General features: G+C 35.5%; 2 long non-coding RNA genes and 2 pseudogenes across 4 annotated transcripts, besides 2 other annotated features; 2 read left to right on the forward strand and 2 right to left on the reverse strand.

The window, feature by feature from the left end:
* Positions 9,928 to 10,481: an enhancer, noted in NCBI's record as "NANOG hESC enhancer chr4:135835285-135835838 (GRCh37/hg19 assembly coordinates)". NCBI's record gives its function as "activates a minimal SCP1, AML or CMV promoter by ChIP-STARR-seq in primed H9 embryonic stem cells {active_cell/tissue: H9 hESC(primed)}" and the evidence as "EXISTENCE:reporter gene assay evidence [ECO:0000049][PMID:30033119]".
* Positions 12,435 to 13,634: an enhancer, noted in NCBI's record as "P300/CBP strongly-dependent group 1 enhancer chr4:135837792-135838991 (GRCh37/hg19 assembly coordinates)". NCBI's record gives its function as "activates an origin of replication core promoter dependent on BRD2, BRD4, P300/CBP, MED14 and CDK7 cofactors, with strong dependence on P300/CBP, by STARR-seq in HCT116 cells {active_cell/tissue: HCT116}" and the evidence as "EXISTENCE:reporter gene assay evidence [ECO:0000049][PMID:35650434]".
* Positions 28,509 to 40,085, reverse strand: LOC105377438 (uncharacterized). Of its 2 annotated transcripts, NR_188430.1 has the most exons (3): positions 39,985 to 40,085; positions 36,045 to 36,109; positions 28,509 to 28,838 (listed from the first exon to the last, which is right to left on the reverse strand). It is a non-coding gene; the product is annotated as an uncharacterized LOC105377438 (long non-coding RNA). The 2 variants fall into 2 exon arrangements; NR_188431.1 differs by lacking the exons at positions 36,045 to 36,109; positions 39,985 to 40,085 and adding an exon at positions 29,436 to 29,994.
* Positions 30,060 to 42,817, forward strand: LOC105377437 (uncharacterized). 2 transcript variants are annotated; one of them, XR_939216.1, is made up of 4 exons: positions 30,060 to 30,453; positions 36,072 to 36,103; positions 42,350 to 42,390; positions 42,593 to 42,817. It is a non-coding gene; the product is annotated as an uncharacterized LOC105377437 (long non-coding RNA). The 2 variants fall into 2 exon arrangements; XR_939215.2 differs by lacking the exon at positions 42,593 to 42,817 and having other exon boundaries at positions 42,350 to 42,444.
* On the forward strand, positions 40,073 to 40,321 carry LOC107986237 (cytochrome b-c1 complex subunit 8-like; annotated as a pseudogene).
* On the reverse strand, positions 47,950 to 48,866 carry RPS2P27 (ribosomal protein S2 pseudogene 27; annotated as a pseudogene).

Here is a 72,089-nt window from a genome sequence, read left to right on the forward strand (position 1 = left end):
TAAAATTGACACTTTAACATCACAAATAAAAGAACTAGAGAAGCAAGAGCAAATAATCTCAAAAGCTAAGAGAAGGCAATTAGCTAATAATTCCAAATTTCTTCTTAAAAATCATATCTTAAAATAATGATGCTTGCAAAGTATTATTAAAATATCTTAGGAAAATCTAAACAGCATTAAATGAAACAAACATGTCCACTGAAAAGAATATACTGCAGTCACACTAAGTGTATTAGGGATATCCAGAGAAAAAGAACCAATAGGAGACGATAGATAGATGGATAGATAGTTAGATAGATAGATGATAGCTGGTAGATAGAGAGATATATTTAAGGAGGTTTTTAATGGAAAATGGCTCACATGGTTATGGAAGCCAAGAAGTGTCATGATGTGCCATGAGCACAACTGAAGAACCAGAAAAGCCAGTGATGTAGCTGGAAGACCTGAGGATTAGGGGCTTGGGTTGTGAATCCTGGTTTCATTCCAAATGCCCAAGAACCAAGGGCACCTATGGTTGAGAGCCAAGAAAAATGGATGTCTCAGCTCAAACAGAGAGAGTAGTAAATTGGTCATTCGTCTGTCTTTTTTTTTTCTTTTTTGTGTTTGAGCCCTCAAAGGATGGGATAAAGCCCACCCACAATAGTGAGGGATCTTTTTTACTTGATCTACTGATTCAATTGCTAATCTCCTATAGAAACACCTTGACAGAAAGATCCAGAAAAAAAACTGTCAGCTATCTGGGCATCCCTTAACCCAGTCAAGTTGATTTATAAAAATTAACCATCATGCCATGGAAGAAGGATAAGCCCATCAACCCAAATTTGATTTGGATGTCAAGACAGATGATGACACACAGCACCAAGAGGATATGAAGATGACTTTTATTCATGTAATGGTGCTATCTGTGGAAAGCAGAGAAAGCTCCCAAGCAGGTTCAAACATGGCTTGGGAGACAAAGTGAGAGTAAGTGAGATTTTATGGTGATTTTGGATAGAGATGGGAGCTTACACGATTTCCATGATTTGTACTTCCCACCTATGCCAAATGAGGGAGCACCTGGGCTTTCTTATTGACTAGCCCAGGAATGGAGCAAGAGGGAAAGAAGGAGGGATGGGGCTTGAAATCTGTCAGAAAACATAAAAAGTGGAGCCTGCTGATTTATTACAAAAAAAAATTGCACTGTTAACATATAATATATGAAAATAAGATTAAAACTAAAGTTTGATGGATATTTTAGACATAATCTGCAATGCTTTATCACTTCTTAAATATGCATGTTATTCTTTTTGGAATACTTAACTCAGAATGTAAGTGGGTTTTTTTAAAAAAATTAACATATTTTTCTCCTCTAGTGTAACCTTGGGTATAAAATACACTTTCATTATTAACTATAACTTACTCTGCTTGTAGTTTGCAAAAGGGATGGTGAACTATAGTAACAGAAAGGTATCAGATTTTTTTTGAAGGTGGTGGGGTATAAAATACACTGTCATTATTAACTATAACGTACTCTGCTTGTAATTTGCAAAAGCGATGGTGTACTATAGTAACAGAAAAATAACAGATTTTTTTTGAGGTAAGTTAGGTACATGTTTTCATATGTATTCTGGGGGAGTCAGAAGAATGGCCACTATGCTCTTTAAAGGATACTCTTCTCTCACAAAATATGCTGCTACATTAAGAGAGAACAAACCTTACCCTCTGGAGAGTCCACTTAAATTTTAAGTTGCAGCCTATAAAATGTTTGTCCCTCTAAGGATGCCTCCTTTGCTAATAATTTTTAGAGTTTTTTCTTTTTGCTTATCATTATTAACGTCATGGTCACTGATACATTTTTAATGCATGCCCTAAAAAAGGACTATAATGTTTTCAATAGAGGAATGTTACGTTGCCCCCTCCCTTCTGAACACAATTCTTATTTTTTCTGAAACTCTCGAAGGCAAACTGTGAGTCTGTAAGTGGGGCACAGCATTAAAAGCTGAAATGATGGGGTACTATTTAATGCTCATTTTCCTTTTCTTGGATTGTATAGGGCTTTGCTATGGCTAGACATATCTATCTACAAGTATAGACTGACATTGAAGGACCACTGATAAAATAAACTAGCACTTGCAGATCCATCCAATGTCTGAATGACTTGTTAAAATTATCTTGCTTTCCTGACTTTGGTTTCTGATGCTTGAAAACCACGTGCAGTAACTTTCATGCTTACTCAATATGCATGTTGCTGCCACCTTATTATTTCTAAAACTATGAAGTGCAAAATCCTTATGAGATTAAAGCCCCTTGCATGGGTCATTGCCACACCTACACCTGGTCTCTGCTCCTCACTCCTCTCAAAGCTTGTCCTGCTTCAAACAGTTCCCTAGCTACTCTGCCCAAGGGATAGAGAAATGGCTTTCTTTTTTCTCTGCTCTTTGCTGCCCTCACCTGACTGAGACTGTCCTATTAAACATTTTTGAAAAGAGTATGGTTGGGTCAAGGCGTATATGTCCTAAAAACTTTAAACTTCCTTTATTTTTAATAATTACAGAGAGAAACAGACATAGAATAAGAAAAGGCAGAAAAACATAAATAAATACTAAACATAAATTACCACTATAAGATGCTGATCAAATCATATCTAAGAGAATAACTCTGCCCTGTTTAGTGCTGATCCTGAGACCTTGGTTTTGTAATTTCAAAAATTGTGCCCATAGGATTTGTTACTTTCAAGTATATTTTGGTGCATGTTGTTCTGCGTTGTCTTTATTGGTGTTTTGGAAGTTCAGTTAATTATTTTAAATAGTTCATCTTGTGAAAAGGAAAAAAAAACTAATAATCTCAATACCCAAAGATGATATTTATTTACATTTTTCATGGTATTCCCTTTAGTCATAAACATACAAATATTTACATACATATATATAACATGACATCTAAAATATGAAATTATATTAAAATGCCATATATTACATATAAAACGATATGCACATGCATATCTGTATGTTATAATGTTACATATTTCAAAAATGAGGAGACTTTGAAATTATATTTTCAACATTGTGTCTGTGTTCAGGCCATTTTTATGTTGCACATGTTTAGATTCAAATCATCAATTATTCAAACTTGCACAGAAATGCATGACTTAATCTAGATAGCTAGAATTTCACAGTCTTGTTTTATCTACACTGAATGTTACAGACACATAGGTTGGGGAATTACTAGAATCTGAATATCACATATCTTTCTTAATTAAAAGACTTGCTATTTCTCTGAAGGAGAATGGAAACAATATGGGTCCTAGTAGATCTCCATAGAAGAGTGCCAATTAGCCCTTTGACAAAGTTGCTAGGTGCTTCCATGACTAATTTCCATAACTGTTTGAGTGCAGATGAAAATAGTTCTAATATGGCTCAATAGTTGAATATTACAGTTATAAATTCATATAAAACATATTTCATAATATAAACATGGTTAACATTTTGTAATTTTTTTGTACTCAAAAAAGTATAAGTCATCATTTTACTTTCATTAAGTCCCTATTATATTTGAACCGGAACGTGAAAAATACCCACTTTTAAACTAGTCTAAGATAAAAATGAACACCGGAGTCTTTTGTGCTTTTTAATTTTACAGGGAGATTCTGCGCCATAATTTATCCATCTTATTTCCACACAGATCATGGCTTTATACCACTTGTTTCAACAAAATGTGTCTGGAGTTCACAGTGTTGGCAAATGCACCCATTCAGGTGGTTGTGTTACCCAAGTGTAAAATCCTCAGTCTGTGTAAAATAAGAAAACACATTATGACATATTTTACTGCCCAGGATTAGTCTGAAGGTGCCAATGTGTTATTAGCCGAGAATGATGCATGCCAAAAACGACAAAAGTCCAATTGTCAAGGCAAGCACCTGCATCTGTTCACCTGAAGCAATGATTCCTACCTCTCCAATTATTCACAGAAACTTGACTAAGTTCCACTTTACACACTGAAAACTATCCCTGGCCTCCATCTCTCCCCTTGAGCAGACAGTGCCTAGTATGGCACAGGTACCTTAAATTTAACCCAAATGACACTAAATGTCTGCTTTTCCGGTCATACATGATTTAAGGAGGGTGAGAGATCTGATGAGAAAGAAGCAAAACCAGAAAACGTCATTAACTTTTTGCAAAATCCTCCAGGCTTCAATTGGTTCCCAATTTGTTCTCTATTATAAAAAGGTAAAATCTTAAAATGAAACAACAGAAAAAACAAGCATGACTTGCATTGACTACAAGTTAGTGCCTTGATCGTCTCTCCTCTCCATCCGCAATCTGTCCAGCAAAAAAAAAGTAGAGATGGACACAAAGCAGCCTGAGATATGATTGCAATTGTAATTTTTCTGCCTATATCTGCAAAGATTGTCAATTCTTTTAGGACTCAATAGCCACCTTTGGCATGGTAATGTGTACTAATTCATGCTGTTTTAATAGAGAAAGAATACTTCTCTACTAAGGCATTTTTTAATCTACAGCTTAGGACAATTCCATTCCACTTCAATGGAGGAGAGGAATACTTAAAATATAACTCCCTGTTCAAGGAGAAGATATGTGAGGAAAACTTCTTGCTCTCAATTTATTTTTTTAAAACTTTCTAACAAATTTTCAATTAATCTGGTCACCAAGCAACTGATTATATACACCTTCATTAGGAAACTGTTATTCAGAGATAAAGTGGTTTTGTTAATGTTATACAATTTGATAGTAGTCTAGATAGCTCCACCACCCAACTTATCGACATTAGCCCTGCTCTCTTTAGTACAACATGCATCTTACAAGCAAGAGAATGTCTGCTTCATATAAGTAAACTATCTTTAAATATCTGTTACTTATATACACTTTAAAGTTACTAGTTTTATCTAAGGTGAAGCACATACATCTTGCTGAAGGTCTTTTTAACAGATTTATTAGTTTCATATTAATGATTCATTAATTTGTGAACTATAGATTTAAAACATTACCATCAAAGCTAAAAGGAAAAATATATAAACATAATGATAAAAAATTAACATTAAAAATGGATGAAAGATAGATTTATAATACATTAATAAACTATTTTTAAATACAAAAATGAAATTAGTATTAAATGCTCCAGGAAAAGGTAACTGATGTTTTCCAGTCAGTTTAAAAAATGTTATCATATCTCCTAAAATTCTTTCTTTTAGCATTTGAAGTAATGTTTTAAAAAATGCTTAATCCAACTCTCTATATCTGTCAATTAGCATGGAAATTAAAGAACAAAGAGGAGTTCTTAGATCATAACAGTCACCAATTGATTCTCTTTCAAACTGAGAAAAAATATGTTCTCAGTAAAATCACTTTTACTCTGTTTAAAACCTTGTTAAATTTTCTTTTAAGTATTGATCAAATTGTTTGCTTTAGAAGAGATACAGGCCCTTTGAGAAAATGATTTCTCAGATAGGCTCAGAATTTTGTCTCTCAAACCTGTTCTTCTGAAATAGACTGAGAAAATTCTCATTGATAATGAAACAATTAAATTCAAATTTCAGTTCTCAATAGACCTGGCTGGGGGAGATCAAAAGAAGGAGAGAAGCTTGGGTTAAGTTACTAAAGTTGCTGTGAAACTTTCTTCATGCTGGTAGAAATGAAACAGAACAAAACAGAAAGCCATGGGATTTCATGCACAGCTATTCTGTAATTCCTCTCACCATTTTTTAAATGATTGCTGTTTGTTAGAAAAAGATGCAATGTAGAAAAATGCAATTTCAAGAGATATAGAATGAAAATTCCTCCTATGAGAAGGAATTTTAAAAATCACTTATGGAAAAAAAAGCTGTTGTAATTGGAAAACCACTATCTTCTCTATTGTTGCATAAAAACACATATGCAAAACTTAAGAGTAAAACAATAGGAATTTACTATTTCTCGCAAACATTTGTGCTGGCTATGCCATTGAGGGGGTGTTTCCTGAGCTCACTGATGTGGCTGGCTCAACTGGCTTGTTGGTTGGAAGCTGGCCCAGCAGGGAAGGCTGATACTGCTTTCCCCACCTTTTTTGTGTATGTATATTTTTATTTTGCACTGGGCTCCAGAAATTATGCAGCTGGCCCTACAGCCAGGGAAGAACACAGAAGCTAATTTAGGTATGAAGTGATGGTAGGTCTGAACAGAATGGTGGCAGAAGAAGTAGTGCAAAGTGATTTGAATTCTAAATACAGTTATCCACCACATAGTGACATTTTGATCAATGACAGACCGCATATATATGATGGTCCCATAAGATTACAGTATCATATTTTTCCTATAGGTTTTCTATGTTTAGATTTGTTTAGATACACACATGCCCTTGTGTTAGAATTAGTTATGGTATTTAAAACAGTAACATTCTGTATAGGTTTGTAGCTTAGGAGCAATAAGGTATTGCACATTGCCTAGGTAGGTAGTAGGTGATACTATCAGGATTTGTGTAAGTAAACCCTATGGTGTTTGTGCAACAGCAAAATCATATCACTGTGAATTTCTCAGAGTTTATCCCTGTCATCAAGCAATGCATGACTGCATATCTGGACTATCTGGTCATGAGGAACTTATGATGAAATATATGTAGAATACGAAAGAAAATGAGAAGACTTCAGTTTCAAGGTCTGTTGCTCTTCAGATTTACTTTTGTCCTCAAGATAAATGATCTACATGTAGAAATTCAAAGAAACCATACATTTAGTATCATAGCCAAAGTTCATTAAAACTATCGATAACTAAGACAATCACACCAGCAATGTGACTACTTGTTAGTTACTTGGTCTTTCCATACCTCATCATTGAATGTGTAATATGATGTTCTGTTGTAATATTTAAATAAGTTATTTATCTGGCACAGCACTCAAAACATAAAAATTATTATTCTGTATTCTTACCTTACTCCAGTGCAGGAGCAACATTAAGGTTCTTTCCACTCACAATCATCACCTCTTTTGTGCACTCTTTCTCAGGAATACAAACTGTTTTGTTTTTTTTCCCCCAAATCCCTTCTACACTAGCATTTGTCTTAACCATGCCATTTAACCTTGTATTATTCTAATGGGAAGAAATATCAACCAGTGTTCAATATATATTATTTATTCAGCACTAGTCTAGTTGTGGAGATAGGGAGTAATACTTGAAGTTTCCAAGTATAATATCTACTGATTTCTCACTTTCCAAATTCAGTTCCCTGAAAAAATGAACTGTTTATGTCAAAATGCACATACTTTCCTTCTAGTAACCTATGTTTATTTTATTTCATGCCTTGTTCCACCTTCACTGAATGTGGAATCTCCTCTCTGTAATGTGTCCTCTCACTGGTATTTTAATTCCTGATAACCTATATAACTGGACTAAAACCCCTTCCTTTCCTTAGTCCCTCAGACATAGAAGATTAGGATTTTAAAAATGGCCTTGAATTACTATACTCTTAAAGAATAAATATTTTTCCCCAAAGAAGAAAAACAATTTGTTCAGAATTTTTTTTGTCATTAAATTTTATTTGACAGTGTTGAAGAAACTTCATACTTCGTTTTTAATTATAGTAGAACTACTGGGTATTTAATAAATAATTCCTCCATAATTATCTCTAAGATTGTTCCAAATAGGATCAAATGATATCATTACTGATTTTTTTCTTTTATTTAAAATGTTTAATCCTAATTTGGCCATTGTCTAACTCTTGAAATGAGGCAGAGGACCCATAGAGATGAGAATAAAAGGGAATGTTCACCCATTTTGGAGGGATGCTTCTGCAATCATGAAATAATTCATTATGGAATCTGACCAAGACTGCCTTAAGTTTTTGCTTCAGCTTGACTGAAGTTTAAACAGCTTTCTTCCTAACTATAGGCCCCTGACATTCCTTTTTTTTAGGGCATTTACTTTAGAAAACTTGACATTGTAAATTCTTTCTCCGCCTTTGAGATGTAAATCTTCTCCCAGCCTCTGGCCAGTTTCACAACCCAAAAAAATGTTTTTCTCAGGAACCTGGAAGCCAACCCGTTGAAATGGAATCATTTAAAAAGATAATTCCTCTGTCTCACAGTCTCTGTGGAAGGCTAGGCTTCTAACTATGATGGGCACCAATTAGTAAACACAGATGGCATAATCACATTGACCAGCCTCCTCACTAACATTCTCCACTATTTTCCCACGTGCTCACTACACCTTTTGTTTCAATAGAACTAAGTTATCTTGATGCTTATTTCAATAGTTTACAATAAAGTCTTCCCTATCTGTTTAACTTCCCCATACAATTTTTCTTTAACACAGCTCAAGAACTATCTAACCAAGATTAGACAAGAATGAAAAGACATACAGTGTCAGGAACCTGCTGGGGCATCTTTAGGCAATAGGCAAAACAGCCTTACTGAAAACTATTGGAAACAAGTCACATTAGCATTGCGATTGATAAGGAAAAGTCATAGCATTGGGAAAAGGCTTAGATGTCTTGGGAATTAAACAAAAGTATAGAAAATAATGCAAATAAAATGATGTTTATCACTCAATAATTCATGCTCAATTGTGTGACATTTGAAACTTCGAAAAGACTTTAAGAGGAATCTGAAAATGATGTGAAAGATTATCAGTCCCTTCTTGGCCAGTTTCCCAAGAAATAACAAAAAAATTTAATCTCTTTTCTATAAAGAATTTTAAGTCCTTATAGATTGAAAAAAGTCGCAAAGACACAAGAATGAAAGCTCATGATGCCAGGGCCATATCAGTCCTAAAAAAAAAAAAAAAAAAAAAAAAAAAAGGAATTGAATTGAATTAATGAAGATGCACTAAAAGAAATAGGGGAGGAGATAGGAGTCACAATGGCTAGACCGGATAGTGTATATTTAATTTACTTAATTTAAATTTACTTAATTTAAGAGGTTAATATTGGGATGACCTGGACAAATTTGAAGAGAAATACTTTGCTTTAATAGCTTTATTTCAAATTTTTAAATATTTGTGAAATAAAATATACATGTCAAAAAGTACCCAATATTTACATAAATATATATTTTAATAAATGGATGTAGAGGAAATACCTATTAGTCACTACTGTATGTATTTTCAATGTTGCCGACAATATTTAATATATTCTACCCCACTTTTAAGGAAATGAGTGATTTTTAAGTACCTAATAAACTGTAAGTTTACATCAAATGATACACTTTGGTGTATTAAAAGATAATAGAGTAATGGATTGACATAAAAAATCCAAATCAGTTAAATAAATACATTTGTGTCAATTCATCTGACACATTTTTCATTGAAACAACTGCCTGAAGTATGCCCCTTTTAAGGGAATAAGCTTTATCAGGTAGCATTTTTGCTAAAAGGCTACATGTTTTAATATATCATACTTTAGCATTCAAATGAATATAACTAAATTTATCAGACATTTCTTTCTAGTTTCGGGTAGCTCTAGAAAAGTTTATTACCTGCAAATTAACTGGAAACTTTTAAATATTATCAAAAGACTGACTTGTGTTGAGTACACTAACATTATGAAAGGTATGTTGCACTCACGTAATATTTCTTAATATAATCTGTATTTCATTAAATATAAAGAAGGAGAGAAATGTAAAGATGCACTGAATTAAGTCTTTAAAATAGCCAGAAATACACTATATTTAAAAATATTTGCACAATAGTTCATGAGCATAGTATAGCTTCAAGATACCGAGATACTGCCAACATTCTTTGTATTATGTATAATTGTCAAACATTAAATTTGTACAGTTATGTAAATTTGATTATGTACAATTGTCAAACATTTAAAAATTAGGTGATTTGTACCTGTCAAATAAAGGAACCACTTTCGCTGCCACATCAGTAAGATCAACACATTGAACCAGATCTTGGTTCAATGAACCATCTATGCTTTCCTGCATAGATGTGTTCTAGTAATGCCTTTATAGTATATTTAAAACATTTAATATTTCCTCTACCCCTATGTCTCCTAGATGTAACCAAATTAAAAACATCTCTGGCAGTTGTTAGAGGACTGTCCTAATGAAAGGTCATTTTTTCCAAGTTGTATATGTCAGGCCTCTGAGCCCAAGCCAAGCCATCGCATCCCCTGTGACTTGCATGTATATGCCCAGGTGGCCGGAAGTAACTGAAAAATCACAAAAGAAGTGAAAATGCCCTGCCCCGCCTTAACTGATGACATTCCACCACAAAAGAAGTGAATATGGCCGGTCCTTGCCTCAACTGATGACATTCCACCACAAAAGAAGTGAAAATGGCCGGTCCTTGTCTTAAGTGATGACATTATCTTATGAAAGTCCTTTTCCTGGCTCATCCTGGCTCAAAAACTCCCCCACTGAGCACCTAGCCACCCCCACCCCTGCCCACCAGAGAACAAATCCCCTTTGACTGTAATTTTCCTTTATCTACCCAAATCCTATAAAACGGCCCCACCCTTATCGCCTGCACCCAGGTGATTAAAAGCTTTATTGCTCACACAAAGCCTGTTTGGTGGTCTCTTCACACGGACGTACATGAAAGTATATATTTTTTTCTGATCTCATTAATACTTTTAAATAAGGCATATAATTCAGATAGTTAAAGAGGAATTAGTCCTATAACTCCCATGGTGACATTAGAAATGACATTTACACATCTATTTCCCATGAATCGAATGGAAAGTATAACGTATATATCAAGAGATTACATATTTAATGAACATGCACCTACTATAGAGAACATCCTAATAAGCTTTAGTGTGGGCACTCCCCTTCTTAGGGGAATATGAAGGAGGAAAGTCCCCTTAGCAACCTGACGCATGCATTCTGCGCAAGGATTCCCCATGACTCCTGGGGCTTTTGTGGAAAACACTCCTTGGGGAAAACAGAGGAATCAGCACCATATATCAAAGATGAAAACAATTCAAACTGTTTTCTAGCAGCAGTTTAAAAAAAAAAAAAATGCTTGCTTGTTTCATATGCTTTATCTGACCACATTTAAGGTCTCTGAATCATTGCTAATAGTATATAATAATTCCTAAATCTAGAAATCATACTGAATGCTCCCTGACTTTTGTTTGATATATCTGGTGAAGTTGGTTTGAGTTTCTACAAATGTTAATGTGACCAAGGGCCTCTGAAAACATATGAAATTATTGTTTTGATATTATCAAAATTATCACCTGCATACTGTGCATAGATTAAGGAAACATACTATAAAGGAGGCACCGAATTGTTACGGCCCATATATTTCATTTCTGCCTGTGTAAAAAGTGTCTTTTGCTGGAAAATCTGTTACAGTATAATGCATAACTGTGAAGGCAAAGGAGTACTGAGATACATTTATTTCTACACCACTGAAGTGGAACCATCATAAGAAAGCTAGGGGTCTTAACCTCACATGCAGTATAAATGATAAATGTGCCATAATGCTTCCTTCTCATGTTTCCAGTGTCCCATGGCTTTGAGATATATATATAGGGTTATAGGACCCATATCTTAAGATTACTGACAAGACTTCTGGTATGGTACTTTCATATTTTATGACTTATTGAACTATGATTTTAAATTTGTTCAGCATATCGACATGTTAAGTGAAGAGACCATAATTATTTTTCTTTACACTTCACTGAGTTGTGTATCATTTCAGAATAACATCACGTACACAGGCATGACAAGAGTTCTGGCTTTAAATCTGCATTCATCAGAGAAAACAAAACAATTAAAATAATTATTCCCCCAGTGCCTTAAAACTAAGGAGATGATTAAAAATAGCTGTTTGTGAACAAGTGAATATGGGGGAATCTGTTTACTGCATATAGCGAACCTTAAAGGAAGTCCTGCATGCTGTGTGCCTGAAGAGATGTGTTAGAAGGACTCATATTCAGTCTAGATTAGCAAATAAAAACTTTTATGAAAAGAGGTTAAAGAACTTATGTGTCCAGGTGTGCTAATTTAGGATTATTACAGAGTTCAAAACACTTAGTTGATTTTTTTTACTCATCCTGAATGTTTCGGTGGTTTTTTTTAATGCACAGTCCATAAAAAACACTATAACTGCTTATGATGCTACCAGACAACCTACATTTCTACTGGTTGCCATATACTTCCACATATGTACAACTGCATATGTATGAATGTAACCTATGAAATTCCTCTTGAATTTTGGTCTCAGTATCCAAAATGTGATATCTTTATCCTTGGAGATACAATTCATTGAGAAAAAACTATCAGAACTTTTAGTATAATTCTAATCTAGAAAATATACAGATTGCCTATGGGATTCTTACTTAATCTGAGTGTAATTGGAATTATATTATCTAATGTTAACTTAGTTAACTATTATAATTTTATCCAAAGGTATTAATAGGCTTCTGGAAAGTAAACAAAACCCAAATATAACGAAGTATTGTAAATACAAAGAAGGGTACAATGAACAAATTAGCAAACTGAACATTCTACTGCCCCTAAGGTCCTGATCTAAAGCCTTATATTAGTTATACTCCCAATTCTTAGTCCTTTAATACCTGTTTTTCTCCTTCTCTTATTCGGGCCTTGTGTCTTCCATTTAGTTTCTCAATTCATACAAAACCACATCCAGGCCATCACTAATCATTCTACATGGCAAATGTTCCTTCTAACAACCCCACAATATCACCTTTATCCCAAAATCTTTCTTCAGTTTAATCTCTCCCACTCTAGGTTTCCATGCTGCCCCTAATCCCTCTCGAAGCAGCCCTGAGAAACATTGCCCATTATCTCTCCATACTACCCCAAAAAATTTTCACTGCCCCAAAACTTCATCACTCTTTTATTTTGTTTTTCTTATTAATATAAGAAGACAGGAATGTCAGGCATCTGAGCGGAAGCTAAGCCATCATATCCCCTGTGACGTGCACGTATACATACAGATGCCTGAAGCAACTGAAGAACCACAAAAGAAGTGAAAATAGCCAATCCCTGCCTTAACTGATGACATTCCACCATTGCGATTTGCTCCTGCCCCACCCTAACTGATCAATTGAATTTGTGACATTCCTTCTCCTGGACAATGAGTCTCAGGAGCTCCCCACTGAGGACCTTGTGACCCCCACCCCTGTGAGCAAGAGAAAACCCCCTTTAACTGTAATTGTCCACTACCTACCCAAATGCTATAAAACTGCCCCACCCCATCTCCCTTTGCTGACTCCTTTTTCAGACTCAGTCCACCTGCACCGAGGTGATTAAAAAGTTTTACTGCTCAAAAAAAAAAGTAGAAATGATGATCTATGAACCATGTTTGACAAGAACTCAGGCAAAACATCTACAAATATTATTATTTGAAATGTGCAATCATGTCTGTTTTCACTAAGGATAAAACTCACCTTAAGTATTTTGTATGCTTTTCGTTCATGCAAAGACAACTTCCAAATTTGCTGACCTTCTTTATGATGAGTGCCTCTCATTCATATTTTTTCTAGTGAATTTTAAAGACACAATTATTCTGTTCCTTTAACATAAAATGATATTTTAAAACATAAGTGAAATAATACCTTAAGGGAGAAACTAGTTTTCTTTTTACCCTGTGTTATTTAGAGTCTATTTGAGCACATTTTCATTGGAATACTATTTTGTTGCCACAGACAATAAAGTGTGTTACATACTGTTGTGGGTTGCTGAATTCTGTCCCTCAAAAGTTACTAACATCTTAACCTGCAGTACCTGTGAATGTGATCTGATCTGGAAATAAGATTTTTGCAGATGATTAGGGTAATTTGACGTTATTAGAGTTGGCTGTAATCCAATATGAGCATGTATTTATAAAAAGGTACACTTTGGACAAGATACTGATACACACAGGGAGAAGATGATGTGAAGACAGGGAGAACACCATCTACAAGCCAAGGAATGCCTGAAAGTACCAGAAGCTAGGAGAGGCATGGAAGAGATGCTCCCCTGCAGCTCCCAGAAGGCAACAACACTGACAACATTTTAATTTTGGATTCCTACCCTCCAGAACTGTGAGACAGTACATTTCTGTTAAGTTATCCAGTTTGTGGTACTTTGTTACTGCAGCCCTAGAAAACTAATACTCATAAAACCTCACACATGGATACGTTATTTAAAAGCATGGAGGCAACATAGCTAAGTTATTTAGTTTTTTGAAATATTTTTGATGGATTTTGAGATCATTTGCTTAACATGTATGAAACATAATGCGAAACATAATGCTTTTAGACTGGTGTGCAGGAATAATTTACAGTATCAGAAAAGACAGATATTGAGTAGTTCAATTATAGTAAGTAATTTGCATGGGATTACAAGATGAGAATCTTATTTCTTTAAGTGCAGACATGATCTAGTTTTCTTATGTGGACTTACATATTACTATGAGATAGCTTTTTGTCCAAGGAAAACAAATATGATCAAAAGTTAAAATAATTTCAAATTAGCATCTTTGATTCTCTGAATCACAAAAGATGAAATTACAACTCAAAAGTTCTTACTACTACTACTAAGTCTTCTAAGTGCTTTTAAAATTCATTTAATCATTTAAATATTTCTATGAGGTTGGTAACATTATTATTGCCATTTCATAAAAAGGGATTCAGATACAGACAGCATTGTAACACAGGAAGTACATACAGCAAGGAAGTGGAATTCCTACCCAGGCACTTGGGCCTGGCCCAGTGTCTCTGCTCTCTATCATGAAACTGTTCAGCCTATCGGTAGACTAATGTATTTAGTTAATTAATTACGTATAAAAACCATTAATAAATATCATAAATTATTTACATTAAATCTTTCTCTCAAACTTTTAGTTTTTATTTTGTGTGTTATAATGTACATACTACTCCAGAATAGAAGTATATGTAAATAACCTACATTTCGGAAGTTAGATTGTAAACCATCTAAACCACCTGTGGCTGGTAAAGGGAAACCTATCAGAGCCTTTTAGTTCACAACACATTTTTCCTCTTTTTGTTTTTTACTTTTCTTTCCTAATCTTCTACGTTTCTATTTCTATTATATTCTTCTCACTATCTAAGGGGAAATATGCATTTATATAATACAGTTTAATATATTTGTTATAATAATACACAAATATCTGTATAAATGCATAAAATACAAATATATATTTGTATCATATGTATTATATAAAACAGTTTAATATATTGAAATAAAATTTAATTAAGGTGTAATTTTATTTTTAAAGAAATCAAATGCTTGAAGAGCCAGTGATATGTAATGTTTTCACAGTAACATATATAAAGAGAATATTTGTTTAAGTTCCTTTCTTTATTGCGGTGTTTCAAAACCAGGCTAAGTAGTCATGTCTATTCCTCATACTCACTGAAATAGTTTTTCTATTATAAGGCATGAAATTTTATTTTAATTCATAGCTTTATTTATGTACACATTTCACTATACAAAATGCTCTACCTTCATGCTAAAACATGTTCTGTTAAGTAGTGCTCAGATAGTTAAGAATATATTACAGTAAAACAATATTTACTAAATATGTAGAAAAAAGAAAATGTTTTTAAAGCTTCATTTTTTATTTCTATTATTTTGATGTAGAGAAGAAGCAAAGAAGAGGTCCATTGTATATAACCAGAAAGCCTCTACTATTATTATAATAAATAGCTTTTTTACAATAGATTTTAAAATATTTATATTATTATTTTTATATGCTCTAGAATTACCATTTTTATATAACTTAGTAACTTTATTAGAAAATAAGTACTAATTACTTTCATAGAAAAGTGATAGAAATTCTAAAATAATTTTTACATTGTATTTTTCTTTTAGCTTTCTTCTTTCTTGCTCAATCTTTCTTTCTCCTTGCAACTCCATACTCCCCAAACTTGCACTGCATTAAAAAAATGAAGCTATTACTTGATATCAAGAAAAATGAGAAGCCATATCCTTTCTTGGCTCAGAGAAAAGGAGAGAAGAGTATTCCTTCCTGAGAATTTTCAGCTGTGATAACAGTTTCTACTGCTGTAAGTTTAATCGGTTGCATAGCAGCTTACAGTAAAATGGGAATAGTTAATTAGAAGGGAGATAGCGACAAGTCCCTCAGGATCTTCACGCCTTAATTCCCTAGACCTCTAATTTAGCTTCCAGAAATTTATTTTATTAACAGTGAGCGCTCCCTATCGGCAAGCCACAAATATTCTGTATCCACGATATTCATTGGTAACTAACTAATGCTTTTTATATTATTTAGATTATCTAATATTGCGTTCAAATCTACTTAATTCAAATTCTACTAAAATGCTTTAATACCAGGTGTTCAAGACTGGGTGTTCAGATTTTTCAAGCATTTTATTAATATCCACTGGCCAAGAAAATAATCATATTGGAAGAAATGGGCTGGGCGTGGGGGCTCACCGCTGTAATCCCTGCATCTACGGAGGCCGAGGCGGACGGATCGCCAGAGGGCAGGAGTTAGAGACCAGCATAGACAACGTGGTGAAACCCCGTCTCTACTAAAAGTACAAAAATTAGCCAGGTGTTGTGGCACACGCCTGTAATCATAGCTACTAGGGAGGCTGAGGCAGGAGAATCGCTTGAACCTGGGAGACGCAGGTTGCAGTGGGCTGAGATCGGGCCACTGCACTCCAGCGTGGGTGACAGAGGGAGACACCGTCACAAAAAAAAAAAAAAAAAAAAAAGATTGGGAAAAATGGAGTTAGATGTAGTGTCAGAATAGATCTGTTCAATAAATCTTTTTATGCCTTTAGAAAAACTAGAAAAATATTTGTCATCATATTTGTATTTTTTTTCACAACTCATTTGTGGAATCCTCACACGATGTCTACTTCTGATCACCCTATGTAAAATTTCTCTCCTTACCATCTCATTGTTTTATCCTCCTTTTCTTTTAACAGTAGGTGACACTTCAAAAATATTAAATTATGTAAAAATTTCTCAGGTATATTGCCTCCCTTAGTGTGATTGCAGACACTAGGAGGCTAGGAATCTGTTTCATTAACTAATCTAAGCCAAGTGTCTAAAATAGGACCTAGCACTATGAGGCATTCAATGTATACTTGTAGAATGTATCAGATCTAGCTTTAATGGTTTTAACTTGGATATTTTAGTTTTACTAGATAATCACATTTATTTAGAGCTTACTTTACATCATCTACCATTCAACATATTTCAAAATATCAATTTACAAAATAACCAAAAAAGTTAAAGGCGGGTGCAATGATTACCCATATATTACAAATAGAAAAACTAAAGTTTAGTGATTTGTGTTCTCTATGTTCGATATATGTTTGATATATGTTTAACAAGTATAAAAAAAAAAAGATCTTGACTTGTAGTGTTTACGCCACTTTCTATGGTGCAAACATTTTTAACCACAGGTGATTCAAGCTATGAACATGACATTCACTGGCTCACAAAATTTCAGTAGGATCACAAACACTGATATTAGCCACTGCAAGCACTCCACTGTGAAAAGTTACATATAAATTATCTAAGATGGCTTAGTAAGAAAGAGAATATCTAGGTTATAAAATCAGAAAAATTGGCAATGCCTTCCGGGTGCAGAGTCTGGTGAGAATTTTGAATAATATTCTCAATTTATATCAGTTAACAAAAGGTATAATTAATCTTTTTTTCTGAGAATTTCCTTCCAAAATACTTACATTTATTTTTCAACTAATTGTCATCCTGGTTACTGTAGTTACTAAATTAATATTCTTATTTTAATTATTAATATTTTATTGGATTGCATTTGTCTATAAAATATAACAATGTTGGATTGATAAAGTCATTTTCCTATTGCAGATTTTCTTTTCCTTTGATAAATATTGCTCTACCTAGCAGTAATATTTTGAGGATTGGGAGAACTATCTATCTTAAAGGATATATTGGATTCATCCATTTGAAATCCCCTAGCACATATTGCAGTAGACTAAAGTAGGCATTTTGAAATTTGAATCAAAATATAAATAGCAGATAGTCAAATTAAATCTCAAGGGTGAGAAGATGGAGGACATTTGAATCATATTACCAGATGTTCAGCCTCTACTGTGAATTCAAAAACAAGAAAAAAAATGTTAACTGGAAATATTTTGAGGTCATCATATATTTTAAAAATACATTTTAGATCTTTATATCATAAGCAAATGCAAGTCTTAAATTAAAAATGTATTAAAACCAAAACACTGAGAGAAAAACTATATAAATAGCTTGATTTTCCAGACTTATAAAAGGATCTTACCTCTCATAGAACTGACTCTTCATTCTCTTTGATTTTACATGGCAGATTTCTATTATTCAGTATTTCAACTATAGGCACAATAACCAACTCAAGTATTGAAAATTCAATCATTCCATTTTAGTAAACTTCAGTTCCTATGATCTAATGCATTAATGGTTAGACAGAGAGAGAGTTCAATATTAAATCCTTTTTTTTTTCATTCAGTTTCAGGTGGTTCTATTTCCAAAACTATTGAAGCAAAGGCATTAATTATACATTTCCATTATGACAGAGCCAACATCAGCAGTCACTAAGGCATAATTTCTTTAGGAGGAGATGCAGCCTGTTTTCTGATCAAGTTTCGTTTCCCACAGGGAGGCATCAGTCTTATGTTACATAGCAAGCAGGCAAGAGAAGGGAAGCAAATTATAAGCACTTCACAGGGGAAAAAAGAATGAGGATCTGACTCAGGGCATCCTATTGAAAAAATAAAATTGTCTACTTCTGTTAGTTATTTTGATTCACACACACATGCACACTTATATACAGACTAGACATTCAAGATATTTATGAATTTTATTTATTTTGTTATCTTAGTAGAAATTTTACTTGACATTTTCAGGATTATTTTTTTCTTTTTCTTTCATCTTTTTTTATTATTATACTTTAAGTTCTAGGGTACATGTGCATGACATGCAGGTTTGTTACATAGATATACATGTGCCATGTTGGTTTGCTGTATCCATCAACTCGTCATTAACCTTAGGTATTTCTCCTAATGCTATCCCTCCCCTAGCCTCACACCCCCTGACAGGCCCTGGTGTGTAATGTTCCCCGCCCTGTGTCCAAGTGTTCTCATTGTTCAACTTCCACCTATGTGTGAGTACATGTGATGTCTGGTTTTCTGTCCTTGTTATAGTTTGCTGAGAATGGTGGTTTCCAGCTTCATCCATGTCCCTGCAAAGGACATGAACTCATCCTGTTTTATGGCTGCATAGTATTCCATAGTGCATATATGCCACATTTTCTTAATGCAGTCTATCATTGATGGACATTTGGGTTGGTTCCAAGTCTTTGCTATTGTGAATAGTGCTGCAATAAACATATGTGTGCATGTGTCTTTATTGTAGCATGATTTATAATACTTTGGGTATATACCCAGTAATTGGATTGCTAGGTCAAATGGTATTTCTAGTTCTAGATCCTTGAGGAATCACCACACTGTCTCCCAGGATGGTTGAACTAATTTACACTCCCACCAACACTGTAAAAGCGTCCCTATTTCTCCACATCCTCACCACCATCTGTTGTTACCTGACTCTTTAATGATCGCCATTCTAACTGGCATGAGATGGTATCTCATTGTGGTTTTGATTTGCATTTCTCTGATGACCAGTGTTGATGAACATTTTTTCATGTGTCTGTTGGCTGCATAAATGTCTTCTTTTGAGAAGTGTCTGTTCATATCCTTTGCCCACTTTTTGACGGGGTTGTTTATTTCTTTCTTGTAAATTCGCTTAACTTCTTTGTAGATTCTGGATATTAGCCCTTTGTCAGATGGGTAAGTTGCAAACATTTTCTCCCATACTGTAGGTTGCCTGTTCACTCTGATGGTAGTTTCTTTTGCCATGCAAAAGTTCTTTAGTTTAATTAGATCCCATTTATCAATTTTGGCTTCTGTTGCCATTGCTTTTGGTGTTTTAGTCATGAAGTCCTTGCCCATGCCTATGTCCTGAATGGTATTGCCTAGGTTTTCTTCTAGGGTTTTTATGGCTTTAGGTTTAACATTTAAGTCTTTAATCCATCTTGAATTAATTTTTGTATAAGGTGTAAGGAAGGGATCCAGTTTCAGCTTTCTATATGTGGCTAGCCAGTTTTCCCAGCACCATTTATTAAATAGGGAATCCTTTCCCCATTTCTTGTTTTTGTCAGGTTTGTCAAAGATCAGATGGTTGTAGATCTGTGGTGTTATTTCTGAGGCCTCTGTTCTGTTCCATTGGTGCATATATCTGTTTTGGTACCAGTACCATGCTGTTTCGGTTACTGTAGCCTTGTATTATAGTTTGAAGTCAGGTAGCGTGATGCTTCCAGCTTTGTTCTTTTTGCTTAGGATTGTCTTGGCAATGTGGGCTCTTTTTTGGTTCCATATGAAATTTAGTTTTTTCCAATTCTATGAAGAAAGTCATTGGTAGCTTGATGGCGATGTCATTGAATATACAAATTACTTGGACAGTATGGTCATTTTCACAATATTGATTCTTCCTATCCATGAGCATGGAATGTTCTTCCACTTGTTTGTGTCCTCTTTTATTTCGTTGAGCAGTGGTTTGTAGTTGTCCTTGGAGAGGTCCTTCACATCCCTTGTAAGTTGGATTCCTAGGTATTTTATTCTCTTGGTAGCAATTGTAAATGGGAGTCCACTAGTGATTTGGCTCTCTGTTTGTCTGTTATTGGTGTATAGGAATGCTTGTGATTTTTGCACACTGATTTTGTATCCTGAGACTTTGCTGAAGTTGCTTATCAGCTTAAGGAGATTTTGGGCTGAGATGATGGGGTTTTCTAAATATACAATCATGTCATCTGCAAACAGGGACAATTTGACTTCCTCTTTTCCTAATTGAGTATCTTTATTTCTTTCTCTTGCCTGATTGCCCTGGCCAGAACTTCCAACACTATGTTGAATAGGAGTGGTGAGAGAGGGCATCCTTGTCTTATGGCAGTTTTCAAATGGAATGCTTCCAGTTTTTGCCCATTCAGTATGATATTGGTTGTGGGTTTGTCATAAATAGCTCTTATTATTTTGAGATATGTTTCATCAACACCTAGTTTATTGAGAGTTTTTAGCATGAAAGGATGTTCAATGTTTCACAAAGGGCTTTTCTGTATCTATTGAGATAATTATGTGGTTTTTGTTGTTAGTTCTGTTTATGTGATGGATTAAGTTTATTGATTTGCATATGTTGAACCAGCCTTGCATCCCAGGAATGAAGCTGACTTGATCATGGTGGATAAGCTTTTTGATGTGCTGCTGGATTCGGTTTGCCAGTATTTTATTGAGGATTTTTGCATCAATGTTCATCAGGGATATTGGTCTAAAATTCACTTTTTTGGTTGTGTCTCTGCCAGGCTTTGGTATCAGGATGATGCTGGCCTCATAAAATGAGCTAGGGAGGATTCCCTCTTTTTCTATTGACTGGAATAGTTTCAGAAGGAATGGTACCATCTCCTCTTTGTACCTCTGGTAGAATTTGGCTGTAAATCCATCTGGTCTTGGACTTTTTGGTTGGTAGGCTATTAATTATTGCCTCAATTTCAGAGCCTGTTTTTGGTCTATTCAGAGATTCAACTTCTTCCTGGTTTAGTCTTGGGAGGGTGTATGTGTCTAGGAATTTATCCATTTCTTCTAGATTTTCTAGTTATTTGCATAGAGGTGTTTATAGTATTCTCTGATGGTAGTTTGTATTTCTATGGAATCAGTGGTGATATCTGCTTTATCATTTTTTATTGCATCTATTTGATTCTTCTCTCTTTTCTTCTTTATTAGTCTTGCTAGTGGTCTATCAATTTTGTTGATCTTTTCAAAAAACCAGATGCTGGATTCCTTTATTTTTTGAAGGTTTTTTTGGGTCTCTATCTCCTTCAGTTCTGCTCTGATCTTAGTTATTTCTTGGCTTCTGCTAGCTTTTGAGTGTGTTTGCTCTTGCTTCTCTAGTTCTTTTAATTATCCTGTTAGGGTGTTGATTTTAGATCTTTCTAGCTTTCTCTTGTGGGCATTTAGTGCGATATATTTCCCTCTACACACTGCTTTAAATGTGTCCCAAAGATTCTGGTATGTTGTTTCTTTGTTCTCACCGGTTTCAAAGAACATCTTTATTTCTGCCTTCATTTCGTTATTTACCCAGTAGTCATTCAGGAACAAGTTGTTCAGTTTCCATGTAGTTGTGCGGTTTTGAATGAGTTTCTTAATCCTGAGTTCTAATTTGATTGCACTGTGGTCTGAGAGACAGTTTGTTGTGATTTCTGTTATTTTAGACTTGCTGAGGAGTGCTTTACTTCAAATTATGTGGTGAATTTTAGAATAAGTGCAATGTTGTGCTGAGAAGAATGTATATTCTGTTGATTTGGGGTGGAGAGTTCTGTAGATGTTTGTTAGGTCCACTTGGTGCAGAGCTGAGTTCAAGTCCTGGATATCCTTGTTAACCTTCTGTCTCGTTGATCTGTCTAGTATTGACAATGTGGTGTTAAAGTCTTCCATTATTATTGTGTGGGAGTCTGAGTCTCCTTGTAGGTCTGTAAGGACTTGCTTTATGAATCTGGGTGCTCCCATACTGGGTACATATATATATATAGGATAGTTAGCTCTTCTTGGTGAATTGATCCCTTTACCATTATGTAATGGCCTTCTTTGCCTCTTTTGATCTTTGTTGGTTTAAAGTCTGTTTTATCAGAGACTAGGATTGCAACCCCTGCTTTTTATTGCTTTCCATTTGTTTGGTAGATCTTCCTCCATCCCTTTATTTTAATCCTATCTGCACATGAGATGGGTCTCTTGAATACAGCACACTGATGAGTCTTGACTCTTTATCCAATTTGCTGGTCTGTGTCTTTTAATTGGGGCATTTAGTGCATTTGCATTTAAGGTTAATATTGTTATGTGTGAATTTGATCTGTCATTATGATGTTAGCTGGTTATTTTGCCCAATAATTGATGCAGTTTCTTCATAGCATCAATGGCCTTTACCCTTTGGCATGTTTTTGCAGTGACTGGTACCAGTTGTTCCTTTCCATGTTTAGTGCTTCCTTCAGGAGCTCTTGTAAGTCAGGCCTGGTGGTGATGAAATCTCTCAGCATTTGCTTGTCTGTAAAGGATTTTATTTCTCTTTCACTTATGAAGCTTAGTTTGGCTGGATATGAAATTCTGGGTTGAAAATTCTTTTCTTTAAGAATGTTGAATACTGGCCCCTTTCTTCTGGCTTGTAGGGTTTCTACAGAGTAATCTGCTGTTCCTCTGATGGGCTTCCCTTTGTGGGTAGTCCGACCTTTCTCTCTGGTTTCCCTTAACATTTTTTCCGTCATTTCAACCATGGTGAATCTGACAATTATGTGTCTTGGGGTTGCTCTTCTCAAGGAATACCTTTGTGGTGTTCTGTGTATTTCCTGAATTTGAATGTTGGCCTGCCTTTCTAGGTTGGGGAATTTCTCCTGTATAATATTGTGAAGAGTGTTTTCCAACTTGGATCCATCCTCCCCATCACTTTCAGATACACCAATCAAACGTAGATTTGGCCTTTTCACACAGTCCCATATTTCTTGGAGGCTTTGTTAGTTTCTTTTTACTCTTTTTTCTCTAAACTTGTCTTCTCACTTTATTTGATTAATTTGATCTTCAATCACTGATCCCCTTTCTTTCACTTAATTGAATCGGCTATTGAAGCTAGTGCACACATCACGAAGTTCTCATGTCATGGTTTTCAGCTCCATCAGGTCATTTAAAGTCTTCTCTATGCTGTTTATTCTAGTTAGGCATTCTTCTAACCTTGTTTTAACCTTTTTTCAAGCTTCCTTGCTATGACTTAGAATATGCTCATTTAGCTTGGAGAAGTTTGTTATTACCGACCTTCTGAAGTCTGCTTCTATCAACTCATCAAAGTCATTCTCTGACCAGCTCTGTTCCATTGCTGGTGAGGAGCTGCAATCCTTTGGAGGAGAAGAGGCACTCTGGTTTTTAGAATTTTCAGCTTTTCTGCCCTTTTCTATCTTTATCTTTAGATAAAACCATCTTTGTGGTTTTATCTACCTTTGGTTTTTGATGTTAGTGACTTACAGATGGAGCTTTGGTGTAGATGTCCTTTTTGTTGATGTTGATGCTATTCCTTTTCGTTTATGTTGATGCTATTCCTTTTTGTTTGTTAGTTTTCCTTCTAACAGTCAGGTCCCTCAGCTGCAGGTCTGTTGGAGTTTGCTGGAGGTCAACTCCAGACCCTATTTGCCTGGGTATCCCCAGAAGAGGCTGCAGAACAGCAAATATTGCAGAACAGCAAATACTGCTGCCAGATTCTTCCTCTGGAAGCTTTGTCCCAGAGGGGCACCCACCTGTGTGAGGTGTCTGTCGGCCTCTACTGGGAGGTATCTCCCAGTTAGGCTACATGGGGGTCAGGTACCCATTTGAAGAGGCAGTATGTCTGTTCTCAGAGCTCAAATGCCGTGCTCAGAGAACCACTGGTCTCTTTGGAGCTGTCAGGGAGGGATGTTTAAGTCTGCAGAAGTTTCTGCTGCCATTTGTTTAGCTATGACCTGCACAAAGAGGTGGAGTCTATAGAGGCAGTAGGCCTTGCTGAGCTGTGGGAAGCAGTTTGAGCTTCCCGGCCACTTTGTTTACCTGTTCAAGCCTCAGCAATGGCAGACACCCTTCCCCCAGCCAGGCTGCAGCCTGGCAGGTCAGTCTCAGACTGCTGCACTAGCAGTGAGCAAGGCTCCATGGGCCTGGGACCCACTGAACCAGGCACGGGAGAAAATCTCCTGGCCTACCAGTTGCTAAGACTATGGGAAAAGCACAGTATTTGGGTAGGAGTGTCCCATTTTTGCAGGTACAGTCTGCCATGGCTTCCCTTGGTTAGGAAAAGGAAATCCCCCAACCCCTTGCACACTTTCTGGGTGAGGTGATGCCCTGCGCTACTTTGGCTCACCCTCCGTGGGCTGCACCCACCATCCAGCCAGTCTCAATGAGATGAACCAGGTACCTCAGTTGGAAATGCAGAAATCACCCGTCTTCTGCATTGATCATACTGGGAGCTGCAGACCAGAGCTCTTCCTATTCAGCCATCTTGGAATGGAAAAACCTCTGTTTCTTTTTTCTAAAAAATGTAATTATTACCTCACAAGAATTATTTTCATAATCAAATAGTTATTCATTGAAACTAAGTAAAGCAACTGTTTGATTTTGCTGTACTCAAAAATATTGTGTACTTAACTTCATTAACTAACAAAATATTGCCGTAAAAAGTAGCTCTGTTAATTCTTCAGGCTAATAAGTGACACAAAAAAGTGCAGGGTAAACTCTTAGAAGATAACATAAAAGAAAACGTAGACGACCTTTGGTATGACAATGAGGTTTTATTTGCAAAACAAAAGGCACAATCTGAGAAAGAAATCATTGATAACTTGGACTTTATTATACATAATTTGGAAAAAAATTATCTGTTCTACAAACCCCACTGTTAGAGAATGAGAAGACAAGCCACATACTAAAAGAAAATATTTGAAAAAGAAATAAAAGATAAATGATAGTCATCCATAATGTATAAAAGAACTCTTAAAACTCAACAATAAGAAAGTGAGGCTGGGCACAGTGGCTCACACCTTAATCCCACCAGTTTGGGAGGCTGAAGAGGGCAGATCACTTCAGCTCACCAGTTTGAGATCAGCCTGGGCAGTGTGGCAAAACCCCATCTCTACAAAAAATACAAAAATTAGCCAGGCGTGGTGGCACACACCTGTAATCCCAGCTACTCTGGCGGCTGAGGTGGGAGAATCACTTGAGCATAGGAGGTGGAGGTTGCAGTTAGCCGAGATTGCACCACTGCACTCCAGCCTGGGGAAGAGAGCCCAATCTTGTCTCAAACAAACAAAAACAGAAGAAAAGAAGAAGAGGACCAACCCAGTAAAAAAATTAGCAAAATATCTGAACAGTGTGCTCAGATTGCAAATAAGCATATGAAAACTTACTCCATAATATATGTCATCAGAGAAAGACATATTAAGGCAACGAGATACTACTACACACCTATGAAATAATCAAAATCCGAAACACTGACAATACCGAATGCTGGGAAGAATATGGAGAAACAGAAACTTTTCATTCATTGCTGCAGGCAATGAAAAATGGTACAGTCACTTTTGATGATGGTTTAGCAGTTTCTTACAAGGTATACATAGCTCTGACCAGAAATTTTGCATCTTGGCATTTACCTAAATGAGTTGAAAACATGTCCACAAGAAAACCTGCACATGGATGGTTTATAGCAGTTTTATTCATAATTGCCAAAATTCGTCATTAACAAAATAACTAGAGGTCCTTCAGAAGATGAATAAATAAAAAGTGTTTTTTATGGGATGTTATTCAGTACTAAAAATAAGGGGATGTTATTCAGTACTAAAAAGAAATGAGCTATCAAACCAAAAAAAGACACAAAAGAATCTTAAATACATATCACGAACTTTTTTTTAAAAAGCCAATCTGAAAAGGCTATGTATTGTATGATTCCAACTGTATGACATTTAACTCTTATGCTATTGCTAAAAGTTTTCTAAAAATTTCTCTCTGACACTGTGATCATATGACTGATATATTTCTTTACCACTTCAGTATATGAGCATTATCACTAAAATTTTCCTTCCCAACTTATTTATTTTCTACCTTGTCCTTGATTGAAACTGTGCTCTCCAACCTACTTTGAAGGCCACAGCACAGGTACCTAAGCGAGAGTTAGTAGGATTACAGGAGTGGTTCCAGTGGAGTAAAGAAGGCCACAAGAGTTTTGCCAATTCTCACATGAAGACATATAGTCAAGTTTCCTTTCCTTTGAATATGGGGTGCCCTTGATACTTACATAAGTGACATTATGATACTTCCAAGGCCAGTTTTTAAATAAAACCAGCAGTTTCTACTTCCTTCCTCTTCAGGAGATGCAGCCATCATAGTACAATACTACATACTACATACTACAGCCATCACATGGTCAGAGTTCATAAGTAACGAGGCATCTCACAGAGAGAGAAAGGCCAGGTACAAAGCCCTCGAGACCCAGCTATGAGCGTGAAGCCTTCTTGGACCCTCCAGCTCAGCCTATTCTGCCTGCTGAATTCAACCAAGTGGGTGACTTCAGCCAATACCAAGTAGAGCAGAACAGCTATGAGGTGAACTTATTTGAAAAGGAATAAATTATTCTTAGGTCAATAAATTTGGGGATTGTTTTTAATGAAGCCATATATAAATGAAATCGTTTTTGACTTTGGCTGAACATTTGAATCAACTAGATGGTAACAATTTTAAATGATCTGGAACCAAGCCAAGAAAATTGACATTTTTAAGGGTAGAGTCTTAGCATCCCTATTTTTAAAGGCTCCCAAAGTGACTGCAACACACAGGCAGTGTTGAGAACTATGTAGTTAGTGTTGCTTGTGCCCAGTTCTGCTTCTAAATAACTTCTCCTGTAACATTTAAAAATTCCCCACAGTTTAGCCTTATGTCATCTAGCTCTGTTGCTTTCAATTCTTTAGTCTGAAACGTTTTATTCTTCAAGAACACTCAGTCCTAAGCATTCTGAAAATAATATATCTGTTTGATGTGAAGTGTAATTAATGGATCATAACTTTAATGATTTGGTTTTCTATGTGTTTGTCTGCTTGCCTGTTTTTAACAGTCTGTTTTGTGTATCTGCATATATCTCAGTAGGAAGAGAGTCAATAAATGAATAATCAACTCATTTCTGACATATGACTCATCGAACATATATCTAAATCTTCAGAGATCATTTTTTTTAACAACTTTTTCAGGTGTTTTAAATCTTACATTGCTAATGTGGGAAGTTGTCAGTAAATGATTCAGTGTTTCTATAAGCAGATAATTTCAGTATTTCAAATTTCTTTATATGCCTAAGAGAGACAGGTATCTTTTCCAGATGTTAAGTAGAGACATAAATGCGAACTTAGATTCAATTAGCAAGTTCATAAAATAGCTTATATATTTAATAGATACAATTAACTGATATTTTGGCTTTTTATCAAAATAAATCTTCTTTCAAAGATTAACACATTTTTATTGAGGAGTAATTCTATTGGGTTTATAAAAATCTTGAGAGTGAAAATGAGTCTTGCCAGTTCTAATTTATAATTCATTACTGAAGTGCTTGCATTAAAATACATTGGAGATGGACAAAAACAATCATTTGAATCTAGGTTCCACCAATTACTGACTGTGTGAACTTGATGAAACCACTTAGACCCTCTCAGTTCAGTTCCTCATTTATAGTAATAATAGTATCTATATCCCAAAGCTATTTTGAGGCTTAAAATAAGATAATGTTTCACTTGCAATTCTTATAGGAAAATTAACATTAAGTAAATATTATCAATCTTAATTATGTCTCAGTATCATAATAATGAGCTTGTTGAAACACAGCTAAGAAACACCCCCTACACATCATACCTCTCATCCTTCACTCCATGGAGAAATAAAAGAGGCAGGAGATATTTGAGAAGAAATTCATGAATGGCAACGTAGATTAACTGCCCACCCCTTAAAACAAACATGGATGGCAAAAAATAACATTTGAAAATATGCAAAAAATGAATGAACATTTATTGAATGCCTACTATATGCTATGTACTTTGCTAAGAGTCAACCAAAAAGTTAACAACACACTTCAGGAAGAAAGATTATTGTCAAGTCTTATCAATTATAGATACAATTGTCTCAGAATGTTCTTGGGGTAACCAAAATCTTGCTGAATAGTGTTTAGCTAGCAGAGTGATTTTAATTAGAATCACCTGATTAATACTAGCTTAGTATCCAGGAAGCTAATTTCATTTCTATTTATGCATAGAACCATGTGTAGGATCCAAGACTCCCGAGTTCCAGAGAGGTGCGCTTTCCATTACAACTTGCAGCTGTAGAAATAAAAGAGAACAGTAAATGCTACTTGAATTTCATGATTTCAGATATCCAGTAAAGATGAATTCACTTGCTGCACCTGCTTGTTGTTTTATCATTCCATTTCCTATCTCCCATGTGAAATTGCCCACAGACACAACATCTATTTAAAATGATTGGATCTTGAAAAAATGTAAATTGATATTTTATACCCCATAAGTTCTTCTGCAATGGTAATATCTGTGCTATATGCACATTGAAAATTAAATCATTTTTAAGCTAGCATAGGGCCTGTCTAATAAAAATCCTTCTGAAACCCCACTGTCTTCTCAGTAGCAGCTTTTCACAGTGAAGCATTTAAGCTTTTAAAAAGCACAGAACAAATGTGATTGATTATCAGTTCACTTGCCAGATTCTGCATTGAAATTAAAGAAAGTAAAAGCTCTTCTATGAAAGTGATATAACCACCTGCAATATTAAACCAATAAAACATGTGTTCAGCTATTTATGAAGTGTCTTGACCCAGATATATAAAGTAGCCTTCTAGTATGTAGGAGACTTATATAGTAACTGATCAATCCTTTCTAACTGTGGCAAAACAGTAAAAAGCATACCAAATTGACTAAAAGGCCAAAACACTCTGAAAGAATTCCATCATTGAAACAAATATGAAGTTAGCCACACTTGTGATAAGCAGGACAAATGAAAAAATGCAGCCTATTAGTATGGATGTAGGAGATATTCTAAGAATTATTAATTCATTAAAAAAGATTCCCGGTGCCTGACACATAACAAAACTAGATTTGATTGAGCATTCACTTGTTTTTCTGCTTATCTAAATATTAGACAACGCCCTGATGATTTTCAAGAAGCTGATACAATTCTTTGCAAATAGCTCTGTTATCTATAAATAGCCCATTTCTACTTAGCCTCCATATCATCTATTTTAAATAGCTACAGATAATATTTGTGCATGCTTTGTTGTTTAAGAAGTATAAACACAACCAATAAATGCTGAATTATCTAATAAATAGTAACTTTGGGATTCAATTTAGAGAGAAGCCAATCTGAAACTTGGATGGATCTATTCAATAAATCTGTTCTTTTTGGAAGGGAAGATCTTAGCAACAGAGAATACAAGGTAGGCTAGAGCAGCATGCAATCAACATCAAAGGTTACTAGGTTCCAGGTTCCTAGGCTACCAGGAATTTTCCAGAATGATGATAAAGTATTGAAAGCGTCTTGTAGCTGTGGGTTACGTAAACCTATATGAATGGGTGACAACGAAAGGACAAGGCTTCATTAAGTAGGAGGACCACGTTTTAAAAAGGCAACAACTTTGCCCCAGACAAATAGAATGATTGACTATGGGACAAGATGGACAAACTAAAATGGGAGAGAAATCAATAATGGATTACTAAAACATGGGTGTAACTCAGAGAATCGGTTATAAGAAACAAAGATATTTCTTATTTTACGGGAATCACCGAACAATGTTAAATCAGTGACAAAAACAAGAGACAAACAAACCCATTCATTTACTTCACCCTGGGGCTGCTTTAGATTTAGGCCTTTGATGTGGTTTACGCAGCCTCACACGTATAGTATACGGAGACAGTGGCAGGCATGAAGGTAAGCTTCTGGCAGGGAAGAATGGCATTTATTCCATGTATAGCAGAATTCTTCACCTTTGGGTGTGTATATGGGTGTGTGAATGAAAATTTTCTGTTTGTATTGCTTCATGCAACCACTATTTATTGATGATTTAAACATCCTCAATCAGGGCAAGATTTTAATGTACGTATATTTAATTTTTGAAATAAAAGTTCCATCAACAACGTGATATTAAAGCCAAGCCACTACCATAATGAGTAAATATAAAACTGAAGATAGCAGCAAGATAGAGCCGCAGATATAAATAAAAATCAGTAAGCCTAATATTCTGGGAATATTCATCAATTATTGTTTAAAGCAAGTCCAACACAAAAGTTCAAAATGTTTTAAGTCATGACTACATGATCATAAAATAAAGAGGACATCACCAAGGTGGCCAACTTATTTGACAACCAATTCTGGTAACGATAATAAAATATTTCTATGATGTATAATCACACCGTAAATATCGATAATTCTACCCAAACTTTGTAGCAAAGAAATACATTTTTGTCTTCTACCTCAAAACTTTGTATAATAGAAATGTAGACACTATGTTAAATACTATGAACTATATTGTTCATATTTTCAGAGCAAGAAATGAATGTTTACTTGAAGTTGTTTTTCTTCAAAAATTACTTATTCATATATGGAATAAATAGCCCAGAATAAATACAAAATATTGAGTCTTCTGATTGTCACAGTTTCAGTCATAGGTTCTGGATTTTTCATCGAATGTGCATGTATTCACAGGATTGATAATCCAATAAATTGCGCCCTACTCTCAGTCTGATGATGGATGAGGCAGTGGCAGTGTTGCTCTATACATGAGCACCCCCTTCTGGCCCAACCTGGATACCCATTTCTATTGTAACAACAATTTATTTGGAATATCCCTTACTATATCTTAGATAAATGCTATCCTATGCAAATATGTAAATAGTGATATCACCTCAAGAACTTAGCTCAAGGTGCCCTGTGAATATTTGTTTCATTTTAAAAGCAAACAGAATGAACAATTAGATTAATTTATATTACTTTCCCATTGCTACTGCAAGAAATCACAACACTTTTAGTGGCCTAAAAGAATGCAAATTCATTATTTTACAGTTCAGCAGGTCGGTTGTCTGACATGTGTCATTCTGGGATAGAATCAAGGTCTCAGAAGGGTTTTTACTTCTTTCTGGTAGCTCTTAGGGAGAATGTTTCTCTGCCTTTTTAGCTTCTGGAGAATGTCCACATTCCTTAGGTCATGGACTATTTCCTCCATGTTTAAAACCACCAAATTTGCATTTCTCTGTATTTTTCTCTCATATGTCTCCTTCTTATTCTCTCCTCCACATACTACTACCATTTTAAGGACCCTTGTGATTACATTGCTTCTATTCTGATAATTCAGGTTAATGCCTTTTTTTAAAAACAATCAGGTGACTAGCAACTTAAGCTCATCATGCCAGGACCTGAACATATTCACAGGGTCTGGGGATTAAGACCTGGGCATTGCTATGGTGTGAATGTGTGTCTCCCCCTACCCCCGAGCCCTGCATTCATATGTTAAAATCCTAACTCCCATGGTGATAGTTTTAGGACATGAAGGCTTTGGGGCGCGGGGGTGATTAGGTCATAGAAAGGGAGCCCACATGAATGGAATAAGTGCACTTATGAAACAGGCCCAAGATAAGCCCCTCATCTAAATAAACTCAAAATAAAGACTCAAATAAAATCAGAAATTAAAAGGGTGACACTCCAACTGATACCACAGAAATACAAAGGATTACAAGAAACTATTATGAATAAATATATGCCAACAAATTGGATAACCTAGAAGAAATGGATAAATTTTTTGACGTATATAATCTACCAACATTGAATTATGCAGAAATAGAAAATCTGAACAGACCAATAATGAATAAGGAGATTATAATTAGTAATAAAAAGTCTCTCATCAGAGAAATTCTCAGGACATGATAACTTCACTTTTGAATTCTACCAGACATTTAAAGAAGAACTAATACTAATTCTTCTCAAACTTTTCCAAAAAATTAGAGAGGAGGGAATATTTCCACATTTATTTTACAAGGCCAGTATTATCCTGACACCAAACTCAGACATGGACACTACAAAAGAAGAAAACTATAGGCCAATATCCCTGGTGAACTTAAGTGCAAAAATCTTCAACAAAATATTTTCCGACCAAATATTATGGAATATTTAAAAGATCATTTACCATGATAAGGTGGGATTCATTCCAAGGATGCAAGGATGACTCCATACGCAAGTCAACTAATCTCATACATCACATTAACATAATAAAGAAGAAACACCATATGATTATTTCAATAGGTGTAGAAACAGCATTATACAAAATGTCACATCCTTTCATAATTAAAAAAACCTCTTAGCAAATTAATTACAGAAGAGATGCATCTCAATATAATAAGGACTGTATATGACAAACCCACAGCTAACACCATACTCAATGGAGAAAAATTGAAAGCTTTCCATCTAAGATTGAGAACAAGACAACAATGGCCAAGCTAGCCACTTCTATTTAACCCAGTACTGGAAGTTCTAGCTATAGCAATTAGGCAAGAGGAAGAAAGAAAAGACATCCAAATTGCGAAAAAAAGGTAAACTGTCCCTGTTTGTAGATAACAAAATCTTAGATATAAAAATCCTAAAGACTCCACCAAAAAACTGTTAAAACTAATAAATGAAATCAGTAAACTTACAGAATACAAAATCAATACAAAAAATCAGTAGCATTTCATACACTAATGGTGAGCAATATGAAAAAGCAATCAAGAAAACAGTTTCATTTACTATGGCTAAAAAAAGATATAATAATTAGAAATAAATTTAAACGAGGAGGTGAAAAATCTCTACACTGAAAACTATAGAACAGTGGTTAAAGAAACTAAACAAGACACAAATAAATGTAAAGATATCCCATATATATGGTTTGGAAGAATTAAACTTGTTAAAATGTCCATACCACCTAAAGTGATACACAGGTTCAATGCTATCCCTGTCAAAATATTACTGTCATTCTTTACAGAAATAGAAAAAATAATCCTAAAATTTGTTTAGAACCACAAAAGTCTCTGAATAGCTAAAGCAATGTTGAACAAGGAGAACAAAGCTGAAGGCGTTGCATTACCTGACTTCAAAATATACTACAATATAGCAAACAAAAAAGTGTAATACTAGCATAAAACAAGACACATAGACCAATGAAACAGAATAGAGAGCCCAGAAAATCCACACCTTAATAGCCATCTGATTTTTTATCAAAGTGCTAAGCACACACAATGGGGACAGGACAGTCTTTTCAACAAATGGTGGTGGGAAACGGGATGCCTGCATGCAGAAGAGTGAAATTAGGCCCTTATTTCACGAAAAAATACAAAAATTAACTCAAAATGCATTGAAGACTTAAATGTAAGACTCGAAACTATGAAATTACTAGAATAAAACACAGAGGAAAAGCTTCATGAAATTGGTCTTGACAACTTTTTTTTGGATATAACTTCAAATTGCAGGCAACAAAAACAACTATAGACAAATGGGATTACATCAAACTAAAAATGTTCTGCACAGCAACAGAAAATATCAAGAGTGAGGAAACACTCTTGAGGTTTGAAAACATTTTCTTGAGGAAGAAAATATTTGCGAGCTATGCATCTGATAATGGGATAATACCTAAAATTTATAAAGAATTCAAACTATTCAATGGCAAGAATACAAATAACCCAACTAAAAAATGGGCAGAGGACTTAAATAGACATCTCTCCAAAGAAAATATACAAATGAACAACAGATATATGAAAAAAAATCCTTAACATCACTAATTATTAGGGAAATGCAAATTATACTGTGATGACATATTACCTCACTTCTGTGAGGATGGCTATTACAACAAAGACAAAAGATTACAATGATAGCGTGGATGTAAAGTAAAGGAAATGCTTGCACACTGTTGGTGGAAATGTAAATTAGTATACTCATTATGGAAAACAGTTACGGAGGTTCCTCTAAACTTAAAAATAGAATTACCATGTAACCCAGCAATCCCATTACTCAGTGTATACCTAAAGGAAAGCAAGTCAGTATGTCAAAAGCATATCTGCCCCCATATGTTGATTGAAGCATTATTCACAATAGCCAAGATACAGAATCAACCTGTGTCCATCAATGAATGAATGAATTAATTAAAAAATATGACATAGACATATCTTGTTTCATTGCACTTTACTTAATTATGCTTTACAGATTTTAGATTTTTAAGAAGGTTTGCGGTAACATTGCATCAAGCTAGTGTATTAGTGCTACATTTCCAATAGTATAGTATCACTTCGTGTCTCTCTGTCACACTTCGGTAATTCTCACAATATTTCAAACTTTTTTCACGATTTTATATCTGTTATGGTAATCTTGGATCACTGATGCTTTATGTCACTGTAATAATTGTTTGGGGGCACCACAAACCTCAAACACCCATGTAAGACAGTGAACTTAATTGATAAATATTGTCTGTATTTGATAGCTTCACTGACCAGCCATTTCCCCTTCTCTCTTCCTCTCCTTAGGCCTCCCTCTTCCCTGAGACACAACAATATTGACACTAGGCCAATTAATAACCTTACAATGGCCTCTAAGTTTTCAAGTAAGGAGGGTTGCATGTCCCTCACTTTAAATCAAAGCCAGAAATGATTAAGTTTAGTGAAGAAGGCATGTCAAAGACTGAGATAGCCTGTAAGCTAGGCTTATTGTACCAAACAACCAAATTGTGAATGCAAAGGAAAAGTTCCTTAAAAAAACTAAAAGTGTCACTCCAGTGAATACATGAATAATAAGAAAGTGAAACAGTCTCATTATTGATATGATATGGAGAAAGTTTTAATGGTCTGAACAGAAATCAAACCAGCCACAGCATTCCTTTAAGTCAAATCCTAATTCAGAGCATGACCCTAGCTCTCTTCAATTCTCTGAAGGCTGAGAGAGGTAAGGAAGCTGCAGAAGAAAGTTTGAAACTATCAAATGTTGGTTCTTGAGGTTTAAGGAAAGAAAGCTCAAGGTAAAACAGCAAATTATCCAGAAGATCTAGCTGAAATAATTGATGAAGATAGTTACACTAAATAATACATTTTCAATGTAGATGAAACAGGCTTCTATTGGAAGAAGATACTATCTAGGACTTTCAAAGCTAGTGAAAAGCCAATGTCTGGCTTTAAAGCTTCAAAGAACAAGCTGAGTCTCTTGTTAGGAGCTAATGCAGCTGTTAAATTATTTCTTATTTTAAAAAACTGCCACAGTCACTCCAGTCTTCAGCAACCACCACCCTAATCATTAGCAGCCATCAACATCAATGCAAAATCCTCCGCTAGAAAAAAATTATAACCTACTGAAGGCTCAGAGAATCATTACCATTATTTAGCAATGAAGTATTTTTAATTAAGGTTTACACATTGTTTTTTAAACATAATTCTATTGCACACTTGATAGACTATTGTATACAGTAAGCAAAACTTTTACATATCCTGGGAAGTCAAAAAATTTGTGTGACTCACTTTATTGTGATATTCACTTTATTGCAGGGTTCTGGAGCTGGACCCACAATATCTTCAAGGTATGCCTGTATGTACACACAACGAAACACTATTCGGCCATGAAAAAGAAGAATAATCTGTCATTCATGACAACATGGAGGACATTATGCTAAGTGAAATAAGCCAGAGAGAAAGACAAATACTATATAAGCTCATGCATGCAGAATCTAAAAAAGTTGATCTCATAAAAGTAGAGAATAAAATGGTGGTTACCAGAGGTTGGGGTGGCTGTGAAGAGGACTGGGGAGACATTGGTCAAAATATATAAAATTATAGTTATATAGGAGTTATAAGTTCACGAAATCTGTTTTTCAGCATAGTGACTATACTTAATAATGATGGATTACATTCTTAAACAATGCTAAGAATGAATGTTAAATGTTCTCACCATAAAAATAACTGTGAGGAAATGCATATTTTAATTAGCTACACTTAACCATTCCAAAATGTGTAGGTACTTCAAAACATCACGTTACATATGATAAATACATTCAATTTTATGTCTCAATTTAAAATAAATAATTTTAGAAAATTAATTTTTAAAATTGATATATAATACTTGTATATATTTATGGGATACAAAGTGATGTTTCAATACATATAGTGTGTCGTGATCAAGACAAAAGTAATTACCTCTGGTTATAGCACCCCCAAAAAACTGATCATCATCTTTAACTCTGACAATCTCTAGGTGTGGGAGAACAAAAGCTGCTTTCATCTTTAACAATGCATTGGATCAAAGTTTGTATTATCAAGAACATACATTCTTTCAAATGTTTTTCCAAAAAGGAACATATATTTTTAATATTCTAACTCCCCAATTGGTTGGTAGCCATATACCAACCAATCTCATTAAGCTGTCATGGCTGTTAGCTTTTCTTCTTTTCTAAACCATTAAATTAAAAAAAAAATGCAAAAGATTTTATAGATCAAAGCCAATTAATTGGTACCCTGGTATGCACAAAGTTAAGGACCGAGTTGTTTTATTTGAATAGTCACACTGAGAAAGCTCAATATTAATTCACTCTGTCCCCAAACATGCATATTTTAAATGCAAATCCTTTTAGAAAACAAGGGGAACATAAGATAGTGCTTGATTCTTTTTCCTAAATGCTTTTTCTTTCCTTCTTATTAATTTGAAAGAAGGATACATTAGGTAACTTTTTTTATACCTTTAAGAAGATTTAATTTAGTGTTTCTACCAGGCACTGTGAAAAAAAAATTGCTTTAAAAGACAAACAATAGCAAGAAATACATTGAATCATTATTCTAATAGGGTGCAAATACATTTGAATAAGCGATTAAATAGACATTTCAAACAAATTAATAAAAACATTGATTCTAACTTTAGTGAGATAACACTGATGAAAGAGTCTCTTAGGTAATGGCCGGGGGGGGCGAACAGCATACTTTTCCAGAGAAAGGAACATAGCTCTAAGTCTCCAAGAATGAGTGAGTATTATGAGGTAAAGGTCTAGCAGGGAGGTCAGCAAGCACTAAAAGTGGGGAGAGTGGAATATTCTGTTGTTATCAAGGGAGGAAGAGTAAAAACTTTGATGTGGACTAAATAGATATGGTGAGTAGCGTGGAGTAGGAATGAGGCAAGATTTAAATTAAACTGCATGTCAAGAACTTCTGGTTTCTAATCCAACATGTAAGGAACTTTGAAGCCATCACTGCATCCTAACCACAAGTAAAAATCTGATCAAATTGAAAACTAAACTGCTCTTCTTAGATTGACTAGAGACCTGAGGTCACAGAACAAACTGCTGTGGAGTTTGTAGAGAGGCAGCTACAGAGAATTCAACTTAACAGAGCAGAAACGTACTCCTGTTGGAGCCAGTACCAGGGTAGGAAAGCTTGAATTGTCATTAATGCTGGAGGCTTAGTGTAGACAAGTCTAAGATGAAAAATAAAAATAAAAAATAAAAAAAACTCCAGGGGACCCAGTCTTAGTGAGGCTTTTGCATTTTTTTGAGTTTTATCTTTAGCTCTACGAAGTTCTCAAGATGAACATTAGAGAAAAATTTCTTTGGGCTTCTCGCAGGGGAAGGAAAAGTAACAATTTTAAAATACACCACAGCATTCCATTATTCTTAAGACCTTATCTTGAGAAAAACTATTTTGCCAGAGCCTAACCTACTGGGGTTTTAGCAGAGCCTAACTTATCTGGGGGAAAGGAGGTACCTAACTCCATCCTCCACTAACCATCCTATATCACATAAAGAGCAGAAAGAAAAAAATTGAGATGCATTTGTGAAATTCACACCACAGGAGCAGAGGCTCACTAAAAGAGTAAAATCTAAACATGGGGCTGCGGAAAGCTTCCGCTCCCTCTACCATGATGTTATAAAACTCTATTTTCCACATTTTCCTTTACCAGTGCATCACATCTGCTGTTTAACAACAACAATAAAAACCATTATAAGGCATACTTGAGAAACAGAGCAATGGGGTGGCATAAATATTGAATTTATCAGATTCAGTTATGACAGAAATGTTGACATTATCAGACCATGAATATAAACCATATTTGGTTAATATGCTAAGGGCTGTAATGAAAAAAAATACACAACATTAAAGAACAGATGAACAATGAAAGCAGAGAAATTGAAATTATAAGAATACATAGAAAATAAATGCTTACCATAAAAAACTGAAACAAAAATAAAGAATGGCTTTGAGAGGATCATTAGTAGACTGGACAAGCCTATGGAAAGAATCTCTGAGCTTAAGGATATGTCAATAGAAACGTCCCAAACCAAAAAACAAGGAGAAAAACACACCAGAAAAATGCAACAGAATATCCAAGAACTGTGGGACAACTACAAAAGCTGTAATATCTACATAATTAAAATAAAAGGAGAACAAAGAGAGAAAGAAATAAAACAAATAGAAGTAGTAAAATGACTTAGAACTTCCCTAAATGAATATCAAACACCAATCCACACATACAGGAAGCTCAGAGAACACCAAGTAGTATCAATATAAAAAACTACACCCAGGAATATCATATTTAAACTGCAGAAAATCAAAGATAAAGATCAAATGTTGAGTTAATCCAGTGAGAAAAAATACCTCTCCTATAAAGTAGAAAATATAAGAATTAATCCAACTTCTCAAAAAAAATATAAGCAAGAAGAGAGTAGAGTGAAATATTAAAAGTATTGGCAAAAGAAAATAAAGCAAGACATACACACACACAAACCACATCACCTTGAATTCTTTCGCCTGTAAAATTACAATGCAAAAGTGAGGGAAAACTAAAGACTTTCTCAGACTGGTGAAAATTGCAGGGTTTGTTGCTAATAGACCTACCTTGCAAGAAATGTTAGAAGTTTTTTAGAGAGAAAAAAAGTAATGTAGGCCAGAGACTTGGAACTGCATGAAGAAATAATATTAGAGAAGGAATAAATGAAAGTAAGATTGTAAGTTTTAGTTTTCTTATTCCTATCTAATAGATAATGGTTTGTTCAAAATAAAAATAACAATAATGTAATTGATGATTACAGCTTTTGTATAAGTGAAATGAATGGTAACAATGCTACGTGTGATTAGAGGGAGGAATTAGAAGTATGTTGTTATTATAAGGTACTTGCACTACTTCTGAAATTGCATTTCAAAGCAACCACTAAAAAAATAAAAATAAAAATAAGTATAGTTGATACAGTAAGAAGAGAGAAAATGGAATCATATAAAATGCTTAATTGAACCTACAAAAAGCAGAAAAAGAGGGGAAGACAAAATAGGAACAAAGAGCAAGGGCATCAAATAGAAAACAGTGACAAACATGATAGACATTAATGTGACTATATCAGTGAGTACTTTACATATCAATTGTCTAATAATACTAATTTAAAAGACAGCAATTGTCAGGGTGAATTAAAAAACAAGACTCAACTATGTGTTGTTTATAAGAAATCAACTTTAGGAATGAGTCCGCCGGATCGGTGACTGCGGAGGGCTAGGTGACCCCGGCCGCCGCCATGATGGGCAGCGAGTTTGGGAATCGGACGTAGATGCAACATGTGATCTCCTACAGCTTGTCACCTTTTGAGCAGCGTGCCTCCCCGTACTACTTCCGTAAAGGAATCCCCAACGTGCTGCGCCGCACTCGGCAGTCTTTCCTTCGCGTAATGCCGCCGTTTGTAGTGTTTTATCTTATCTATACATGGGGGACTCAAGAGTTTGAGAGATCCAAGGGGAAGAATCCAGCTGCCCATGAAAATGACAAATGAGCAACACATCCGGATGATGGTTCCCTGTCCCTGGAAGAGCTTTCTCTGGAAGAGGAGTCTGCATTGTAGTGTCTTAACGACACAATAAACTTCCTATGTTCTGCAAAATAAAAAGAGAAAGAAAAGAAAAAGAAAAAGAAAAAAGAAAAAAAGAAAATCAACTCTAAATATGAAGACACATATAGATTGAAAGTGAAGGGATGGTGAAAATATGCCATACTAACACAGATAAAAAATCAAGTATCTCTATCCACTATAATAATGTCACACAAAACACACTTCAGAGCTAGGATAATTATCAGGGATAAAAAGAGGCATTACAAAATGATAAAAGATTGACTCTCCAAGAAGATAGCAATTCTTAAGGTATATGCATCTCACAGAATGCCAAAATACATGAAGCAAAAGCTGATAGGACTGCAAGGAGAAATAAATGAATCAATTACTATAGTTGGAGACATCATCACTTCTCTATCAAAAATGGATAGATCCAGCAGGCAGAAAATTAGTAAGGACATACTTTAACTCAACACCACCATCAGTTAACAGGATATAATGAATATCTACAGAATAATTCATTCAACAATGCAGAATACACATTCTTCTCAAGCTTACATGAAATTGCCACCAAAATAGACCACATTTTTGGACATAAAAGACAACTTAACAAATTTAAAATAGTAAAAATCATGTAATGTCTACTCTCAGATTATGACTCAATCAAACTAGAAACCAGCAACAGAAAGATAGCTGGAAAAAACCTCTCAAAATACTTGATTAGAATACATACTCCTTAATGATACATGATTGAAGAAGAAATTTCAACAGAAATTTAAGATGTTTTGAATTAAATACAACTAACAAAATGTATGAGATTCAGTGAGCAGTGGTTAGAAGAAAACTGTAGCATGTACCAGAAAATAAATTTTAAAAAATAAATTATCTACATGTTCACCTTAGGAACCTACAAAATAAAATAACAAGTTAAATTCAAATAAAGCAAAAGAAAAAAATCAGAGCCAAAATCAATTAAAGCAAAAATAGAAAATCAATAAAGAAAATCTACAAAATAAAAATTGTTTTTTTTTTTTTTTGAAAAAAAATCTGTACAAGTGATAAGCCTCTAGACAGGCTAACTTTTAAAAAAGAGAGAAAACACAAATTATTAATAACAAAAGTGAAAATGGTGCCACTACTGCAGATCTGATAGACATTAAATAAGTAATAAAGGAATACTACAAACAACTTCATGCCCCACAATTTAATAACACAGATTAAACGGCCTAATTTCTGGAAATAAACAATCTGCTAAAACCTACCTAAGATGAAACAGACAATCTGAATAGGCCTATATCTATTAAAGAAATTAAGTCAACACTTAATAACATTCCAAAAAGAAATCACGAGATCTAGATAATTTCACTGGTGAATTCTACCAAACACTTAAGTGAGAAATTATAAAATATTTTCCAGAAGATAGAAGCAGAAGGAAAACTTCATAATTCATTCTATTGCTATGTAACCAACACCATCCTAACACCAAAACCAGACAAATATATTACCAAAAAAATCTAAAAACCAACATCTCTTGTAAACATAGATGGCAAAATCCTCATCAAAATATTAACAAATTAATCAAAAAAGTATCAAAATAATTATACATTATGACCACATGAGATTTATTTCAAGTATGCATGACTAGTTCAACATTCAAAATTCAATTTATATAATCCAACACATTAACAGGCTAAAGAAAAAAAACTACATGATCACATCAGTAGATGCAGAAATAACATTTGAGAAAATTTAACACCTATTCATGATAAAAACTCTCAGCAAACTAGGAATAGAGGGGAACTCCCACAACTGGATAAATAACATGTACAAATAATCTATAGCTAACACTATCCATAATGGTGAGAAACTTGAAGCTTACCTGTAATATCAATGTTTAGTCCATTTTCTGTTATTTTGAATAGAATACCTGAATTTGTGTAATTTATAAGAAAAGGAATTCCTTTCTTACAGTTCTGAAAGCTGAGAAGTACAATGTCAAGGGACTACATCAGGTGAAAGTCTTCTTGCTGGTGGGAACTTTCTACAGAATCTCCAGGTGGTACAGAGTATCACATGGTGAGAGGGCTTAGCATACTAATGTGCTAGCTCAGCTCTCTCTTCCTCTTCTTATAAAGTCACTAGTTCCCCTCCCATTACAAGCCACTAATCCAGTAATCTATCTATTAATTCATGAATGTATTAATTCATTCATAGGTGCAGAACCCTCATGATCCAATCTCCTATTAAGGGCCCCACTTCTCAACACTGCCATACTGTGGACCAAGTTTCAACATGAGTTTTGGAGGGGACATTCAAACCACAGCAATCTAGAACAATGAAAGGATAACCCCTCCCGCCATTCTTTATCACATCATACTACAAATCCTTCCTAATGCAATAAAGTACATAGAATGGAAAGGAAAATATAAAACTGTCTTTGTTCACAGATAATATGATCAACTATATGGAAAATCTGAAAGAATCCACAAACTCCTGGAAATATTAAGCAGTTACAGCAAGGTTATAGTGTGTCCGGAATTGGTGGGTTCTTGGTCTTGCTGACTTCAAGAATGAAGCTGCGGACCCTCGCAGTGAGTGTTACAGTTCTTAAAGATGGTGTGTCCCAAGTTTTTTCCTTCAAATGTTCAGATGTGTCCAGAGTTTCTTCCTTCTGGTGGGTTCGTGGTCTTGCTGACTTCAGAAGCGAAGCTGCAGACCTTCGTAGTGAGTGTTACAGCTCTTAAAAGTGGTGTGTCTGGAGTTGTTTGTACCTTCCAGTGGGTTTGTGGTCTTGCTGGCCTCAGGAGTGAAGCTGCAGACCTTTGTGGTGAGTGTTACGGCTCATAAAGGAGGCACGGACCCAAAGAGTGATAAGCAGCAAGACTTATTGCAACAGCAAAAGAACAAAGCTTCCACAGCATGAAAGCGGATCTGAGTGGGTTGCCACTGCTGGATCAGGAGGCCTGCTTTTACTCCCTTATCTGGCCCCACCCACATCCTGCTGATTGGTCCATTTTGACAGAGCGCTGATTGGTGCATTTACAAACCTTTAGCTAGACACTGAGCGCTGATTGGTGCATTTACAATCCTTTAGCTAGACACAAAAGTTCTCCAAGTCCCCTACCTGATTAGCAAGACACAGAGTGCTGATTGGTGCATTTACAAACCTTTAGCTAGACACAGAGTGCTGATTGGTGCATTTACAATCCTCTAGCTAGACATAAAAGTTCTCCAAGTCCCCACTAGATTAGCTAGACACAGAACACTGATTGGTGCATTTGCAAACCTTTAGCTAGACACAGAGTGCTGATTGGTGCATTTACAATCTTCTAACTAGACATAAAAGTTCTCCAAGTCCCCACCAGATTAGCTAGATACAGAGTGCTGACTGGTGCATCCACAAACCCTGAGCTAGACACAGAGTGCTGATTGGTGCATTTACAATCCTCCAGCTAGACATAAAAGTTCTCCAAGACCCTACCTGATTCAGGAGCCCAGCTGGCTTTGCCTAGTGGATCCTGCACCAGGGCAGCGGGTGGAGCTGCCCACCAGTCTCGCGCTGCGTGCCTGCACTCCTCACCCTTTGGGCGGTCGATGGGACCGGGTGCCACAGAGCAGGGGGTGGCGCCTGTCGGGGAGGCTCCGGCGGCGTGGGAGCCCACCAGTGGGGAGTGGGGCTCAGGCGTGGCAGGCTGCAGGTCCCAAGCCCTGCCCTGCAGGGAGGCAGCTGAGGCCTGGTGAGAATTCGAGCATGGCAAGGGTGGGCCAGCAGTGCTGGGGGACCTGGTGTACCCTCCACAGCTGCTGGCCTGGGTGCTAAGCCCCTCACTGCCCTGGGCCGGTGATGCCAGCTGGCTGTTCCTAGTGCGGGGCCGCAGAACCTGCGCCCACCTGGAACTCACCCTGGCCTGTGAGTGCCGCATGCAGCCCTGGTTCCTGCTGGCGTCTCTCCCTCCACCCCTCCCCGCAAGCAGAGGGAGCTGGCTCTGGCCTCAGCCAGCCCAGGGAGGGGCTCCCACAGTGCAGCAGTGGGCTAAAGGGCTCCCCAAGCGTGGCCAGAGTGGATGCCGAGGCCAAGGAGGCACCGAGAGCGAGCGAGGGTTGCTAGCACATTGTCACCTCTCAATAGGATGTAAAGTTAATATACAGAAGTCAACTGCTTTTCTACAGACACACACAATAAGTCGAATTCGAAACAAAAAACCATAAAATAAATAAATGATATAAACTTATCATTTTCATTTGCACCTCCAGAAATGAAATACTTAGATATAAATTTAACTATATATATATAATATGTATATTAGGAGAATTATACAATTCTGATGAACGTTACAAGGAAGAACCAAATAAATGGGGAGATATTCTAGGTCCATAGATAGGAAGACTCAATATTGTCAAGATGTCAGTTTTTCCTAAGTTGATCAATACATTCCTAATCAAAATTCCAGTAAGTCTTTTTGTGAATATTGACAACTTAATTAGAAAATTCATATGGAGAGGCCAAAGACCCCAGAATAGCTAACTCAATATAGAAATAGAAAAAAAATCAGAAGACTGACACTATCTGACTTCAAGGCTTTCTATAGAGCTACTGCATCAAAATAGTGTGATATTTCCAGAAGAATAGGTAAATAAATCAATTAAACAGAATAGTAAGCCCAGAAGTTGACTCAAATATAGTTAGTTGATCTTTGACAAAGAAGCAAAAGTAATGCAATGGAGAAAAGACAGTCTTTTCAACAAATGGCACTGGAATAATTGAACATTCAGGTTAAACAAAAAGGATTAATACACTGTTTACAAAAATTAACTAAAAATAAATTATAGACATAAATAGGAAATGCAAAACTATGAAATTCCTAGGAGATAATATTTTTAAATATCTGAATTCCTTTGGTTTTGCTGATGATATATAGAGATAATACCAAAGCCATGTTTTTTGAAATAAATAATTAATAAGCTGAACTTTATTAAAATTTAAAACTCTGCTCTTCAAAAGACATTGTGAAGAGAATGAGAATATATGCCAGACTGGAAAAAATATTTGAAAAAGACATATCTGATAAACAACTGTTACCCAAAATATATTTTAAAAACTCACTTAAAACTCAACAATAACAATAATACTTGATTAAAAATGGCCAGAAGATCTCAACAGGCACCTCATCAAGGAATATAAACAGATGGCAAATAAACATATGAAAACAAGCTCCACATCATGTCCTTAGGGTATTGAAAATTAAAGCAACAATGAAATACCACTAAACACTTATTTAAATGGTTGAAATTAAAGCACTGAAAAAAGCTGGTGATGATGTGGGGCAACAAGAATTCTCATTCATTGCTGGTGGGAATAAAAAATGTTACAGCATCCTTGGAAGCCAACTTGTCAGTTTCTTACAAAACTAAATATACTCTGGCCATACTATTCAGCCATGACACTCCGTGGAATTTATTCAAATGAGTCAAAAATTTATATTCACACAAAAATCTGCACATAGACATATATGTAGCTTTATTCCTAATTGTCAATATAGTAAGAATTTAATTCAGTAGGTGAATTGATAAATAAACTGTTGAAAATGAATACTTTAGAATATTATTAAGTACTGAAAAGAAATGACTTATCAAGCCATAAAAAGACATGGAGGAAACTTTAATGCACATTGCTAAATTAAGAAAGCCAATGGGAGAAGGCTACGTACTATATTAGTTCAAAATATGACATGCTAGAAAAGGCAAAACTATGGAGACATAAAAAAGATCAGTGTTTTCAAAGGGTAAGGGAACACCCATAAAATCCATAACATCAAGAATGAACCTAATGTCAAAACTATGAACTTTGGCTGTGTAGGTTCAGTAATTGTGACTAATTTACCACTCTAGTGCAGGATATTGATAGGGAGGAGGTTGTAAACATGTGAAGATACTAAGTATACGGTAATTCTCTATACTTTCCACTCAATTGGTCTGCAATCCTAAAAGTCCTCTACAGAATAAAATCTATTTAAATTTTGTATGTCAAAGTACATGTTTAGTGTTCATTTGGCGAGCAATTGGAAATCATTACTACCTTTTGCATATAAAAAATGAATTCCTTTAAATCTGTTGCAAGAAAGAAAATAACTCACCAACTGGTGAGTTAACTCACCTACCAATCTCATTAAGCCTTTCTTATCGTAACATTGTAACATTGTGGTATTATGATTCAAATACTTCTTTAATGAGAAGAAAAGATCAGTGTCTTAGTAGACACTTGATTTATCTGAATTTTTAGGCCCATTAATCTTGCTATATTTCTTGGCAGATTACGAACTACTCTATAGCCACTGTGTTACATTACTAGATTAATTGATGAGACTATTTTCAAAATAAGTGAGGCCATTGAGCATTAGAATAAAGACTCCAAAAATATTTTCCTTTGTTTAGTTTTATTTTTTAACAAAATTAAAGTCGGGGTTTTCCCTTGTCACCAGTTGTACATTCTTCACTTCAGTTCTTGCTAAAAGAAAGAGATCTAAGTAGTAACCTCATAATTCTCCAGCTGAATTGAATCTTAGCTTTCAATGGAAATAATTATTTAACATCAAATATTCAAACCAGCCTCTTTGTCATATCTCCAAATAAACATTCTATTGATTCATTTAATCCTTAAACAAATATTTTTAGTACCATGTCTAAGTACAGTACATTTCAAGTCCTTCAGAAATTCTGAAATAAATATGACATATAACCAAGGTGCTTAATATATCGTGAGCACTGACTAATCAAAACAGATACTCAACTATTAAAGAAAATTTTGGCTGGTATTCTGCATAGTTCTTTGCATTTGGAGTTCACAGTGTAATGGGAAAAGAGAGAGGAATAAATGACTATAAGTAAGAAAAAAAAGTAATGTCCAAATTATCGCATATGCAAAAATAAGCAAATAGCAGAGAAGGCAGTTAGAAAATTTTGAGAGAAAATTTAGGATTTGAGCTAAAAGTTGAAAATCAAAGACAGAACAAAGAAAAAAACTTATAAAATTGAAAAATAACCTCTCCAAAACCAAAATATAAATAAAATATAGACATAGTCATTAATAAAGTTATAGTATATATGTGTAACACAAATATTAAATGTTTGTGCTGTCTATATATCAAGGATAGAAATAAACTTAATATTTAGCTCAAAAATTACTGTTCATTTTGGTGTGTATAAACAAAACACTGAAGAAATGTACCAGCCCACTAGAAATATGCATAATTGAAATTGAAACTTGCTATAACTGAAGTAATAACTCTTTACCAATTAAGACTTACATTTTAAAACACTAGTTAAAACAGTATCTACAGATATTCATCTGTAGATTTAGGGAAATAAGATAATTTATACATTACACAGAGTATATTTCTATAATGAATATATTGCTCAGGATTGATTAGCTTATGCTGCCATATTTAACACAATTAAGTTTTCTTTTTCACTTACCCAAAATCTGCTCATACCTAGGTGAATCATTAGGACAGTTCAATGATTGATGTGATATCTATCTCTAAGTCCCATCATTTTCTTTTTTTTTTTTTTTTCAGGCTTAACTCACTTTATTTTTCTTGTATAAAAACCCTGTGTTGTAGCCACAGCTGGAGCCTGAGTCCGCTGCACGGAGACTCTGGTGTGGGTCTTGACGAGGTGGTCAGTGAATTCCTGATAGGGAGACTTGGTAAATATAGTCTCCTTCCAGAGGTCGGGGGTCAGGTAGCTGTAGGTCTTAGAGATGGCATCAAGGTGGCCTTGGCGAAGTTGCCCAGGGTGGCAGTGCAGCCCCGGGCTGAGGTGTAGCAGTCATCAGTACCAGCCATCATGAGCAGCTTCTTGGGCACAGATGCGGAGACGATGCCAGTGCCCCTGGGTTAAGGGATGAGGCGCGCCAGCACAGAGCCACAGAGGCCTGTCACCTTGCAAGGGACGGTGTGGGGCTTGCCAGTCTTGTTCCCCCAGTAGCCTCTGTGCACGGGGACAATGGAGAGCTTGGGCAGGATGATAGCCCCACGGATGGCGGTGGCCACCTCCTTGGAGCACTTAACACCCAGGCCTACGTGGCCATTGTAGTCCCCAATAGCAACAAACGCCTTGAACCTGTGCGCTGGCCAGCATGGGTCTGCTTCTGCACCGGCATTATCTTCAAAACCTCGTCCTCGAGAGAGGCCCCCAGGAAAAAGTCAATGATTTCAGATTCCTTAATGGGGCAGGGAGAAGAAAGAGATCTCCTCCAGGGACTTGATCTTCATGTCCTTGACCAAGCGGCCCAGATTGGTGACGGGCATCCACTCCCTATCCTCGCCTTGCCTCTGCGAGCTCCTCAGCCTCGGCCCGGCCCTGTCCACGGCCACGACCACGGTCCCAGATGCCACTACCGAAACCTCCGCGGAAGCCACCGCGGTTGCCCATCCCAGGGCCACCAGAGCCTACGCGCCCCCGCCCCCCGCACCGGCGTCATCCGCCACATCATTTTCAACAAGTGGGCTACAGAATATGGTGACAGAGAATTGTCCTGGAGAGCCCAATTTTATTCCCTTGATTCTGAAGATACACACTCAAGTTGTACTCACAATTCATTGGCCAGAACGCATATCTTGATTGCCCAATGACTTCCAGAACGCTAAGAAGTATGCCCAGCAAGGAGAGGGGAACTAGATACTGGTTTTCACATGTAATGTCTCCTAAAAAAACACTTTCATTACATCTACTTTGACAAGTAAACATGGAGAGTAAACATGGAGAGTAAACATACCTGTAATCAAATATAAGGAAGATTGAAGGGTTCATGACTTTACTGTTTGTTTTTTTTTTAAAGAAGATAGGATGTGTTCAAATTGTTTGTGTAGTCTATGATTTCTTTCAGCAGCGTTTTATAGTTTTCTTCGTGGAGATCTTTCACCTCCTTGGTTAGGTATATACCAAATAATTTTGTTTCATTTTTTGCAACTGTTGTAAAAGGGGTTGGGTTTTTGATGTGATTTTCATCTTGGTTGTTGTTGGCTGTTGGTTAATATCAATAGCAGTGCTGTTGATTTGTGTACACTGTTTTGTATCCTGTAACTATACTGAATTCATTTATCAGATCTAGGAGCATTTTGGAGGAGTCTTTGGGGTTTTTTAGGGATATCATCATATCATTGGTGACTAGCAACAGTTTGACTTCCTCTTTACTGATCTGGATGCCCTTTATTTCTTTCTTCTGTCTGATTGCTCTGGCTAGCACTTCTGGTACTACGTTAAATAGAAGTGGTGAAAGTGGGCATCCTTGTCTTGTTCCAGTTTTCAGGGGGAATGCTTTCAATTCTTCCCTGTTCAGTATAATGTTAGCTGTAGGTTTGCCATAGATGGCTTTTATTACCTTGATGTATGTCTCTTGTATGCTGATTTTGTTGAGGGTTTTAGTCATCAAGAGATGCTGGATTTTGTCAAATGCTTTTTCTATATCATTGGGATGATCATATGATTTTTGTTTTTAATTCTGTTTGTGTGATATACTACATTTATTGACTTGCAGATGTTAAACCATCCCTGAGTTCCTGGTATGAAACCCACTTGATCATGGTGAATTTTCTTTTTGAATTCAGTTAGCTAGTTTTTTTTAAGTATTTTTGAGTCGACGTTCATCTATGATATTGTCCTGTAGCTTTCTTTTAATGTTATGTCCTTTCTTGATTTTGGTATTAGGGTGATACTGGCTTCGTAGAATGATTTAAGGAGGACTTCCTCTTTCTCTATCTTTTGAAATAATTTCAGTAAGACTGGTGGTCAATTCTTCTTTGAATGCCTGATAGAATTCAGCTATGAACTGATCTGGTCCTAGACTTTTTTTATTGGCAATTTTTCTATTACTGTTTCAATCTTGCTACTTGTTATTGATCTGTGCAGAGTTTCTTTTTCTTCCTGATTTAATCTAGGTGGATTGTATATTTCCAGGAATTTATCCATCTCCTCTAGATTTTCTAGTTCATATGCATAAAATTGTTCATAGTAGCCTTGAGAAATCTTTTGTATTTCTGTGGTATCAGTTGTAAATCTCTTATTTCATTTCTAATTGAGCTTATTTGGATCTTCTCACTTCTTTTTTTGGGTAATCTGACTAATAGTCTATCAATCTTTTTTTTCAGAGAACAGGCTTTTTGTTTTATCTTTTGTATTTTTTTTGTTCCGATTTCATTTACTTCAGTTCTCATCTTTATTCTTTCTTTTATTCTGCTAGGCATGAGTTTGGTTTGTTATTGCTTCTCTAGTTCCTTGAGGTGTGACCTTAGATTGTCTATTTCTGCCCTTTTGGACTTTTTGATGTAGGCGTTGAATGCTATGAACTTTCCTCTTAGCGCCACTTTTGCTGTGTCTCATAGGCTTTGATATGCTTTGTCACTAATGTTGTTCAGTTTAAAGAATTTTTAAATTCATGATCATGAATGAGTAGAATCAATATTGTGAAAATGACCATACTTCCAAAAGCAATCTATAAATTCCGTGCAACTCTCATCAAAATACCATCATCATTTTTCACAGAACAAGAAAAAAAAATCCTAAAATTCATATGGAACAAAAAAGGAGGCTGCATAACCAAAGGAAGACTAAACAAAAAGAACAAATCTGGAGGCACCAGTTTACCCAATTTTGAACTATACTATAAAGCCATAGTCAGCAAAACAGCATGGGAACTGGTATAAAAATGGGCACATAGACTAATGGGACAGAATACAGAAGCCAGAAGTAAAGCCAAATACTTACAGCCAACTGACCTTTGACAAGGCAAACAAAAACATAAAGTGGGGAAAAGATACCACATTCAACAAATGATGCTGGGATAATTGGCAAGCCACACCTAGAAGAATAAAGCTGGAGCCTCATCTCTCAACTTATACAAAAATCAACTCGAGATGAATCAAAGACTAAAATCTAAGACCCGAAATTATAAATATTCTAGGAGATAACATTGGAAAAACTCTTATAGACATTAGCTTAGGCAAAGAGCTCATAACCAAGAACCTGAAAGCAAATGTAACAAAAACAAAGATAAATAGATGGGACCAAATTAAATAAAAAAGCATCTCCATAGCAAAAGAAATAATCATCAGAGTAAACAGACAACCCACAGAATGGGAGAAAATCTTCACAAACTATGCATCCAACAAAAGACTAATATCTAGAATCTACAAGGAACTCAAACAAATAAGCAAAACAATAGTAATAATAATGATAATTCCATCAAAAAGTGGACAAAGGAAATTAATAGACACTTCTCAAAAGAAGATATACAAATGGCCAACAAACATATGAAATAATCCTCAACATCACTAATGATCAGGGAAATGCAAATCAAAACCACAATGTGATACCACCTTACTCTTTCAAGAATGGCCACATTTAAAAAATTAAAAAATAACAGATGTTGGTGTAGATGTGGTTAAAAAAGGAACACTTTTACACTGTTGGTGGGAATGTAAACTAGTACAACCATTATGGAAAACAGTATGAAGATCCATTAAAGAATTAAGAGCAGAACTACTGTTTGATCAAAAAAATCCCACTACTGGATATCTACCCAAAGAAAAATAAGTCATTATACAAAGAAGATACTTGCAAATGCTTGTTTATAGCGGCACAATTCACAATTGCAAAAACATGGAACCAGCATAAATGCCAATCAGCCAATGAGTAAAGAAAATGTGGTGTGTATATATGTATATATCTATATTCTATATATACTATATATAGATATATATATCTACTATACTATATATAGACATACTATATATAGATATATATCTATATATACTATATATAGATATATAGATATATATCTATATATAGATATATAGATATATATCTATATATAGTATATAGATATATATACTATATATAGATATATAGATATATATACTATATATAGATATATAGATATATACTATATATAGATATATATAGAATACATATCTATATATAGATATACTATATATGGATATACAATATATAGATATATATAAAATATATATCTATATATAGATATATATAAAATATATATCTATATATAGATATACTATATATGGATATACTATATATAGATATATATAGAAATATATCTCAGATATATATATCTATATATAGGATATATCTATATATAGATATATATATATCTCAGATATATATATATCTATATATAGATATATCCTATATATAGATATATATATATCTCAGAATACTACTCAGCCATTAAAAGGAATAAAATAATGACATTCACAGCAGCTTGGATGGAGCTGCAGACCATTATTCTAAGTGAAGTAACCCAGGAATGGAAAACCAAACATTGTGTGTTCTTACTTATAAGTGGGAACTAAGCTATGAGGATACAAAGGCATAAGAATGATATAGTGAACTTTGGGGACTCGGGGGGAAATGGTGGGGTTGTGAGGGCTAAAAGACTACAAATTGGATACAGTGTACACTGCTAGGGCGATAGGTGCGCCAGAATCTCAGAAATCACCACTAAAGAACTTTTCCATGCAACCATGTACCACATGCTTTCTGAAATCTATCGAAATAAGAATAAAAATAGGCAGGGGCCAGTGCCTCAAATCTGTAGTCCTAGCCCTTTGGGAGCCTGAGATGGGCCAATCGCTGGAGGGCAGGAGTTTGAGATGAGCCTGCGCAATATGGCGAAACCCAGCCTCTACGAAAAATATAAAGAAAAAAATATATTAGTCAGGCATGGTGGTGCATGCCTGTAGTCTCAGCTATTCACGAGGCTGAAATGGAAGGATTGCTTGAGCCTGGGAGGTGGAGGTTGCAGTGAGCCAAGGTCATGCCACTGCACTCCAGTCTAGGTGACAGAGAGAGAAACTGTCTCAGAAATAAGTAGGTCAATAAATAAATAAAATAATGTGAAAATAAAATAAGCAAATAAAAACATAAAAAACTTACTGAATAGAATAAATTAATGAGTAAAAGAACAAAGAACATTTAATTAAAAACAAATAAAAAATAAAATAAAATAAAATTTTGCTCTTAAGACAGGAATTGGGCAGGATAGCCAAGGTAAGAGAAAAACTCAAAAAAGACCATTGGAGTGCTATTTAGTACAGTGTGTGCAGGTGCTAAGGGCCTGAATAAGGATGAAATTACAGGAATTTAAAAAATATATAAGGGAACTTAGGAAGGAAGCAAGCTTCAGTTTTCATAAATGATTGAAATTTGAGTATGAGAAGAAAAGAAGTCACAAACATGACTATGATTTTCAAAAAGAAGTAAAAAGACTCCTCAAGCTCTCTGTTTAGTACTTCTCTTCACAATGTAAAAGGAAAAAATTCATACTGGAAAAAATTCATACTGAAAAAAAGAAAAAATATTACAACAAACCACTCACACAAATGTGTATAGTCACCTAAAATTATCTCTACCAGATTATGAAAACACCAGTTACATAGTAGCGGAATTCCTCAGTTGTTTCCCTGGCCATGGAAGAATACAAGCCCTTTAGGTGCCAGTTTAAGTTTCAGGGTTAAACACTTGAGGTTTCCTATCTTTGGCATAAAAATGGAGTCATACAGAGGATATATTGAACTGCTATTGAGTAGTTCTGTGTTTATTTTTCTGGCTCTGCCACTAAGGCTTTTTATGATTCTGGAAAATACAGCTTTTCTGGATCATGTTTTTCCTTTAAAGACCTTTCAATAAAAGATGACCAAAGTCTTTAGCTGAAACATTCTAACTTTACCAGGAATGATACATGTTACATTGCCTTATTTAATTTCTACTTAGGAAAACATACCAAATTAAAATAGTGATTAAAGGAGAACTTGAAAAATTCTAAAAATTATTTTTTCAAGATTCATAGGACTTTTGGTTTATGACATTTTTACAGTGAAAGCACTTTATAAGGTAGCCCTTGTTATACTAGGAAGTTAAATCAAGATAGAGTTGGAACCTAGATGGAACTAGTTTTTTCAAAATAGAGTTATTTGGTTAACAAGAAATGTAATAATATCCGTATTTCAATTGTTATTCCAGGGTATTTGTAAACATGGGAATCTTTCTGATCTTTCCCAATAATTATTGGGAATCTTCAGAAAGCATTTCTTTCAAATAATTGGTATGCTACCTTATTGTGGATTTTATGGTAAAGTTCTTAACATTTTACAATTTTCCTAAGAAATGTCTCTTTTTGCAAGTGCTATGTAATATGTCGTTTTTAATGCATCAGCTATGAATACACTTATTTTCAATACAGCATTTGAGGATCAGGTAGTTTATTTATTATACCATTTTTTTTCTTTTTTTTCCAGAGTAAGGGCAGAAAATAAAAGGCCTGCTAATAGTTAAAATATAATCTTTCTTTATGTTAGGGGGAGAAACAAGCCTGTGAACCTAAAATGGCAGCTAAGAAAGGATAGTATTTATAGAAGCTAGAATATGAAAGGAAATGCCAGGAGATGTCAAAATTGATTGAAACGCTCAAGCCTGACAGCTCTGAAATTTGCAGGTTGAATACCTGCCACAATTTGTGAATGATCCTCTATATTCTTAAACTGCTTGGTTTAGCTAGCATTGTATAGAAATGGATGAGAGAAGCCAAGAAACTATAAGCTATATCCTAGTGCCATTTCATTCCTAAAACTTGCCCTAATACATGTTACTCTGCAATTTAAAACCTGGCTAGAAAAGTATATATGGATGTTAATTAGAAATTTATCCTCTAGTGACTTTTTTGTATATCATACATGAATAATTTCAAAATGTAAATACTTTCAAATAACATCTTTCCTACTGAGGTGCTTACTTATTATTTAAGTGATTTGTACATGAATGTATGCTCTTTAATTAAATATATTTATTTACCCGCTATTTTATATTTACTTACGTACAGTTGTGTGTGTCTTATGTGTGTATGTAACAGGTAAATATTCACTTGACTTATGGTACTGAAGAATCTGTGCAGCTTTATTAAATAAGATTGGCTGAATTGCAGAATGCTCTAAACAACTAGGCAAGAAGATAATAAATAAGCATTGACCAAAGAAAATGCATAGAAGACAGTCAGGATCTCTTGGGTAATAAAGGGTAACACAGTCTATTTAAAGTTTACCATCTATTTAAAGCTTACTGGCGGGGATGTTTGCAAGTGTTGAAACAAAACCGGAATGGAAATAAAATGATTTGATTTTAGCTAAATCAAAACAAGGTAAATGGTAAAGCAGGGAGATATTTACTTTAGTCTTTGTAGAGCTTCTTTTTAGTCTAGCAAAATCCAAGTCCCCACTCTCTCTACCCTACATTATATTCTTTAAACACATATACATACCCACCCACACATATACATAATATTTCAAATATAGAAAGAAATAACTGTAGCTATTATAGTTAAAATACTGTTCTACAATACACAACTCTACCAATATAAAAATTATTTGACTCTAACTGGTATTTACTCATAAAATAATGCCAAAAGTTGCATATTAGTAGAGACTGAGCATCTTAGCTGTGTTTTTTCTTTATTCTTCTATTAGAAGCAGTGATGTCTTTGTAGACGTTACATATTTTGTTAAAAAATTTGACAAACTACAAGTCCTCAATCTTTCTAAAGAACAATAATGCTAAAGAAAACATACAAAAGATTTAGCATTTCACTATTGAGGATAATGAATAATAATTTTCTTCTTTTTTAATAGAGTTTTTCAGAATTGAGAGAAACTGGAATATTGGCTTCAAAAAAACAGTTCCATAAAAATATAGTTATCCTTATATAACATCAGAAGATAGAAAAATTATATTCAAATACATACATTTATTTTTAAAATAAATATTATTAAGAGGGCTGATGTCAATAAATATGAACATCCTTAACAAATTTGAGAAATAGGTTCTGAAAATTTCACTACCAACAACAAAAAATGTAGAAAGCCCTGATCTAATTACTATGCAGGAATATAATTAATTTGTTGTAATTAAATAGGAAAAAGAAAAACAAGTGAGAAGTTGACAAAGAGAAATACTTTAAATGTTTTTACCTTCCTTTAGGGATAGTGTACCTTTCCTATTTAGATGGACTCTATCATCATCAGAGCTTTGGTATATGTTTACTACTCTATCTTCATTTAAACCTGGTACTGTTGCCCCAGTCACTCCCAACCCATCCACCTCCATTTGAGTAGCCTGCCTTTCCTGTGGTTTTGTCATTTTATTCTATCCTTCACTGAATTTTAATGTTACCATTCCCCTATCTAGTTGAAATGATTATGACTTTAGAGCCAATGGCTGCAACTTTAGTACAATGCACTAAACTTTAATCAAATGGTGACTTTAGAGCCAATTATATGGTGAATATTAAACTCTCAAACGTCATTGGAATAAATGAATAAAGGTAATATAGCAGTGTGATAACTTCAGATTGTGTAGTATTTATTGCAAATAACTTATGAGCAAAATAAACTATATTCAAATTGTATTTAAATATTTTAGAGTAGTCTAAAAGATAGCTTAATTGCTGATATAATCTGTCCGATAAATAGAAAAATAAAATTAGATAAACTTAGCTAAATCTAACTATGTAGAAATATCTTTGTGATAATAGGTGATGTGGTTTGGCTCTGTATCCCCACCCAAATCTCATCTTGAATTGTAATCCCCGTTGGTTGAGGGAGGGACCTGTAATTCCCATGTGTCAAGGGAGGGAAGTGATTGGATTATGACACTGTTCTTGTGATAGTGAGTGAATTCTCATGATACCTGATGGTTTTATAAATAATAGTTTTTCCTGCAATGACACACATGCACTCTCTCTTGCCTGCTGCCATGTAAGACATGCCTGCTTCCCCTTTCACCAGGATTATAAGTTTCCCGAGGCCTCCCAAGCCATGTGGAGCTGTGACTCAATTAAACCTCTTTCCTTTATAATGACTAGCCTTGGGTATTTCTTTATAGCAGTGTAAGAACGGATTAATACAGTAAATTGGTATCACAGAGAGTAGGGCACTGCTATCAAGATACCCAACAATGTGGAAGTGACTTTGGAGCTGGGAAATAGGCAGAAGTTGGAACAGTTTGGAGGGCTCAAAAGAAGAAAGGAAGATGTGGGGAAGTTTGGAACTTCCTAGAGGCTTGTTGAATGATTTTGATCAAAATGCTGATAATGATGTGGACAATGAAGTCTAGGCTGAGGTGGTCTCAGATGGAGATGAGGAACTTATTGGGAACTGGAGTAAACATCATTCTTGCTATGCTTTAGCAAAGAGACTGGCGGCATTTTACTCCTGCCCTAGAGATATGTGGAACTTTGAGCCTGAGAGCTGATTTAGGGTATCTGAGAAGAAATTTCCAAGCAGCAAAGTGTTCTAGAAGTGACAGAGGGTAAAAGTTTGAAAAACTTGGAGCCTGACAAATGCAATAGAAAAACAAAACCCATTCTCTGGGAAGAAATTCAAGCCAGCTGCAGAAATTTGCATAAGTAACAAGGAGCCAAATGCTAATTGCCAAGATAATAGGGAAAATGTCTCCAGGGCACGTCAGAGACCTTGGTTGCAATCCCTCCCATCACAGGCCTGGAGGCCTGGGAGGGAAAATGATTTCATAGGCAAGCCCCAGGGCTCGACTGTTGTGTGCAGCCTTCTGAACATGGGGCCCTGTTTCCCGGGTTATTCAGCTCCAGTCTTGGCTAAAAGGGGCCAAGGTACAGCTTGCACTGTGGCTGCACTGAGGGTGCAGGACACACCTTGGTGGCTTTCATGTGATGTTGGGCCTGTGGATACACAGAAGTCAAGAATTAAGGTTTGGGAACCTCCACCTAGATTTCAGAGGATGTATAGAAATGCCTGAATCTCTAGGCAGAAGTTTGCTGCAGGGGCAGAGCCCTCATAGAGAACTTCTGCTAGGCAATGTGAAAGGAAAATGTGAGGTTGGAACCCCCACTCATAGTCCCCATTGGGGCACTGTTTAGTGGAGCTATGAGATGAGGGCCACCATCCTCCAGACCCCAGAATGGTAGATTCACAGACAGCTTGCTCTGTACACCTGAAAAAGCCACAGACACTCAACACCAGCCTGTGAAAGCAGCCCGGAGGGGGACTGTGTCCTGCAAAGCCACAGGTGTGGAGTTGCCCAAGGCTATGGGAGCCCACCTCTTGCATCAGCATGACCTGGATGTGAGACATAAAGTTAAAGGAGATCATTTTGGAGCTTTAAGATTTAATAACTACCCTATTGGATTTCAGACTTGCATGGGGCCTGTAGCCTCTTTGTTTTGGCCAATTTCTCTCATTTGGAATGGAAACATGTACCCAATGCCTGTAACTCAACTGTATCTTGGAAGTAACTAACTTGCCTTTGGTTTTACAGGCTCATAGACGGAAGGAACTTGACTTGTCTTAGAAGAGACTTTGGACTTTGACTTTTAAGCTAATGCTGAAATGAGTTAAGACTTTGTGTGATTGTTGGGAAAGCATGATTGGTTTTGAAGTGTATAAAGGACATAAGATTTGTGGGGGTGGGGGCAGGGGAAGAATGATATGGTTTGGCCCTTTGTCTCCAATCAAACCTCATTTCTAATTGTAATCCCCACAAGTCGAGGGAGGAAACTATAATCCTGTTTCCAGGGAAAGAAGTGTTTGAATTATGGGGGTGGTTTCCCCTATGCTATTCTCATGATAGTGAATGTATTCTCATGTGATCTAACGGTTTTATAAATGCACTCTTTTTTTTTCTTTTTTTAAATTATTATACTTTAAGTTCTAGGGTACATGTGCACAATGATAAATGAACTCTTTCTTACCTGCGGCCACATAATATGTGCCTGTTTCCCTTTCCACCATGATTGTAAGTTTCCTGAGTCCTCCCCAGCCATGTGGAACTGTGAGTCAATTTAACCTCTTTCCTTTATAGACTACCCAGTCTTGGGTATTCTATATAGCAGTGTGAGAATGGACTAATATAACAAGAATATTAGCTTTATGTTTTATGTAAGAGTTTAGTATTTTTTAATCAATTTGAGTTAAATACTGAAGAATAATGACATAGTAGAAAGAGCAGGTTATTTTTAAATAGTTAATCTGAACTTGAATCTCAGGTTTGTTATTTATTGCTGTCTGATCATGGGGAAGTTACAAGCACTCTAAGCCTCGATTACCTCTGCGTGCAAATAGGCATGTAATTAGTATTGTAAATGAGAAAATACCCTAACTCAGTGATCATCTTTGGAAGTTACTTGGTAATATTTGGTCTTGCATTAAGTTGCCAGCTCTACTTTTTCCCATAAGATAACTAGTGTATTTAACATTTAAGATCCTAAAATCAAATGTGATATGAAATCAAAATCCAATAGAGAACTAAAGAAAGAAAAGAGATTTAATATCACCTCTGCCTCTTGATGGGTGTGCACTACTGAGGAAAATACTTTAAAATCCAAGCCTCATATTTCTGAAAACTAAGGACAAAACTATGCAAACTACCTACCTCATATGGATGCTGTGGAGATCAAGTTAGAAAACACGTGAATAATTGAAAATTATTTTTGTATTAAGTATAAATGAGACTAAAACTGAAAGTATGACTCAATATCATTCTAAATAAAAGTGAAAGAAAAGAGGGAGAGTAAATCTTCACTGGATGATCTTTTGGTTAAAATTTGTTATACTACTTATCTTATCAAACTAGTTTTTATTTGAAAGAAAAAAACACGCACTTTTTAAACCATGCAAATAGAATCACATAAAGTAGTCAATCAGACAATAACATGTTGAATATACACATTATTTTGGAATTAGGGACAGTGGAGACATCTGAGGCATAACACTTGGTAAGATTTCTACCTTATCCAAAGAGAAATCTTCAAGCATGCCAATGTAAAGGCAAAGACTTAAGGTAACAGGTAGAACAATGAGTTGGAGCGAGGTCCAGAAACTGGGAACCTCCATAAAGCTGCTAGTCCCAGTCTCACAAAGTGAGTCGACTTTAAGTCCATGGCAGAAAGGATCAAGGTTTGTGTCAAATGCAGGTAGTGTTTTCAAATTCAGTGACCGTGGAGAGTTAGGTGTGCGGACAGGGATACAATAGGGAGAACATAGCAAGAGTGATGATTGATAACTCAAGAGGCAGGCATGAATTGGCAAACTATGTTTTACAAAGGAAGTCCCTTTGTTAATAGGAGACAAATAGGAAAAACATACTCTAGCTTTTAGGATGAAGGGTTAGCAGTAGACATACCTAGGAGTGAACTGTAGAGGAGTTATGTGTATCTATTGCTAGATTTTCACAGAGAATGCATGCTAAATTTCACAGACAGAAGAGTTTCTCTATAAAAGCAATGTCATCAGTAAATATATAAAAAGCGCATGTGCCACATTTTATTAAAAACTATTAAATTACAAAATGATCAGGATACTCTCTTATTGTAATCATTTTTATCATGTTTATTATGCATGATATTAAAAGCGCATTGCATATTATGCATATTATGGCAATTCTAACAAGTTTATGTAGAGGTTGCTCTCCTTTCCATTATCTTCTTTTGTTTTGGTTTTCTTATCCTTTTTCATGGTGAAATTGTATTACAGCATATGATTCAGAAGATAGCTACTTTATTACATATATATGAAAGGAAATGAACCATATACTTGAGATGAAGTTTGTCATGGAGATAGAAAATCTCTTAATCTCTAAATATATAACATATCTCATTTATTTAATTCTTTCACCCATTACTAAGTTATTACTTATTCACTTATTTTATTAAAGACATTGAAACTTTAAAATTTAAGAAATTTAAGACCAGTATAATCTCTGCTTTTTAGTAATTATAGAAGAAATGAGAAAAGATTTGATTATTTTCTCTAAACAAATTAATTTTGAGACATCATTCTTTTATTTCTCCTGAATAAACTTCCAGCTTCTTAAATAATTTTTATCATAAAGTTTTTATACAACTTTTAAATATAGATATTTTCATAAAATGTTACACAAAGTAGCTACACTTATTTATATCCCCACCAGAACAACTACAAATATCTCTGGAGAATTATGTTTCGTGAAGATGAGTTTTAAAATATTAATGACTTTGAAAATAAAGTAGGTAGAGGGAGGTGGAGCAAGATTGCCAAATTGAACCCCCACCCTCACGTGAGCACCAAATTAAACAATTATCCACCTCCATAAGATCCAAAAATCAAGTGAGTGATCACAGTACCTGGCTTTAACATTATGTAAAGGAAAGAGTCACTGAAGAGGGTAGGAAAGGCAGTCTTGAATTGCAAACACCTCCCCTCCCTCATGCCATGTCTGCAGCCTCATGGTGCAGAGAGAGAATCTGTGTGCTTGGGGAAGGGAATAAAGAGTGATTATGGGACCTTGTATTGAAACTCAGTGCTGCTGGCCACTGCAGAATGCAACAAAGGGCAGAATTCAGCCATCATCCACTGAGGGGCCATTTAGACCGGCCCTAACCACAGAGGAATCATTCATCCCAGGTGTCAGAATTTGAGTTCTGGCTAGCCCCAACACCATAAGCAAAAGTGTTTTAGGCTTCTAAATATACTTGAAAGGCAGTCCGGGCCATAAGGACTGCAACCTGGACAAGTTCTGGTGCTGTACTAGGCTTCAAGCTCGTGGACTTGGGGTGCAGATAACCTAGTGAGAAAGCAGCTGGGGTGGCCAAGGGGAGTGCTTGCATCACCCCTCTCCAAAAATCAAGGCAGCATATCTCACAGCTGTGAGACCCCTTCCTTCTGCTTGAGGAGAGTAGAGAGGAAAATAAATAGAACTGTGTCTTGCAACTTGAATACCAGCTCAGGTATAGTAAAATGCAGAATCTGGAAGAGTCCTGAGGTCCCTGCTCTAGGCCCTAGCTCTTGAACAAAATCTGTAGACGCACCCTGGACCAGAAGGGAACCTGGTGTCTTGAAGGGAAGAAATAAATTCTGACAGGATTCATCACCTGCTGACAAAAGACCCCTTGGGGCTTGAATAAGTAACAGTGGTAGCCAGGCAGTACTTGCTGTGGGAGTTGGGTGAGAACCAGTTCCGTACTGGCTTCAAGTGAGACATAGCACATTCTTAGTCATGGTGGCCATGAGAAGAGACTCCTGGCTGAGGAAGGAGAAGGAAGAATAAAGGCGACTTTGTCTTGCAGCTTGGGTACCAACCAGCTCAGCTACAGTGAAGTAGAGCACCAAGTGGGCTACTGGGGATCCTGATTCCAGACTGTGGCTCCTGTCTGGCATTTATGGACTCACCCTGGGCCAAAGGGAAGCCCGTAGCCCTGAAGGGAGAGACTCAAGTTTGGTAGCATTTACCATATGCTATCTGTGGAGACCTTGTGCCTTGGGTGGATATTGGTGTTAGCCAGGCAGTACTTGCCATGGTCCTGGGGTGGTAGTGGCCATAGGGAAATACTCCTTCTCCTTGATGAAAGGAGAAAGAAGAGTCTGCTTGATGAAAGGTGAAAGAAGAGTGGGAAGAAAGTTGTCTTGTGGCTCAGGTGCTAGCTCAGTCATAGAATAGAGCATCAAGTAGACTCCTGAGATTCGTGACTTGAGGCCCTGGCTCTCAGAAACCATTTCTGGACATGCTTTAGGCTTGGGGAAAGCTTGCCTCCCTGAAAAGAAAGACACAAGCCTGGCTGGATTTGTTACCAACTGACTGAAGAGACTTTGGGCCTTGAGTGATCACTGAAGGTAGCCAGGCAGTAGATGTTGTGGCCCTTGTGCAAGACCCACTGCTGTGCTGGCTTTAGGTCTGACTCTGCGCAATCTCAGTAGTGGTGTCCACAGAGGTACTTGTGTCACCACTTCCCCAGCTCTAGACAGTTCAAAATGGAGAGAGAGAGAGAGACTCCATTTGTTTGGGGGAAAGTAAGAATAAGAACAAGAGTCTCTGCCTGGTAATACAGGAAATGCTCTTGGTTCTTACCCAAGATTACTAAGGCAATACTTTATGAGTCTGCAAGAGCCATAATATTACTGGGATTGGGGTACCCTCTCTAATGCAGATATAGCTGCAGTGACCAAAAACATAGGTCACAATACCCAAATTCCTTTAAATACCAGAAAAAAACCTCCCACAAAAGGATGGATACAAATAAGCCCAACTGTGAAGACTGCAATAAATATCTTACTCTTCAATGCCAACATTGATGAACATCCATAAGAATCAAGACCATTCAAGAAAACATGACTTCACAAAATGAACTAAATAAGGCGCCAGTGACCAGTCCTGGAATGACATAGATATGTGACCTTTCAGATACAGAATTCAAGATAGCTGTTTTGAGGAAGCTCAACAAAATTCAAGATAGAACAGAGAAGAAATACAGAATACAATCAGAAAAACTTGATAAAAGAGATTGAAATATTTTTTAGAAATCACACAGAAATTCTGGAGCAAAAAAATTAAATGGACTTATTGAAGAATGCATCAAAGTCTGTAAACAGAAGAATTTATCAAGCAGAAGAAAGAAATAGTGAGCCTGAAAACAGATTACTTGAAAATGTACAGTCATAGGAAGCAAAAGAAAAAAGAATAAAAATGGATGAAGTATGCTTACAAGATCTAGAAAATAGTTTCAAAGGGCAAATCTAAGAGTTAGTGGCCTTAAAAAGGAGGTTGAGAGAGATCAGGGTAGGAAGTGTATTCAAATGCATAACAACAGAGAACTTTCCAAACCTAGAGAAAGATATCAATATTCAAGTACAAGAAGGTTATAGAACACCAGGCAGAGTTAACGCAAATAGGAAAAGCTGAAGACATTTAATAATGAAACTCCCAGAGGTCAAGGATAAGGAAAGGATCCTAAAAGCAGTAAGAGGAAAAAGAAACAAATAACATGCAATGGAGATCTAATATGTCTGGCAGTACATGTCTCAGTGGAAACCTTACACATCAGAAGAGAATGGCATGACATACTTAAAGTGCTGAAGGAAAAAAAAATCAGAAAACACCCTCAACACCAGTCCTATTCTACAAGAAAAGGTAAAGGGGTTTCTTCAATCTGAAAGAAAAAGATGTCAATGAGCATGAAGAATCATCAGAATGTACAAAACTCACTGGTAAGAGTAGGTACATGGAAAAACACAGAATATTATAACACTTGAATTGTGCTGAGTTAATTAGTTATATCTTGAGTAGAATGACTAAAAGATAAACTGATCAAAAACAATAACTACAACAAATTTTCAAGACATAAAGAGTACAATAAAATATAAACAGAAACAACAAAAAAGTTTTAAAACAAAGGGGTGAAGTTAAAGTGTAGGATTTTATTACTTTTTCTCTTTTGCCTTTGCAATCAGTGTTAAAAGTTGTCATCACTTTAAAACAATTGGTTATAATATATTATTTGCAAACCTCAGGGTAACCTCAAATTAAAAATCCTACACCACTGATGGGTCTTGACTCTTTATCCAATTTGCTAGTCTGTGTCTTTTAATTGGAGCATTTAGCCCATTTACATTTAACGTTAATATTGTTATGTATGAATTTGATCCTATCATTATGATGTTAGCTGATTATTTTGCTCATTAGTTGATGCAGTTTCTTCCTACCATCGATGGCCTTTACAATTTGGCATGTTTTTGCAATGGCTGATACCAGTTCTTCCTCTGCATGTTTAGTGCTTCCTTCAGGAGCTCTTGTAGATAAAGAGTCAAGACCCATCATTGTGCTGTATTCAGGAGACCCATCTCATGTGCAGAGACACATAGGCTCAAAATAAAGGGATGGAAGAAGATCTACCAAGCAAATGGAAAACAAAAAAAGGCAGGGGTTGCAATCCTAGTCTCTGATAAAACAGACTTTAAACCAACAAAGATCAAAAGAGACAAAGAAGGCCATTACATAATGGTAAAGGGATCAAATCAACAAGAAGAGCTAACGATCCTAAATATATATATACCCAATACAGGAGCACCCAGATTCATAAAGCAAGCCTTAGAGACCTACAGAGAGACTTAGACTCCCACACAATAATAATGGGAGACTTTAACAACCCACTGTCAACATTAGACAGATCAACAAGACAGAAAGTTAAAAACGATATCCAGGAATTGAACTCAGCTCTGCACCAAGCGGACCTAATAGACATCTACAGAACTCTTCACCCCAAATCAACAGAATATACATTCTTCTCAGCAACACATCGTACTTATTCCAAAATTGACCACATAGTTTGAAGTAAAGCAATCCTCAGCAACTGTAAAAGAACAGAAATTATAACAAACAGTCTCTCAGACCACAGTGCAATCAAACGAGAACTCAGGATTAATAGACTCACTCAAAACCGCTCATCTACATGGAAACTGAACAACCTGCTCCTGAATGACTACTGGGTACATAATGAAATGAAGGCAGAAATGAAGATGTTCTTTGAAACCAATGAGAACAAAGATATAGCATTCCAGAATCTCTGGGTCACATTTAAAGCAGAATGTAGAGGGAAATTTACAGCACTAAATGCCCACAAGAGAAAGCAGGAAAGATCTAAAATTCACACCCTAACATCACAATTAAAAGAACTAGAGAAACAAGAGGAAACACATTCAAAAGCTAGCAGAAGGCAAGAAATAACTAAGATTAGAGCAGAACTGAAGGAGATAAGAGACACAAAAAACCCTTCAAAAATCAATGAAACCAGGAGCTGGTTTTTTGAAAAGATCAACAAAATTGATAGACCGCTAGCAAGACTAATAAAGAAGAAAAGAGAGAAGAATCAAATAGACGCAATAAAAAATGATAAAGGGGATATCACCACCAATCCCACAGAAATACAAACTACCATCAGAGAATATAAACACCTCTATGCAAATAAACTAGAAAATCTGGAAGAAATGGATAAATTCCTGGACACATACACACTCCCAAGACTAAACCAGGAAGAAGTTGAATCCCTGAGTAGACGAATAACAGGCTCTGAAATTAAGGCAATAATTAATAGTCTACCAACCAAAAAAACTCCAGGACCAAACAGATTCACAGCCAAATTCTACCAGAGGTACAAGGAAGAGCTGGTACCATTCCTTCTGAAACTATTCCAATCAATAGAAAAAGAGGGAATCCTCCTTAACTCATTTTATGAGGCCAACATCATTCTGATACCAAAGCCTGGCAGAGACACAACCAAAAAGAGGATTTTAGACCAATATCCCTGATGAACATTGATGCAAAAATCCTCAATAAAATACTGGCAAACTGAGTCCAGCAGCACATTAAAAAGCTTATCCACCATAATCAAGTGGGCTTCATCCCTGGGATGCAAGGCTGGTTCAACATACACAAATCAATAAACGTAATCCAGCATATAAACAGAACCAAAGACAAAAAACACATGGTTTTCTCAATAGATGCAGAAAAGGCCTTTGACAAATTTCAACAGCCCTTCATGATAAAAACTCAAAAAATTAGGTATTGATGGGACATATCTCAAAATAATAAGAGCTACTTATGACAAACCCACAGCCAATAGCATACTGAATGGGAAAAAACTGGAAGCATTCCCTTTGAAAACTGGCACAAGACAGGGATGCCCTCTCTCATCACTCCTACTCAACATAGTGTTGGAAGTTCTGGTCAGGGCAATCAGGCAGGAGAGATAAATAAAGGGTATTCAATTCGGAAAAGAGGAAGTCAAATTGTCCCTGTTTGCAGACGACATGATTGTATATTTAGAAAACCCCATCGTCTCAGCCCAAAATCTCCTTAAGCTGATAAGCAACTTCAGCAAAGTCTCAGGATACAAAATCAATGGGCAAAAATCACAAGCATTCTTATACACCAATAACAGACAAACAGAGAGCCAAATCATGAGTGAACTCCCATTCACAATTGCTTCAAAGAGAATAAAATACCTAGGAATCCAACTTACAAGGGATGTGAAGGACCTCTTCAAGGAGAACTACAAACCACTTCTCAACGAAATAAAAGAGGACACAAACAAATGAAAGAACATTCCATGCTCATGGATAGGAAGAATCAATATCATGAACATGGCCATACTACCCAAGGTAATTTATACATTCAATACCATCCCCATCAATCTACCAATGACTTTCTTCACAGAATTGGAAAAAACAACTTTAAAGTTCATATGGAACCAAAAAAGAGCCTGCATTGCCAAGACAATCCTAAGCCAAAAGAACAAAGCTGGAGGCATCACGCTACCTGACTTCAAACTATACTACAAGGCTACAGTAACAAAAACAGCATGGTACTGGTACCAAAACAGAGATATAGACCAATGGAACAGAACAGAGCCCTCAGAAATAATGCCACACATCTACAATCATCTGATCTTTGATAAACTTGACAAAAACAAGAAATGGGGAAAGGATTCCCTATTTAATAAAAGGTGCTGGGAAAACTGGCTAGCCATATGTAGAAAGCTGAAACTGGATCCCTTCCTTACACCTTATACAAAAATTAATTCAAGATGGATTAAAGACTTAAATGTTATACCTAAAACCATAAAAACCCTAGAAGTAAACCTAGGCAATACTGTTCAGGTCATAGGCATGGGCAAGGACTTCATGTCTAAAACACCAAAAGCAATGGCAACAAAAGCCAAAATTGACAAATGAGATCTAATTAAACTAAAGAGCTTCTGCACAGCAGAAGAAACTACCATCAGAGTGAACAAGCAACCTTTAGATTGGGAGAGAAGTTTTGCAATCTACTCATCTGACGAAGGGCTAATATCCAGAATCTACAAAGAACTCAAACAAACTTACAAGAAAAAACAAACAACCCCATCAAAAACTGGGTGAAGGATATGAACAGACACTTCTCAAAAGAAGACATTTATGCAGCCAACAAACACATGAAAAAATGTTCATCATCACTGGACATCAGAGAAATGCAAATCAAAACCACAATGAGATACCATCTCACACCAGTAGAATGGCCATCATTAAAAGTCAGGAAACAACAGGTGCTGGAGAGGATGTGGAGAAATAGGAAAACTTTTACACTGTTGGTGGGACTGTAAACTAGTTCAACCATTGTGGAAGACAGTGTGGCGATTCCTCAAGGATCTAGAACTAGAAATACCATTTGACCCAGCCATCCCATTACTGGGTATATACCCAAAGGATTATAAATCATGCTTCTATAAAGACACATGCACATGTATGTTTATTGGGGCACTATTCACAATAGCAAAGACTTGGAACCAACCGAAATGTCCATCAATGATAGACTGGATTAAGAAAATGTGGCACATATACACCATGGAATACTATGCAACCATAAAAAAGGATGAGTTCATATCCTTTGTAGGGACATGGATGAAGCTGGAAACCATCATTCTCAGCAAACTCTTGCAAGGACAAAAAAACAAACACCACATGTTCTCACTCATAGGTGGGAACTGAACAATGAGAACACTTGGACGCCAGAAGGGGAACATCACACACTGGGGCCTGTCATGGGGTGGGGGGAGGGGGGAGGGATAGCATTAGGAGATATACCTAATGTAAATGACAAGTTAATGGGTGCAGCACACCAACATAGCACATGTATATGTATGTCACAAACCTGCACGCTGTGCACATGTACCCTGGAACTTAAAGTATAATAAAAAAAAATCCTACACCAGATAGACAAAAATAAAAACAAGAAATTAAAATATACCACCAGAGAAAATTACCTTGGAAAAAAGGAGAGGAAAGGAGGAAGAAAGGAAAATAAGACCACAAAACAACCAGAAAACAAATAATAAAATGACAGTAATGAATTCTTACTTATGTATAAGAACATCAAATGTAAATAGAATAAACTTGCCAATTTAAAGACATAGAGTGGCTGAATGAATTAAAAAACAAGACCCAATGACCTGGGTTTATAAGAAACACACTTCACCTATAAAGACACACATAGACTAAAATTAAATACATGGAAAAATATATTACCTGCAAATGGAAACCTAAAACAGCAGGAGTAGCTATACTGATATGATATAATTATCAGATATAATTCAATATAAACACTATAAGAAGAGACAAAGAAGGTCATTATATAATAATAAATGAAACAATTCAGCAAGAGAATATAACAATTGTAAATATATATATGCACTCAACAATGGAACACACAGATATATAAAACAAATATTATTAGAGCTAAACAGACGTATGAAAACCAGTACAACGTCAGCTGGAGACTTCAACACCCCACTTTCAGCATTAGACAGATCTTTGAGATAGAAAACCAATAACAACAACGACAACAACAAAAATCATTGCACTTAATCTTTACTGTGGACCAAATAAACCTAATAGATATTGACATAACATTTCATCCAATAACTACAAAATATACTTTCTTCTCTTCATCTCAAGGATAGGCCATAATTTAAGCCACATAGCAAGTCTTAAAACATTCAAAAAAATGAAACTATAACAAGTGTCTTCTATGATCACAATGAAATAAAACTAGAAATCAATAACAAGAGGAACTTTGGAAGCTATACAAACACAAGGTAATTCAACAATATGCTTCTGATTGACCAGTAGGTCAATGAAGGAATTAAGAAGCACTTAAAAAGTTTCTTGAAACAAATGATAATTGAAATACAACATACCAAAACCCATGATATACAGCAAAGGCAGTACTAAGAGAAAAGTTTATAGCAATAAATGCCTATATAAAAATGTAAAAAACCTTCAAATAACCAACCTAAAAATGTATCTTAAAGAACTAGAAAAAAATGGAGGAAACCAAACCTAAAATTAGTAGAAAAGAAATAATATAGATCAGAGCAGAAATAAATGAAATTAAAATTTAAAAAAAAGGAAGATCAATGAAATGAAAAGGTTTTTTTTTTAAAGATAAACAAAATTGAAAGACCTTTAGCCAGACTAGGAAAAAAAGAGAGAATACCCAAATAAATTAATAATTAAATAAATTATTAATAAAAATAATTAATTAAGGATGTATCACACACAAGTTAAAATGGCTTTCATCCAAAAGACAGGCAATAACAAATGATGATGAGGATGTGGAGAAAATGGAACCTCCGTGCACTGTTGGTGGGAATGTAAATTAGTACAACCACTGTGGAGAACAGCATGGAAAAACCTAGAAATAGTATTATTTTATGATCCATCAATACCATTGCTAGGTATACACCTCCCAAAAAAGGGAATTGGTATGTGCAAGAGATATCTGCAGTTCTATGTTCACTGAAGCACTATTCACAATAGCTCAGATTTGAGAGCAACCTAAGTGTCTACTAAAGATAAATGGTTAAAGAAAATGTGGTACATATACACAATGAATACTATTCAGCTGTATAAAAGAATAAGATTCTGTCATTTCCAAGAACATAGATGGAACTGTAGGATATTATGTTACATAAAATAAGCCAGATACAGTAAGACAGACAGTCTTTGTGTGTTCTCAGTCATTTGTGGGACCTAAAAATTAAAACAATTGAACTTATGGAAATTGAGAGTAGAATGATGGTTACTAGAGGCTGAGAAAGGTAGTTGGATGATGGGGGAAATGGGAATGATTAATGGGCACAATAATATATAGAATGAATAAGATCTAGTATTTGATAGCAAAGCAGGCTGATTACAGTCAACAATAACTTATTATAGATTTTTTAAAAACTAAAAGTGTATAATTGGAACATTTGTAACAAAAAATGATAAATGCTTGAGGTGATGGATAGAAAACAATAAAGTATAGATTCCTAGATAAATGGGTACCCATCTGATAAAGCCCTTAGCCCTATTAACACAAAAGAGAAAAGTAATAATGGATAGTTTATAGTTCAAAGAATAGATTTTTATAGCTGTTATTTTAGTATGGATAAATAAGAATATTAATAGGTAACAAGAATAATTTAGCAGACAACAATATTAAATATAAGTATGTAATTGAATCTAAATTATCTTAATGGTCCTTTATAAATTTCAGATTTCTCCATAAACTAGAAATACTATATGTTACATAACTGGAATGCTAAATATAATAATGATTTAAGCTATATTATCATTATATAACCACATTTTATGAAGTTATTTTAAATTATATTAAAACAAAAGACTAAAAATAACCTCCTATATTATGTTTTAGCCTCGAAATTCAAGCTCAAAATAGAAACAACATTATGGACAGATAAAATATTTTGGTTTTCATTTTAGTGCCTTTTGTATCTGGTGACAAGTAGAAAATCAGTTTTCTAGTCTGTATTGCCAAGGTTTTACAATCACTATTTGTATGTGGTGTCTGACTTCAATTTTTTGATATGTAACTAATAAAGCTTTAAAATCTCACTTTCCCTTCTTCCCTGTGTGCCCCACATCTGGTCAAGCTGATAAAAAGGCCTTCATACTCCTTCCTTTGGTGCAGGTGAGAGTTAACGTTTCATGCCCCCTCCTCTGTGAAACCTCATCCTGGCCCCACCACTAACCACAATAAAAACCCAGACCCACTCTTTTCCAGGCACTTTCAAGCCATTTTGGACTTCCCTGAGAGAGGACTGGCCTTGTGTGCCAAATATCCCAATTATAGGAATATTAAAACTTTTCATACTGTGATACTGTGTGGGGTGTGTGTGTGTGTGTGTGTGTGTGTGTGTGTGTATGTGGGATCATCAGACTTCACTTCAGAATCAAATTGGGGCCGGGAGGTCCATGTGTTTTGGCAGATGATAATAATATTCATCCATCACATTAATTTTCTCATAGGTCACAAACTGTGG

Source organism: Homo sapiens, chromosome 4 (genome assembly GCF_000001405.40).
Source record: "Homo sapiens chromosome 4, GRCh38.p14 Primary Assembly".
In the NCBI taxonomy this organism is placed as follows: Eukaryota; Metazoa; Chordata; class Mammalia; order Primates; family Hominidae; genus Homo; species Homo sapiens.